At 45.4% G+C, this 71342-nt stretch overlaps 3 protein-coding genes across 5 annotated transcripts; all 3 read right to left on the reverse strand.

The window, feature by feature from the left end:
• Positions 1–4694: 4694 nt before the first annotated feature.
• LOC129392975 (melanoma-associated antigen 9-like) lies at positions 4695–11043 on the reverse strand. Of its 2 annotated transcripts, none has more exons than XM_055106262.2 (4): positions 7437–11043; positions 6589–6675; positions 6362–6430; positions 4695–6286 (listed from the first exon to the last, which is right to left on the reverse strand). In XM_055106262.2, the coding sequence occupies exon 4, from the start codon at positions 6219–6221 to the stop codon at positions 5274–5276; it is 948 nt and encodes a 315-aa protein (XP_054962237.1). In that variant the 5' UTR covers positions 6222–6286; positions 6362–6430; positions 6589–6675; positions 7437–11043; the 3' UTR covers positions 4695–5273. The 2 variants fall into 2 exon arrangements, with proteins under 2 accessions (XP_054962237.1, XP_054962238.1); XM_055106263.2 differs by having other exon boundaries at positions 10402–10493.
• Positions 11044–11177: 134 nt separating this feature from the next.
• LOC129395251 (heat shock transcription factor, X-linked) lies at positions 11178–20145 on the reverse strand. Its single transcript, XM_055106261.2, has 2 exons — positions 17193–20145; positions 11178–16355 (listed from the first exon to the last, which is right to left on the reverse strand). The coding sequence occupies exons 1-2, from the start codon at positions 17754–17756 to the stop codon at positions 15648–15650; spliced, it is 1272 nt and encodes a 423-aa protein (XP_054962236.1). The 5' UTR covers positions 17757–20145; the 3' UTR covers positions 11178–15647.
• Positions 19612–55018, reverse strand: TMEM185A (transmembrane protein 185A). 2 transcript variants are annotated; one of them, XM_003807524.2, is made up of 7 exons: positions 54757–55018; positions 34268–34444; positions 31626–31833; positions 27021–27104; positions 23344–23520; positions 22595–22718; positions 19612–21292 (listed from the first exon to the last, which is right to left on the reverse strand). In XM_003807524.2, exons 1-7 carry the CDS (start codon positions 54792–54794, stop codon positions 21048–21050), a joined length of 1053 nt encoding a protein of 350 aa, XP_003807572.1. In that variant the 5' UTR covers positions 54795–55018; the 3' UTR covers positions 19612–21047. The 2 variants fall into 2 exon arrangements, with proteins under 2 accessions (XP_003807572.1, XP_003807573.1); XM_003807525.6 differs by lacking the exon at positions 34268–34444 and having other exon boundaries at positions 54757–55005.
• Positions 55019–71342: the final 16324 nt, after the last annotated feature.

A 71342-nucleotide genomic window follows, 5' to 3' on the forward strand; every position in this document is an offset into this window, starting at 1 on the left:
GAAGAACAACTTGAAATTTCATACATTGCTAGTGGCAGTTATGAAACGGGACAACTGCAGAAAATGGTTTGGTAATTACTTATGAACACATGCCATGTGACTCAGCGATTTCATCTAAGGGAAAAAGAAAAATTTATGTTCACACAAAAGCCTATGTACGTGAATGTTTATAGCAGCTCCAGTCATATTTGCCAAAACCTGGAAATTATACAAATGTATTTCCATGGGTAAATGGGAAATGAAATTTTGGGGCATCCTTACTTACTATGAAATACTTCTCAGCAATGAAAAAGAATGAACTGCTGATACACACAACAATGTGTTTCAAACTCGAAGGTGTTTTGCTGTGTGAAAGGAGCCAGTCTCAACCAGTTACATATTCTATTATTCTGTTTACCTGGCATTCTTGAAAGAGAAAACTGAAACGATGGAGTACAGATGAGTGGCTGTCAGGCTTCGGCGCGCAGTGGTGGGTACAGCTATAAATGAATTGCACATGGAGGAGGTTTCTTTTGGGGAGAAGACGTAATAATCTTAACTATTAATTCACCTAAAAGCAGAGCTTCAAAATGCAAGAAACTACATCTGATAGAACTGCAAGGATAAATCGTCAAATCTACAATGATATTTGGAGATGGCAACAGTCCTCTCCAAGTAAATGATTGAAGTAGACAGAAATTCTGCAAGGGTGTAGGAGGAGCTGAACAACAAAGAACAAATGTGAGCTGATTAGATTTTAGTGAACACTCCTCAGAACGACGGTAGATTATGTGGTATTTTCAAGTGTGTGTGGAATTTTTACCAAAAGAGACCAGAAAACAACCCATAAAAAATTTAAAATAATTGGAATTGTACAAAGTATCTTTTTAAAATCTATAATGGAATGTGATTCAAAATATAACAAAGGAAATATCTGTAAAGTCCTTAAGTATTTTTAAAATAAACAACACATTTTTACTAATCCATGTTTAAAAAAATTCTTGAGGAAAGTTAGAAAATATTTTCAAATAAATAAAAATGGAAATGTGATGTTTTAAAATATCTGCAATTTAGCTAAAATGTGCCTAGGGGACATTTTATGTACTGAAATGTTTATATTAGAAAGTAATAAAAGACTCAAATATGTATATTTTGATCTCAAATAGCTAGAAAAGAAAAAGGAAATTAAACCTAAGGTGAGCAAAACGATGGGGATAATATAGACAAGAAGAGAAAAATTAATGAAATTGAGATTTCAGAAATTTTAGAAAAACAGTAAATAATACTGATGGAATCAAAAGTTAGATCTTTAAGTAGATCAGACAAGCCGAAAGGCCCGAAGTCAATCTGAGAAATTTAAAACACATGGGTTTGGGCCAGGTGCGGTGGTTCAAGCCTGTAATCCCAGTACTTTTTGAGGCAGAAGCAGGCAGATCTGTTGAGGCCAGGAGTTCAAGACCAGCCTGGCCAAGATGGTGAAACCCTGTCTCTACTAAAAATACAAAAATTAGCCAGGCGTGCGGTGCATGCCTCTAATACCAGCTATTCGGGAGACTGAGGTACGAAAATGGCTTGAGCCTGGGAGGCAGGGATTGCAGTGAGCTGTGATCTTGCCACTGCACTCCAGCTTGGGCAACAGAGTGAGTCTCTGTCTCACAAAACAAAGCCAAACCCCAGAAAACGTGGTTTTGGAGAAGCAACAGCTTTGAACACAGCTAGAAGTAGAGGACACTTTACAGAAACTATTAACTGTTGTGACAACAACAATGTTTCTTAGAGAAGTTTCTGAGAAGACCAGATTTGCCTTGAAATGCTCAACGTGTCTGCTATGTTACAGATGCTTTCAAACGTATTAACCCAGGGGTCCCCAACACCCCCGGCCATGGATAGGAACTGGGCTGCACAGCAGGAAGTGAGTGGTTGGGCAAGCAGGTGAAGCTGAACTCCACCTCCTGTCACGTCAGTGGCGACATTAGATTCTCATAGGAGCGGGAACCCTATTGTGAACTGCACACGTGAGGGGTCTAGGTTTTGCGTTCCTGATGAGAATCTAACGCTTGATGATCTGTTACTGTCTCCCATCACCCCCAGATGGGACCATCTATTTGCAGGAAAACAAGCTCAGGGCTCCCACTGATTCTGCATGATGGTGAGTATGCAATAATAATAGAAATAAAGTGCGCAATAAATGTAATGTGCTTGAATCATCTTGAAACAATGCCCCACCCCCACCCCGTGCTCATGGAAAATTGTCTTCCAGAAACCGGTCCCTGGTGCCAGGAAGGGTGGGGATCACTGCATTAACCCATCTAATTTGAAGAGGATCCTGTAAGGTTAGCATGGAGAGTTCACCTTCTACACTCCATAGCATTTTCTGCACTTCCCTTTGCCACACCATCTATCAGCTCAGGAAGCTGAGGATTTCCTCCTTCCATCTGATGCAGGGGCAGAATCTTACCCATCATCTCTGCTACCCTCCATATGACTGTTCTTACCTGAACACCTGTGTAGGTGCCACTAGTCACGCTGAAAGCCGGCGTGTTCCTGGGGACAGATGCCAGACAGGAAGCAGTGAAAGGCTGGTTAAATATTCTTTTGAAACTCCAGCTGGCATGTTCGCCATGGGACCATTTTTCCCCTCCTGGGAGGAGCCCAGGGTTTGTAAGAATTCAGCTTCATGAAATGGCTGCTCCTCTTCTACCTCTTAGGAGGGGAATTTCTGAGCACCATCCGTCTGTTTGCGTGTTCTGTCCCCAGCTTCAGATAACAAACTCAATAAAATCCTACTACAAATATGCAACTGACTGCGAAAATACTCTCTCAATCCTGGGGGCTGTAACCCAACCAGGAGCTTATGGGTCAAATTGGACTCTTCTCACAGCCCACTGGGAATACACAGAGTAGAATTCTCCCGGGGAGGGAGGACCAAGTGTCTAAAGTCACCGTCCAGAATGGTTGCGGCTGTGGGACTGGACTAAGGGCGAGCCGTGCGAGGACCAGGGGACTACTTCGAGGGCTAGGAATGCTCCATGTTGCAGGAAGGGCAGGGGGGTCTGCCCAGCCTCCATGGGGAGGCAACAGTGAAGAGCAAGCAGTAGGTCAGGTCGCAGATTCAGAAGGGAGGAAACATGATAGTGACCGGGGAAGGGCACTGTGACACGGGAACGTGCTGATGCCAGACAGAAGTGCTGATTATGTATTCGTCCCTTGTGCCCAGGAAAGAGAAGATCAAAGATGTGGATGAGCATTTGTAGGCGCTCCTACAACCTGTTGCATAGTAGGTGCTCAACAGGCAGCACCCAGCAGACAGTTCCCAGGGGACCCCCGGCATGCCATCCCCAAATTGTATTTGATGCTCATTGTCACCTTCTTTAGGCCTGCATTTAGTACCTTGGCCTCAGGGTCCTTCTTTTTGTTGCTTGAGAGACATGATGCATTGCTGAGAAGAGAAATGAAGTGCCAGTGAGGAGGTCTGCCTCCGGCTCAGGGCAGTGGGAACAGCACGGGCTCTAGAGGAATTCAGATCAGGGATCCGGTTCCAGCTCTGTTCCTTACTAGCCACCTGATCCTGGGAAATACCCAAGTTCTGTGAGCCTCTGGTTCTTCATCTGTGAAGCAGGTATGATGAGGCCCTTCCACTAGGACGGTTAGAGTGTGTGCAATGTAAGTGAAGCATCTGGCTCAGGGCCTGGCATTAAGTTAGAAGTTTAAGGAATGGCGGATGGCTGTCATATCTAATACTATTTGACCCTAGACCCTAGCACTCTGGGATTTCGTAAATGTTGTTGTTCTCCAAGACTTACCAGAGAATATACAGCTCAGTAGGACATGGGATAATCAGCCCCAACAGGAAGTTTCGTCAATAAAATTAAGTATTTCCTCTTAGCGAATGTGCTTCAAAATTTGGGTGTGCTGGAGTCTTGCGCAGCTGAATGCAGCTCAAAGCTCCTAGAATTTGAATCGAGGATCAACTCCTTTCCTCTCTCCCACCTGCTTTTGGATCCAAGACTGTGTTTTCACTTATTTTGTTAACACTCGAAATCTAGCCTTTGCTCACAATTGGTCAAATCCCACCTGAGATAACTTGATTAGAATGCCTTTTAAATACGATCAACTCTGGCTCTCCCAGACAGGCAGAAAAGCACCTGGCCAATGACTTCTGGGCTTCCCTTCTGGGAGATTCACCCTCATCTTGCAGGAAACCCTTGCAGATGATAGGTATCCATCACCTAGCCCCTGCACTGTGTTCAAGCGCACCGAGACAAGAGCGCGGGACGATTTCCTTCTATTCCTGCCCCAGGTGGAGACTCTTCTCTGTTCATCCACTATCCAAAAGGAACTGCTGAGCAGTCGTCCATTCCAGGCCTTTCTCTCATCCTCTGAGAATCTGGCTCTGGCACCACCCAGCTTCAATAGAATTACCTCCCCCAGAAGGAACTGCAGTTTCCCAAAGCCCAAAGGGCCCTGGCTCAGGGCATATACACTCGACTGCTGTCATCTAGAGCCCCAAACCCTCACCCATGTTTTATTTTCCTCTAGTTCTTAGAGGACAAGGCACCACCTTAATTTTAGGATTGTAGCCCCTAGACTTCACCACCCTATGGCAAAGGGGTGGGTCTGGCTTACCGAGTATCTCTACTACTAACCCAGGGTGTTCCGAATAACAGATGTTCAGTGCATGTTTGAAGAAAAAATGAGCCAGTGAACAGGAAAAATTATTCTTTCAATTTTTATTTCTCTTACATGCTCAAAGAAGCCAAGCAAATCCAGGTATACATGTATATATTTTAATTTTACAGGAGAGAGAAAGAGGTATAAGGCAAGAATTAACTACATTTTCATTTCACTATTTCTTTATGAGCTCTATTTTGCTGCTAAGTTCAAGTTTCAAAAAAATTATTAATTCCTCTGCTATGTTATCTTGTCCCAATTCACAAAATAACAGGGATTTCCCCATGTGACTCAAAAGCAAGAATCTTACTCCTAAATAACATAAACAGCAATATGTGTGACTACTGTCATTCATTAACTTCGATGGTGAAGTTCATTAAACTGACCATTAAAAGAACATTTGAACAATTCCAAAAGGGAGCAAGGATAAATCTCCAAATCACCCAATAGACAAGGAACCCAGAGATGACATACAGTGTGCTCACCTCCACCCACTGCCACTGAGAACACTGATTGCTCTCTTCAAACACAGAGTGAAGAATGGGCCTCATGTCACATGGGGCAGGGCAGCTGCTGGATGGGGCCCTGACCCCACAAACTTTGGCACCGGCTGCGGCTGGTGCTCAGACTCCCTCTTGCTCCTCTCCCAAAACCTCTTCATAAAGGGATGGGTAGCAAATGGGCTCTCTTGCATTGAGCATGACCAAATAATTTATGACCTTCTCATAGCTGGTTTCAGCGTGGGCCTTGGAACCCCACAGGAACTCGTAGTGCGCAGGATCACTGCCGGGCACCTGCCGGTACTCCAGGTAGTTTTCCTGCACCCAATCTTGGGTGAGCAGCTTCCTGGGCTCCCCATAGAAAATGTGCTCCTTCCCAACATACACCCCCATCACACTCAACGCTTCCCAGATAACCTCTTCAGGGGCGCAGTTGTCTTTGGTTAGGATCACACCCAGGATAATGATCAGGAGGGCGGCCTTGGGCATGCTATGACCATCACCCAGCATGCTATCGCACGAGAGGCCAAGAGCAGTGACAAGGATGTAGGAGTGGCCGGCGGGGTCCACCTCCTTCACATCAGTGCCAAAGATCACCTGCATGAATTCGGAGGCTTTGCCGAAGATCACAGGAAAGTAGCGCTTGTAATTTTTGATGACGCTCTCCAGCATTTCCGCCTTTGTGACCGGCTCCTTGACTCGATATTTGTGGAGCAGGAAATGAACCAACTCAGCCACCTTCAATTTCAGTGCTTCTTGGAACATGAACTCCAGCTGAGCTGGGTCGACCGAGGGGCTTGGCTCTTCCTCTTCTTGACTGCTGGAGCCCTCATCGAATTGGCTCCATAAAGTGTAGTAGACGGAAAAGGAGGAGGAAGCGCCTCCCTGAGGACTCTGGGGAGGACTTGATGACCCAGAAGCAGACACCTCCTCCTCCTCGCTGTCAGAGGAGGAGGTAGTCTCCTGCTCCTCGCCTGTGGGTTCCTGTGCACCCATCAGGCCCAAGTCCTGTCCTTGGGCTTCAAGGTCTTCATCAGGCTTGCGGTGCGGACTCCTCTGCGCGAGAGACATGATGACTCTGGTCAGGGCAGCAGTCAGGAGCGTGGGCAGGAGCTGGGCGATGGAGACCCACAGGCCTGGGGAGAGAGGGAGTGTGTGAGAGACTTCAGCTGAGAACCGAACCTTGGAGGTTCTAACAAAGGCTGACTTACAGGTCTTCGTCAGTGCTGCTCTGGGGCCTCTTGGGGCTCCTGTCCTCCTGGTTAGCCTGTCCCGAGAACCTGAAGGAGGAAGTGAGAGGGCTACTCAGCGTGCAGCTAGCCTGCAGAGATCAAGGCTCTATGAGTGACAGTAGGGCGAATGGGGCCAGGTGCTATGGGGTCCCATGTGTGCTGGGGCAGGTGGGGCCCTTGGTGCACATTCAGGGTGAACACTTCACCTTCACTGCTGACACTGCCTGGGTCTCCTCTGCTCTGCGACCTGAGGACACTGTCTCAGACCAAGGCCTGCCGGCTTCCTGGAGCTCCTGGAAGAGGAATCGAGGGGCCCTTAGGCTGCAGACTGCAGGCAGAGCCCCGGTCCCTCAGTGCTGTCAAGAGGGCGGGCTGGACACTCTTGAGTTCCACACACTTTTGGGGTGGATGGTCCCCTCTGCGCTCACTCAGGGCCCTGACCTTTCTCCTGGCAGGGACTGGACTCTACTCCTCTACTTGCCTGAGAGTCTCTCAGATCAAGAGCTCACATCCCTGATATGGAACAGAAGGACATGCCCCAACCAACATCTGCCCACACCTGCCCAGGGTTTCCTCGGAAGTACAGTAAGAGATGTCTAAATTCAATGGGGTCCATGTGTCCTGGGGTGAGGATACTGCCTGGTCCTCATCTTGATGCCTGCAGGGTCTGGAACCCTCCCTCTGTTGACCTGAGGCCCTATCTCCAGGAGACACCTGAAGAGGAAGTGAGGGGAGTCCATCCACCCAGCGGCTTCCCTCAGCTGACACAAGGGGCAGGGTGGGGCTAGGTCCTCTGTGTTTGGTGAGTGGGGTTCCCTCAGTCTGCACCTGGACTCCTGGCAGGGCCTGGGACCCTCCCTCTGCTGACGTGAGTGCAGCCCCCTCAGACCAAGGCCAGCCCTCCCTGACACCAGTGATCCCAGGATAAAGGAGGGACCTCAGCAGACAGCCCTGCCCGGGCTCTCTAGGGTGACAGTAGGGGCAGGGCAAACTCTCTTGATCTGAGAGTTTCTCTGGCCTGGAGGTACCCTCGATCCTCCCTTAGGTTCCTCACCTGGACTGCTCTCCAATCCTGGGACCACTGTGTCTGTCGAACACAGGGCCTCCCTGTTTTGTCCACACACCCTCTTGAGAACAAAGTCCTCACCTCCCTGAGATCCAGAAACAGAGGTGAGGAGGCCCCACATATGTCACCCCTGCGTGGGGTGTCCGGGGCTGACCCCACCAGCTGAACCCTTCAGGTATGAGGTGGGTGTTCCAAAGTCCTCCTGTGGGTTATTCATCTTTACTCCTGCTGGGGCTTCTACTTCCTCGACCCCCAAACCCTTGAGATGAGCAGACATCTCCCTTTACACCAACGCCTCATCCCCCTGAGGGTTCCTCAACTTCCTGCCGTGGTACAAATGAGCTTGCCACTTAGCACCATCCTTGATCAGGCCCCCCGCCCCCGCCCCCAGATTTAAGAACAGAGTTCACCTAGACTCTGTGGGGTGGCTTCTTTCTGCGTTGGGGGTACCTCCATTCCTCATGAAGGGGGCACACCTTGGGTCCTGCTGATCCTGGGAGTCCTCCTTCTACTGACCAGGTGTGGAGCCCTCTGTTGAATCTCTCAGTGCCCCCGGGATCAAGGTACTCACCTCCCTGAGACCTCTCACCCCCAGTCACGTGGGAGAAATGAGAGCATGCCTCATGCCATTCCTGCCTGGGGCCACCTGGGGCTGAGAACAGGTGACACCAGTGTCTGTGAGGTCCTTTCTTTTTTGAGAGCGTGGAGGTACCTTCTTACCTTCAATCCTCACCAAACTTCCTCCCCGTCACTCCTGGAAGACCCTGGATTCCACCCTGTGCTGACCAGGTGTGGCTCCCTCTGCCGAGCTGAGGAAACCCCTCGGACCCAGGCCCCCACCTCCCTGAGACCCGGGAGGCAGAAGTGAGGGGCCACCTCATGGTCACTCATGCATGAGATACCCAAGGCTGACCAAAGGAGCAGGTTCCAGGGGGCCTCGTCGGTCTGGGTGTCCTCTAGGTATTCATATTTGCTTCTGACAGAATCTGGCCCCTTCCATTTTGCTGAACCAGAGATGAGTCTTGCAGACCAAGGCCAATTTCTCCCTTAGACCCTCTTTGAGAAAGTGTGTGTTGGGGGTGGAGGGGGCACTTCCCTTCCTCACCGTCCTGCCTGGGGCCTCCCAAGACTGACGGCAGGGGCAGGTTTCCTAGGTCTGGGATGAGAGGTCTGGTGAATCCTTCCTCAGGCCTCTGGGACTCCTCCTTCTGCTCACCTGAGGCCCCACTCCTCATACCACAGCCCTGTTCCCATTGACACCCGATCCCACCAGCCACAATGCACCACATGCGGCCACCGTGCCCGGGATCGCCCAGGCCAAGATCCCCACTGAGCTGGACTCCGGGGTCCCCTCTGTCCTCCGTCTTGTTCCTTCCCTGGTCTCCTAGAGGGCTGGGCCCCACCCCTCTGCGGACCTGAGTCTCTATCTGTCGGATTCCCGAGGCTGAATGAGGAGGGGCCTCGGTCTCAGATAGGGGCGGGGTGGGCCCCTTGTCCTGGGGTATTGGGTCCCCTCAGGCCTCCCTTGTCTCCCAGCAGGACCTGGGCCCTCCCTCTGTTCTCCCGCGGCCACGCTAACGATACCAAGCCCCTTCCCTCGGTCAGCCCAGGATGCAGATATCAGGATCCGCTTGCCTGACCGCCATGCCCGGAACTTCCCAGGGTCCACTGCAGGGGCAGTGACTCCCTCTATGGGGCCTCAGCCGTCCCTCAGGGTCCTGGCCCTGATGCCTGGCAGAGCCTGGCCCCTGCCCTCTCTTAACCAGTCCTGCCCTGGTCACACCAAGCTCTGACCCAGAGTCCCCTGGGGCTTAAGCGGTGGGGTGGCGAAGGGTGGCCCACAGCCTGAGAAGTCCGCCCCCGGGGTGGTTCAGGGCTGGCAGCAGGGGTGCTGCTGGATTATTTGGGGCCCTCTATCTGGGGTGGGGGCGTCCTCAGTCCTCCCTCAGCGTCTCATCTTGCCTCCTCACAGAGCCTGGGCCCGCTTCCCTCTGCCGATCTTCAGCCACCACTCAGGACCAAGCCCTTGCTACTCTCTGACCCCCAGTGCCCAAGTCAGAGGCCTTACATCCGGGCACCCGGAGCTTCCCTGGGTTGACAGCAGGAGCCGAACCGGATTCTGCCACGGGAGACTTGGGGGTGGGGTGGAGTGGGGGGGGGGGTGAGGATGGAGGTGGGGAACCTGAGGCTGTAGGTCATGGTGGTGGTGGCTGGGTTAGGGGTGTGGAGGCGTTCAGCCCTCCCTCAGGGTTCTGACCTTGATGCCAGTCAGAGCCTGGGCCCAGCCTGATAAGCCCGACCCCGCGGGGTGGTCCAGGGCTGGCACAGGGGTGCTGCTGTATTATTTGGGGTCCTCTATCTGGGGCGGGGGAGTCTTGAGTCCTCCCTCAGGGTCTCACCTTGCCTCCTCACAGAGCCTGGGCCCGCTTCCCTCCGCCGATATCGACCCGCCCCTCACAGCGAGGCCCCAGCTACTCTCTGAGCCCCAGTGTGGGAGTCACTGGCCGTACATCCGGGCACCTGGGGCTTCCCTGGGTTGACAACAGGGGCGGAACCAGATTCTGCCGCGGGAGAGTTGGGAGGTGGGGTGGAGTTTGGGGTGGGGTGGGGTGGGGTGGGGTGTAGAGTGGAGCTGCGGATGGGGCTGGGGAACCTGGGGCTGTAGGTCATGGTTGGGTTGGGGGGGCCCAGCCCTCCCTCAGGGTCCTGACCGTGATGCCCGGCAGAGCCTGGGCCCTGCCCTCTCCTAACCAGCCCTGCCCTGGTCACACCAAGCTCTCACTCCAGAGTGCCCAGCAGCTTGAGCGGCGGAGGGAGGGGGTCGGCCCAGCCTCACAAGTCAGCCCCAGATCGGCCCCCGGGTGGTCCAGGGCTGGGAGCAGAGACGGCACTTGGTTCTTTCGGGTCCTCTATCTGGGGTGGGGGCATCCTCAGTCTTCCCTCAGCACCTCACCTTGACTCCTCACAGAGCCTCGGCCCGCTTCCCTCCACCGGCGTCAAGCCGCCCCTCAGAAGGAGGCCTCTCCCTTCTCTCTGACCCCAGTGCGCGCGTCAGTGACGTCACATCCGGCCCCCAAGCCTGGGGCTTCCCTGGGTTGCCAGTAGGGGCTGAACCGGGTTCTGGCGGAGTAGGGGTGGGGATGGGGATAGGGGCCCTCAGTCATCCCTCAGGGGGTCCCGACCTTGATGCCTGGGTCTCGATCCCCATCCTCTGCCCATTGGGTCTGCTCCTCTCGGACCAAGTCTCTGACTCCCAGTCACATGAGGTGGCAGTGAGGGGAGGGGTGCGGTCAGGGTGACAACATTGCCAGGGTCTCCCAGGGCTGACAGGAAGGGCTGAGCTGGATTCTGTGGCCCCTCTATGTGGGGAGGGTGGACCTTCAGTCCCCTCTCAGGAGGGTTCTCCTCCTGGCTCCTGGCTCTTTGATGAAGTGATGTGTGGGAGATGATCTGTTTATGTCACCTTTGAGCATTTGCCCAGCTGCACGCGTTGCAGACAATGGCTGCGGGTCCAAGGCTAGATGCTCCCTGGGGGGCTGCAGCACCTGTGATTGTAGGACCTGTGAGAGAAGATGCACACCTTCCCATGGGGGCTCCTCCCCAGCCAGAGCTAGACTTTGCAAACCTTTTGTCCTAAAAGATTTATTTTTACACGGAAGAGGCTGAGCAGCAGCAAGAGATTTGGAGAAGCCATGTGTTTTGAAGGTATCGAACACAGCAGAGTCCAGATTAGCGATTTTCATATTTTAATTCTCATTCACATGGTAATAAATTTTACATTGTATGTGTACGTTATATATGGTATTGTACATTTTGTTTATATCTACGTTTATATACATACCTGTTTTAGACATTATATACATCTATGCTTATATGTATACATACACGCATATATATCTTTATATCTTATATATACTTACATGTATATATCTTTAGCTACATATTCGCTTGTATTTCTAGACTTTATACTATATATATGCACACATATTTTATTAATATCTACCCATAGTATGTGGCCTTCACACATACTTACTATTCTATTCCTAGTTCATTGTTTATATTCCATTAAAATAATAATTTTTTGGAAGGCTGATCTTCTCCTACTAAGTTTGTTTCAGGTGGTTGTTAGCAGAACTCTGGAGCCATAGTGTCTCAATCAACTCAAATTTCCTGGTGTCCTGATATTACTCCAGGGCTACTGGCATCAGATTTTGTGGTGCTGCCTCAGATTGCGCGATGATGTGGGGTGGAATGTTAAACACTTTCTCCCATCCATCCCGTAATCTGCCATCTATGCAGGGTACAGACCTCCTCGATTTCCCTGCTGCTCCCTGGACCCAAAACACAAGTACCAGTTTAGCACAGTCTTCAGTCATCCCCAGGGCTTTCTCTGTTTTGATGGTTTTTTTTTTTTTAAATCTTTTCCCTCCTATATTTTTTCCGGGGTTGATTTGGGGAGCAGAGCACAGCAACCTGAGCTTGGTTGTCACTTTGGCAATGACAGTTAAGGCACTCACTCTGTATTTAATTTAAGTAGCATTTACATCTTTGCCATATTCTGTTCCCCATCAAGGAATATGGTATACAGATCCATTTACTTGAGATTATTTCCTGAGTCTATCAGCAACTTTGCACAGTTGCTTCCATAAAGGTCTTGTCAGGCTCTTCTTATTTACATTTTGGATTTTAATGCTTCTGTGAATGGTGTATTTTCTATTTTCTATTTTATGCACTAAGTTGCTTTTGTGTGGCAAGGCTCTTGATTTTGCTTCAATGACCTTCTGTATGATGTTTTCTGAAGTCTTTTATTCATTTGAATATTCAATGTGTCTATTCCTTTGAATTTTCTATGTAGACAATCATATAGTTAACAAATACTATATTTCTTTGCAGTCTTCATATCTCATTTTCATCTTGACATCCATAGCTCTGGCTCTTTTTCATTTTGATATTCACTGCAGATGTAGGTGGTAGTGGTGACAGCATATGTCAACGACTTGTCACTGCCGTGAATGGCAGAGCTTCTGACATTTCACATTTATGTATGCTTGCTGCCGATTTTAGGAAATGGAAGTTCCTTTTAATGTTAGTTTGCTAAACATTGTTAATTTGTACTTACATAGATTCATTTCAGAGCCTTTTCCTGTACCCATTGTCATGACTGAATGTTTTTTTCTAGTCTATCTGGTATGCAGGGAATTAGAATTGAATTTTTTTCTAACATTTAATCCTATTTTTATTCCATGCATACAGGCAGCTTGTTCGTTTAATCCACTGTTGTGTTGGATATGTGATTATCTGTTTATGACATTTGCTGCGATGTGTGTGAACACTTGCCTCACAAATTCTTTTCATGAGTGCTCGGGTGCCTTCATCTGTTTATGAATCTAGGAGAGCGAGCCTGGGAGAATGAGTTAAACAATTGCCCATTTTGGATGCATTGGAAGAGTTGAGATAAGATGGTGATTCATTTTCCCTTGCCACTTGGCTGAACTGGCTTCCAAAATTTCCTGTCCTGGAATATTTGAGGGTAGATTGAACTTTGAATACACTTTCAGTTTGTGGAAGTACCATTGGTTTTATCCATTCACCTCTTCAAGGACATCTTGGTTGGTGATTATGAATAAACTACTATATACATTCGTGTACACGATTTTCCATGTGAGAACCAGTTTCCAATTCACTTAGGTAAAACCTAGTAGTACGACTGATGGATCTAAGGGTAAGTCTATGTTTTACTACATAAGAAAGGGCCAAAAGGCCTTCTAGAGTGAATGAAACATTTTTCTTGTCTACCAGCTATGAATGAGAATCCCACATCCTCTCCAGAATTTGATATTCTCAGGTATTTGAATTCTATCCATTGTAATAGGTGGGTAGAGGAATCTTAGTGCTGTTGACATTTGCATTATTAGTGAATAATTATGGTGATCATCTTTTCATGTGTGTATCTTCATTGGTGAATGTATGTGTATTTCTGCGTGTCTTCACTGGTGAATGTCTTCAAATCATTTACATCTTTAGCTGGCTTCTTTGTTTTCAAAGGTTGAATGTTAAATGTTTGGTATTTATTCAGCATATGAGTTCTTTATCAGATATCAGATTACTAATATTTTCTCTCCATCTATATAGTTTTTTCCATTCTTCTAACAGTATTTTTTTTTTTTTTTTTTTTTGGAGATGGAGTCTCACTCTGTCACCCAGCCTGGAGTGCAGTGGCGTGATCTCGACTCACTGCAACCTCTGCCCCCTGAGTTCAAGCGATTCTCCTGCCTCAGCCTCCCAAGTAGCTGGGATTACAGGTGCCTGCCAACGTGCCCGGCTATTTTTTGTATTTTTAGTAGAGACAGGATTTCACCATCTTGGCCAGGCTGGTCTTGAACTCCTGACCTCGTGATCCACCTGCCTCAGTCTCCCAAAGTGCTGGGATGACAGGCATCAGCCATCGTGCCCGGCTGAGATTCACAGGAAAACCACGATCGGAGGGGTGTAAGTTTGTAGGAAAGAGGTTTTTAAGTGGCAGCATCTCTGCATGATTCAAACTCTGGAGGCATATGCATAAAGTCCAAGAAACACATGAGAAAATTGTACTTCTTGGAAACTAAGGAGCTCACAAATGATGAAATGTGATTCACACCGATTTGTAAATGAGCACCCATTTGTAAGTGAGCAGGCCGAGACAGGGAGATCCACCTGCAGACCATGGCTGGACTCTGGATTAATCCATTCCCATGTCTGCATTCTCTTATGGCCTCTTCCCACGTCTCCCAGGACTCTGCCAGCTACTGTCAAATTAAAAATCACAGGCAGGGATACCTCTGGGTTCTGGTGTGTGGGTGTTGGGGCTCTCTGCACGCCCTGATTTCAGAGCTCTTTTGATGTCTGTGCCCAGTTGTGTCTACGGTAAGAACTTGAATCTATTTCCTCTGATCAGTCAAAGAAGTTCGTCGATGATAGCATGTGTTCTAAGATGAACACCCCAAGTGACCAGAAAAGGCTGCTTCCTAAGTTAAAACATGACATGACATCTTTTAAATTAATTTTTGACTCCAAAAGAAAGGAGAAGGAAGGGAGGGAGGGAAAGAGAGAGAGAGAGAGAGACGGAAGGAAGGAAGGAAGGAAGGAAGGAAGGAAGGAAGGAAGGAAGGAAGGAAAGAAGGAAGCAGAGAGAGAGAGAGAGATGGAAGGAAGGAAGGAAAGAAGGAAGCAAAGAGAGAGAGAAAGAGAGAAAGAAAAAAGGAGAGGAAAGGAAAGTAGGAAGGAAGGAAAACAAGAAAGAAAAAGTGGGGGCATAGTGGGGGAATCAAGGAAGGAAGTAAAAAACCCCACCGGATCCAGCACAGACATAAAAGCCAAACGTAAATCCTGTGCACCAGACACTAATGAGCACCCTCTAAACTGCAAACCCGTAGGACTCCTTGGTAGTATGTGTCACCTCCACAACTATCAAGGGCACTTTTTAACCCAATGACAAAGCCAGACGTGATCTCATCTGAATGTAAAGTGAAGATCCTGTTATATAAAGGCACCGCCATGACAAGGAATGGCCAGTAACACAGAGTCATTGTGAACCCTAGGCCGGCAATGCTAGCAGCACAATTGGCACTCAGCGAGCAACTCCAGGTAACTTTTTTTTTTTTTTTTTTTTTTAGACGGAGTCCTGCTCTGTCGCCCAGGCTGGAGTGCAGTGGCGCGATCTCGGCTTGCTGCATGCTCCGCCTCCCGGGTTCATGCCATTCTCCTGCCTCAGCCTCCCGAGTAGCTGGGACTACAGGTGCCCGCCGCCACGCCCGGCTAACTTTTTGTATTTTTAGTACAGACGGGGTTTCACCGTGTTAGTCAGGAGAGTCTCGATCTCCCGAGCTCGTGATCCGCCCGCCTCGGCCTCCCAAAGTGCTGGGATTACAGGCGTGAGCCACTGCGCCCGGCCAGCTCCAGGTAATTTTTAATGAGTAGAGGCAGGATGTCTGAGGGGCTTCCTAAAACCCAGCACCTGCTCGAGTATCTCCTGGGCACTTTTCCAGGGAGGCGTGTTAGGCTGAAGTCTCTATCGTGCAAGCCAAAGATGTCGGAGGGGGGTACTGGACTGCAAAGAAAGAAAAAGGATGGAGACCATGAAGACTTTTTTGTGCAGTCAGAAAATTACTCATTTTCTGACACATTTATTGACCAGCACATATTCTGCCCAAATGCTCCCCTCTATGTGCTCTGGTCTGCGTAGTCTGGGTACACCTGGGGCTCATCGCTAGCTGGCATGTACTGTGACGTGCGGTGGCTGTGGGGGCAATGGTGGTGCAGAGCTGGGAGATGGGGGAACATGACCATGGAGGCAGCAGGCTGTGCAGCCCCAGCAGCCACTAGGGTCACCGGTACCCAGAGATGGCAAAAGGGCAGCATGCCAGGTGCAGGAAGTCCTGTGGTGTCCATGGCAAGGGTACTACGGGACGCTGTGGGAAGGGCCACCACAGGCCCGTAAGAATTCATCTGAGTGGGAGATCCAGGGACATAGAGGAAGGGCAGTGCTGCAGGCCCAGGGACAGTGGCCACCGGAGTGACGTGAGCCTGGCTGCCCTCTGACCACTCGCCGGCCGGCTGGGTCACTGGACTGTTGTCACTCGCCACGGCGGAATCGGGCACCATCACAGGAGTTGCTGGTGGAGCAGAGCCACTCCTGATTTGGGTGTTGGGACCGGCCGGTTCCCGGTGTTGCGGTGTGACCTGGTCATTCTCATTCGGAGACGTGTGATCTTGTTGCTCAGTGTCTGCTGGTGCCAGACAGGATCCAGCAGCTTCTGGCTTGTCCTCCTCCTGATGTCTTGGTGCAGACTTGACGCCCACTCTTCTCTTCATCCTCACGAGGAGGTGAGGGGAGTCTCTTTGAAAGTAAGGATGGCAGTAGAACTCTAACTATAAGTCAAAGTTTAAATAAACAAAAGGAAACTGCAAGTCACAAGGATGGACTACAACTACCAACCATCTACGCCCCTGTGCAAGAGAACTCTACTGGCCCAGGAGGCCTTTCTGGAAAAGGTCCCAGTCCCCAAAGGAAGCTGGGGACTCGCGTTCACATCGTCAAGGTTTACCAAGTTGTGGCGGGCCTCTCCGTCTTGGAAAAAGCCTCAAAATGGCAGATTAGGGTGTCCATGGCCGGCGGAAAGGGTCTTTGAAGTTGCAGACCAGGAGGGAAGAAGATTCTGGGCCTCCCCCATGCAGTGTCAGCTGGCAACAGAATGCACCCCGGCTGGGTTGGAGGCCCTGGGTACTGGCTCTTCCACACCAGGGGCCCACCTACCAAGAGCAGCAGGAGCATCTGCACCTCCTGCGCCAGGCGCCCTTCAGTGCTTCCACTTGAGCACCTCTCCAGACACCAGCTAGGGTGACAGTGGTACAAATACCAGACTCCCCTGGCCTGCTCACCTCACAGGGTAATGTGCTATGGAGTCAGGGGGACACAGCAACCGCCAGACGACATGGCTGGCCCCGGGGAGGACGACACGCAGATACGGCTACTTAGCACCTGTGATATTTTACACACTCAAGAGGGGCCCGCACCATCCTCAGCCCTCTCCCCACAGTCACTCTTAGTTCATGTCACCTCCACCCAGAGGGGGACACAGGCCCACAGCGATGGCCCCACACCCTGACTGAGGCCGCCCACTTCCCAGGAGGCAGTCCTGGGACTTCCACCCGACCAGGCCCCAGAGCCCACCGACTTAACCCCTCCAGAGGCTTGTCGTTCATTACCTTATTCAAGATGGAGACCAGCCTTTTTGCGGAGAAAATGCGGGTGAAGGTCCTGAAAGTGCATTGACGCCGTTTTCGGAAGCCATACAAGTTTAGCTGGCGGAAGAAGCTCTTTATCGAAGTTGTGGCAAACACTTTGTGTGCGACGTCCCTTTTGAGAATCTCCTTTTCAAAGAGTTTTTGATTGATCACTATACAAGCCCCACTGTCATCCCACCAGATGGACGAAAACTGGTTGCTGCTGACCAGTCTCCACAGTTTCTGTGGAAAGGGGAGGGAGAGGAGATTATCTTCTCCCTGGGGCGGGAAGTCACCGTCAGGGTGCGGCCTTCTGAACGAAGCTTCCTTGGCCAGAGGTTGGAAAGTGATTTCTTCTGTCAGCAGCCTCAAGTTAGGGCTCCCAGTGGACCCCGGGTCGTCCCAGGCAGGGGAAGGATCTGCTGGGTGAAGGTAGGTCTCTGACTGCAATTGGGGAGGGAAAGGCCCCCTTTCCAAGCCATGATCCTGTCCTCTCGAATTTCTTTCTTCACAGCGAGCCATACTCAATGATGGCTTGTCCTCCATCTGGCAAACTTGCTAGTGCAGTGTGGCCAGCAGCACCCCTTGGCAGTCATGTAACCAGCCCCATGACATCATAAAGGGGCTCTGACTGCCGGGGGGTGGCATCTCCACCCCCAGCAAGTTATGTAATAAAGGGCCAAGGCAGACAAGTAGCTGCCCATCTGCATGTGCACATTCTGGTCCTCACAGTCATTTCAATGGGAAAGATGACACTAGTGCACAAGAGTGCCGAGGGGCCCTGCCACACCGTAGATGCAGACCTGGAGCGGTCCCCTTGTCCTAGAGCTCCTGAGCCAGGCACAACTACAGCAAAGCCCTGGCTCAGGAAGGTCAGAGCTCACCGTCTGAGTCATGGGCCCACAGACCCCAGCACATGACTGACACTCGGAAGCACAGAACAAAGGGTAGGACGGTGCCCATGGGTCAGGCTGTAGCCACGCCACCCTTTCCACCCTGTCCTAGCCAGAGGCAGCAATGTGCTCCATACAGATCCTCCTAACACACCCACACTGTCGGTCCCCAGCACGCAGATGCCCGACAGCCACTTAGGCAAATGGCTTAGCTGACTGCCCCACCACACGCCGTCGCCATGCAGTCCAGTGGGGAGTCGGAGGCAGCCTCCTTCCTGCCTCTCCTCGGCCTGCACGTGTCCCCCCACCAGGCAGAGACCCTTCTACACCCCGGGTCTCTGCGGTCACATCGCGGTGGGGCATGCAGCTGTTGGCCTTCGAGCATGTTTTGTTTTCCTTGGCCAGTGTCTCCAGAGAAACGCACGTGGGTTTGTGTCCAGCGGTCCATCTCTGCAACAGTTGTTCCTTTGGGATTGGATGCTAGGAGGTCACGGGAGAGGTGTCCATCCAAAGCAGTGTCTGTGTCACACACTGTCCCCACACACAGGGCCACCTCTGCACAGACTCCCCCGACTCGATTCTGGGCACAGAGCTCAGTGACCTTCCAGAGACTGCCACGAACCGGTGATGCCTCCACGCTTGAGACATCCTGACCGCAGGGCCCAAGACGCACTGGCTCAGGGGGTGACAGTGAGGGGTCTGCAAACAGACTGCTGATGCTCAACCCGGCCGCTGCCGAGCTGTGTGACTTGGGCACGTCACTTAACCTCTCTCGGCCTCTGTCTCCTCCCGGGGATAAGAGTAGTAGCACCTGCTTCCCGGGGCTGTGAGGATCCAGTGGGACGTATAGGAACTAGCGAGGCACCGGCAGTTGGGTCAGAGCTACTGTTGTCACTTCACAAGGCATTTTCTTGAACAGCAAGTCGGAAATCTCATGAGCCTAAGGCAGAATCCACCTGTGGCCTCTGGTTACAACCCACAGGACTGAAAATCCTTCCAGCCACAGCAACTGGTGAATTTCCTGGTCAATTGCCACAAGTCATGAGCTGAACCCCACTTGAGTTTCAGTTCAGGTAGAACTCTAGAGACGGCTAGGGCAAGCTAGACAGCAACTGCAGAGCCTTTTGTTGCAGCGTGAGCAGTCCTCAGCTGTTGACATCACTGGGGAGCAAACGGGGACCAGGAGCGGTGAAAGGACAGTGTCTGCTGCAGATTGTCGTAGCACCCAAGGAACACTCCAGAAAGCCTCCTAAGCAGTAACAAGTGTGGCAAGGTGTAGCCCAGCCAACAGTGGCATCTGCAAGGCGTCCCCTCCTTCCTCCCACTACCCCGTATACCCTGGGACCTGTGCACTGAAGGACTCATTCTAAAGGCTGTGCCCCTGCAGCCGCCAGCCTCACTCGCTGGCTGCCTGTGCCAGCTAGAGATTTCTTTCCTCTGAGGCTGGCTGAGAGGACCATTCCAGTTTCCTGGGCCATCCAGCAAAGAAGATACACATCATGCACGTGTAAAATGAGGAACCGGTTTATTGAACAGCTTAAGAGAGCAAAAATAGTGGCATTAGCTACATTTTTCACACACTGAGCAGGAAAGGCTAAACCATCCCGTTCCCCTATACCCCAAAGAGAACAGGGCTTGCTGGAGGCCAGTGCCAAGGGCGGAGTCGTGCTCGCAGCAGACTTGAATTAACCCCATGTAGGCCGGCGAGCAGTTGCCCGCGTGAAAACACCACCCTCTTCTCCTGGCTGAGAAGATCAAAGCTCTTTTTTTACCCTCTTTTCAGCAAAGGACCTATTTGTTTTCAGGCAGGAGGATGTTAAACTTGCAGCCTCTGACACACGGTGGAACCTGCAGTGCTTGGAGAAACGGCACGCACACGTGAAAACATCATGCCTACTCCAAAGCCTTCTTGTTGCTGGCAGGAGGGAAGCTTGAGACTTTCCCACGCATAGTCGTGACCCGCGTGGCCGTTTCTGCTCTCAGCAACATTCTCTAGTGTTCCGGCTTCAAGCAGCGCTTGTCAGGTTCGAAGCCAGCCACTATTCTGAGAACGTCAGAAAAGCATGGACCATCTCTTGCTTGGTGTTGCCGTTCTGGCAGTAGCAGCTACTACGTACCTGCATGAGTTCCAGGGCAGAAGTGGCAATGTCCCATGAAGGCGTGGCACCCCACGGGAGGGGGGGAGTGTGCCACGGGCGTCCACTTCTGCAGCAGAAGGCATGTGCCTACAGCACAAGCTTGTAAAAAAATACTTGAACAGAATATGCTGTACAGAACTAGGGTTTAACACCACATATGAAGATGCTAAAACATTTGTATAAATACTCTGTATACAAGCATGGAGTCACTCCCGTAGAAAGGGCTCATCGGTGAGGCTATGAAAAACTGCTGTCAGCATGCCCAAAGAGAAACTACTTCCACAGTAGGAACAGAAAAAAGGACTGTGCTGTGTCTAAACACGTGGTGCATCAGAGACATAGTTACAGTTCCTACTGACTGCCCCAGCCACGACCTGGGAGTGCTGAGCGAGCTGCAGGAGGTCAGCCCTGTGGAGAAATACATTTCTAAACAATACTTTTGATTGGGATTTCAGCACCGTATAGACAGATGTTCCTTCTGGGGGCCTGGCAAGCAGCCATCTCCCAGTGGGTCTGACGGGGAAGAGGGGTACCTGGAGGCCCTCCCAGACAGATGGTAATCCCACCCCTGTTCTGACACTCTTCCTGGCATCCGCATCTGCTGGCACACACCCCCGTCACCTGCCACTTCCGCGTCCCGTCGTGGTGAGTGGCTGATAGGCGCTGGATGCAAACAAGGCATGAGATGGACGTACCTGGAGACCCAGCTCCAGTACTGGTTCTGGTCTGCGGGGTGAACGAGGGGGCAGAGGAAGGCGGAGAGAGTGCGTCCCAGTCCACTTAAGCTCTGTCCCCGGAAGTGGCATCTAATCTGGCATTTCGATATTTAATTTGGGAGGTGGGAGCACATACTTCCCAGGGCTCTGGGTAATGACCACCCTGGCCTTCTTTCGAAACATGGGTGCGATTTTAGGGGGCTCCGGAACTGGGGTCTCTTCGGTTTCTTCATTATCTTCGTGATGGAGATCATAGGAAATGTTTCCATATTCTCGTAGAAATGGGAAGATTTCAAGCAGAAACTGACAGAAATCTTTGCGGATACCAAACCACCCTGAAAAATAAGAATTTTTTATTTCACACACGAGGCTCAACTGACCTTCCTGTTAACTTTCTTTCCATAACAAGAAGTTTCACTCCTACAATGTCATAACATACTTTATCCAGACTCCTGAGTCACAAAGCCTGAACAGGGCTTGAGTACCCAAAATGGGGAAGAAGTGCAAATGCTAGCTCTGTGGTGCTTGGAGTGGGGTTCCCGGACCGGCAGGGACAGCGTCCACGGGGCCTAGTTAGGGATGCCATTCTCGGGCCCCAGCCCAGACCTCCAGAAACTGAGTCGGGCTAGGGTGGGCTCCAGCGGTCCCCTTTTCCTGGCCCTTTTGGGATTCTGCTGGATGCCCAAGTTTGAGAACTACTGCTCCAGTGAGTCTCAAAATATCTGTGGTGCGCAGACTACGGTGTCTTCCGCTAATCTTCTCCAGCCAGGATAAACTCATGGATGACAGTGCCACCCAAGAACAAGATTTCTGTCACCCTCTGGAATCCGTGAGGGCGGTAGTCATGCATGGGTCCTGGCCAGGAGGGGGCCTGAACTCATGGAGCCACCTTAAAGCCACTTTCCCAGTCCCACTATTCCTCTCTGTAGGCTACTGGAGTGTCAGCTCGGTGCAAGCCCTCCCTGCTCCCGGGGCGGGGTGGGGGGGGCGCAGAGGCACAAACAGCAAGCACAGCCCGGGCTGCTGGGCTGCAGTGAGGCCCTGCCCCTAAACCCACTGGCTTTCCGAAGGGCAATGCTCTGGGCTTCCATGCCATGGAGCTCACAGCCTTGCCAGGAAGGCACCCTCTGCAGAGATCGTTTTGGAAGTGTCTGCCTCAGCAAGCAGGTGGAGGGGAATAGAGTGTTAGCAAGGCAAGACAGGCAAGACTCGGATGATGGCAGCAAGGATATGGGGGAGGCAGAGAGGCCAACAGGGACCTAGGATGAATCCCAGGTTTGGGTGGGAGATGTGGATTTTCCATCAAACCCTCCCGGGCCTGGGAAGAATCTGTCTTGATCCCCATTTTGCAGAGGAGGGAACGGGATCTCTGAGAGGTTGCCTGCCGTGTCTGGTTCTACCTCAAATGGCAGCGTGCACTGCGAGAAAAGTCCCGGTGCAGGCCAGCAGAACACCAGAGTTACGGCATGCCCTTCCCTTAGAAGGTCCCAGAATTTCCTCAGCCCTCACTTTCCCACACAAGCTTCTAAATTGGGGCCCTCGGGGACTCATCCCTTCCTAGACTTCTATCCGCCCCCCCCACCCCCTGGTCCCACCCCAGACACACACCAAGGACTTCTGAAATGCTGAGTACATACAGTGGTTTCCTCCCTTCTGTCCAAATGTGGTTGCCATCAGCGTGATCAACGAGAGCCAAAGGGGGACAAAGATCGGGATGCAGGAGAAGGCGTTGTGGCCATCCAGTTTGTGAACCAGCAGAATCTAAAGAAAGAGACATAGTCCCGGTTGATGCCAGCACCGAAAATGGGCAGAGGCGGAAGCCAGACTTCATTAGGCAGTTCCTCCCCACCACCCCACCCCCGCGTGAGCTCCCACAAGAGGGAACATCAGCACTGCCAGAAAAAGGCAGGAAACCACCTATCCCTGGGGAAAGCTCGAAATGAGCTTTTATGTCCCTCTTCAGAGCTCGGCAATAGCCTATCCACTTGAAAAGTTCCCAGTGCCAGCAGTTTTATGGCAAACTCCTCCCGGTGTTTGTTCTAAGGAGTCAGCAGCTCCCATTCTAGAATTCTCCACGTGACTCCAATACACAAATCTGACATCCAAGTCTGCTTTCCCGAGAGTGGAAACTGGAGCCATACAGAGGCACCATGGCTAAAAAGGTGCACTCTTCTCCCTGCCAGCCCCACGTGCTGCCCCCAAGAGAAAGGAAGGATGCTCTCCTTTCCCCGAAGCTCCCTCTCGGAGACGGCTGTGTTCTCTCCCCTCTCCTGGAGTGGGCTCACTGTGAGCTCGAGGGACAGAGGCTGCCTTTCTAGGGGTGCAGAATCCTGTCAGGGGAAGCGCAAGCTTCAGGGGCTGAAGAGGCTTCCCGTGGAACGCTTACCTCAAATGTAAGAAGGGGCACGACGATGGTCATCCAGCTCAGGGCCATGGTTATGTGTGTCCTGCGCTGCTCCGCAATCACATCCATAGAGCGCAAGAACAAGACGGACCACACAATGTAGTAGAGGACCACCAGGCACAGAAAGGACATGAGAATCCACAGCGGGACACACACAACCTGGGGGTGGGTGAGAGAACAGCAAGAGAAGTCTCTTTAGAGCTTCCAACCTGGCCTCTGATGGAAGGCATCTTTAGCACCTTGCTGTGTCTGTCCAGTTAAGGCGGTCCTTCCCGTGAGCCGAATAAGGACCGTTCCATCTCCCAGGACTGCTGGGAGCATCGCTCAGGACAGAAAAGGTATGGTATGTTCACTATGGGGCCTGCTGCCACCAGGGGACACACACGCTGAGTCATCAGTCCCTCTTCCTTTGGGTGACAGACAGCCCTGCACCTGGCTCCGCAGCCTCTACTCTTCCAGAGGCCCACTCTCCCACACTCTCTCAGGCTCCTCTAGGTTCTGCTGCCATCACAGCTTCCCGGGAAATGGGACACAACTGTCACCCTGTGCACACACACAAGATCTCACCCCAACAGACTCTCTTCACAGGCAACATTCCCACAACCTGCTGGGGGTACTTTGGCAACACAAATGGGAATGGGCTCCCCAGAAAGTCTGGCTGCCTGGGCTCCTAAGGATCCCTAACCTCACCCCTACCAAGTTAGTGAACTTGGCGGGTTGATGCTGGATACAGGGTGATGCTGGATACGTAGCGCTGCCGGGTCCCCGCCTCCACGGCAAGGGCGCATTCCCAGTATGTCCCTGTCGTACCAGGTAGACCTTGTCTCATCCACACACAAGCCCAGAGGATGAGTTCCGGGGGCGCCACTTGGCCAGGCTCCCCTGTGACACGTCTTTGCCCTCCTGCCCTGCCTCCTGGGACGACACTCCTCCGTTCTCCCTTTTTATTAATTATCTATCATACAGTAGGAAAAGTGACCGTCTTCCTTTGGTGTGAGTTCCCTGAGTCTTCACACAAGTAGATTCGCACAGCCGTTGGCAGGATGCAGAAGAGGTCTGTCACCCTGCAAAACTCTCCGTGCTGTCCCTTCACTATCACACCGTCCCCACCATTAGCCCCGGCAAACACTGATCTGTTCTCTGTCACTGTACTTTTGTCTCTGCTGGAACTTTATGTAGATGGCATCGCGAGACAAGTAACCTGTTGAGACTGGCTTCCCGCCATCCACATAATGTCTCTAATGAGATTCACCCAAGTTGTTCCCTCCCTGTATCCACAGGTCGTTCCCTCTCAGTTCTGAGTGGTATTCCATTGTATGGATGCCTACAGTTTATCTGACTGTCCGCTGAGGGTGGTTTGTGAAAACCAAACAAGGCCGCTATCCAAAATGCAAACAAGACTGCTACAAACACTGGTGTGTGGGTTTCTACAAGGCTGCGCGCTTTCACTTCTCTGGGGGTAAATCTTATACCCAGGAGTGGGGCAGCCAAGTCCCACGGTAAGTGCGCTTTTAACTGCATCAGAGATGGCCAAACCATTTTCTACAGTGCCCGTACCACCTGCCTTCCCGCCAGTAACACTGGAGTGTCCCAGTTCCTCTGCATCCTCCCAGGCACGTGGCCTTGTCAGTGTTGCTGAGTTTCACCATTCTGAAGCCATGTGTTTCGGGCCCTCATCCTGGTTGTAGTTTGTCTTCCCTAACCTGTAATGGCGTTGAGCATCTTTTCCTGTGCTTTTTCGCCATGTGTATATCCCCTTCGCAAATTGTCAACTCTTTTGCCAAATTTTAGGTGTTTCTTTTTGCAGTTTTGAGTTTTTAAGAGTTCTCTGTATGTTCTGGGTGCAAGTCAGTGTTTTGATGTGTGTTTTGCAAATATTTTCTCCCAGTCTGTGGCCTGTCTTTATTTTATTTTTGAGGAAGTCCAAATTTATGATTTCTCTCTCATATGGACCATATTAACAGTGCCATTTCTAAGTACTCTTTGCCTAATTGCAAACCCCAAAGATTCTGTCCTATGTTATTTCCTAACAGATCTATAGTTTTACATTTTCTTTTAGATCTATGATTTGAGTTGGCATACGAATTTTACTTCTCCTGACCAGTTCTTGATTGTAGGTTTCTCTGCAGAGTCTATGCACCGCCTTTCTTCCCCCTTCCCCATTCTGTGATGAGATTCTCCTTTTTACTGAAGTTCCCTTCATGGGTGGAATGTTAGATCTCAATAGCCTTCCTTGTTTTCTCTTGCTCACTATGGGAAACATGTACTCAGACTGCTTCATCAACTGGGATCTACAGACGATGAAGGGCAGAAAAAATCTTTCTTCTCATTTGTGGAAAGCTCTCAAAATTACTAATCTTTTTTTTTCCCTGACAGTATCTTATACGAAAAAATTTGGTCTTGTTTAGATATGTTTCCTTCACGTCACAACAGAAACAGTTTTGAACCCAATGACCATTCTCCAGATACAGCACTGTGAAGTTGTAGGATGAGTGACTGAATATTTTTTATTATGAATGTTTTATCAAAGACTTTGGGCAGAAGTGATTATTCCCATCTTTAAATATGGAGTATACTTAGGTTCCCTTCATTTCTTCTCTGCTCCCAATTCTTTACTATACTTTTCACTTTTTAAGGGTAACTATATTTAATACATAAAATATATTGTATGCAAAATTATACATCAAACAACAGAGAAAATAAAACCGAACAAAAACACTAGCATGACCTTACCTCCCAGTGGCAATGGAACTCTTCTGCCTTTAGTCTCCATCTTTTTTCCATGCATTTAATAGTGGAAACTATACTGTGTTCTCTAATTTCTACCTTGCCACTTATCTTTCTATCTCTGCATCCATCTACCCATTTATTCACAGTTAATTTCAACCAAATGCCCAGTAACTGAAGTCACAGTTTAGAAGCATGACATAGATGCCACCACCAGCAAGAGTGTAAATGGGTATGGCTTTTTTTTTTTTCTTTTGAGACAGGGTCTTGCTACATTGCACAGGTTGGTCTCGAACTCCTGAGCTCAAGTGATCAGCTCACCTCGGCCTCCCAAAGTGCTGGGACTGTAAGTGTAAGCCACTGCGCCTGGCCAGGTATGGCTTTTGGAAAAGCAAGTTGGCAGTGCAGTATACGTATATAGGAATCTCAAATAGTTCCCAACCTCTAGCTCAGTAACACTATTTCTGGACTATTTCCTAAGAAAACAACCAAAAAACAAAAGGCAAAAATTTTAATGCATAAACATATATACTGCAGTATGATTTAAAATCATTCAACACTGGCAACAATGGAAATACCATATTTTAGAAATAAGAGGATGGTCTGATACATGCACTTGAAGAATATTTTGTATCAATTAAACTTTAGAAGTCATGTTTATAAAGACCTTTTATTAACATGATAAAATGTTTATGATACAACATTAAAACAAAAAAATCAGGATACAAAATGGTGCACACAGTTATATCCAAACTGTTTGTATAAAACACAGACATAAAAACACTAACCATGTTATCTCCCCATGGTGGGATTATGGGTGACTATTAGGCTATTACTTCTGCTTGTCCGTCTTTTCCAAGCTTTGTACAGTGAATATGAATTACTTTTATAATAAAAAAGAAGTTTATTTAAGGATTTTAAAAGTTACATACAAGCCAGGGCCAGTGGATGATCTTGTCCAGTCTTAAGGCAATGAATATAAACTGGAGAATGTTGACAGAACACAGGATTTCTAACTAAAAATGAAGAGAAGAATCAGTTAAACAAAGTATAATTTGCATTTAATACTGCAGTAATTTGGTTAACACACTAAAAGACAATACACATTATAATACAGTGTAACTTGTATAATATTATATTGCACTGGAAACTCCTGATTTTCAGTACCAGAGGGGCACAGCAGTATTACGGCAAGGGGAAATAGGGCTCAGCCTGCTGCCTTGCCCCTCTGCTGCCTTGCCCCTCTGTTGCCTTGCCCCTCTGCTGTCTTGCCCCTCTGCTGCCTTGCCCTTTCTGGCCTGAGGCCTGAGCACAGATGAGAACCTTGTTTCCAGGTTCACTGGGAACACAGGCTAGCTGCAATAGACCACTAAGCTTCCTTCATGTCCCTACCAACAATACTGTCTACTCGAAACCATCCTTGTGCATCCTTCTTCTCATACCTCGGTTTTGCCCTTGGACCCCACCCCTTCCTTTCAGGCTCCTTGAGGACCTTGTCACATCAAGTCATCAACTATAGATTCCTTACTGTATCTTTAACCCCACCTATTCCATTGATCCCTCCTAGCAGCACAGAAATGACTCCTTCTCATTAAAAACAAAAGCCCCGAAACCAGATAAACCCACCCCATCCTTTGATCCAAGACCCCTCTTAGCCTCAGGTTTCTCTCTGTGAGACAGTAATGAATATGCAAGCCCCTACTATCTCATCTACCATTCCCAGCTTCCTTGTGATCTGGCCTCCACCCCCATGACCACCAGAAGACAGCTTTCATCAAAGTCACCGATAACCAGGAGGCAGCAAAAACACTTCAACTGGCATCCTACTGATACCGTGGATGACTCTTTCCTTTTTGCTCCCCTCCTCCTGGCCTTCTAGGATCCCACCATACAGTCTTGGAGCCCTCTGGAGTGTTCTGGTAATTCCTTCTGTCTCCTTTTCCCCCTCCTTAAATGGTGATGCTCCGCAGAGCCACAAACTCAGTCTTCTCTCCCGACTAGGAAGACAGACACACAAACACACATATTTTCACTCACCCGCTGCACCCTGAACTGGGGGAGAAGAAATTTCAACCAGACCCTTGGTCTGCATTATTACCTCCTTCATGGTTAGTTCTCACATCTGTCTCCAACTTAGCCTTCCTGCTGCATAGCAGACCCAGCTGTGCATAGGCCACTCGGCTCTCCTAAAGGCACCTCAAATGAAGCCAGTCCCAAATAGAGATCATTATCGCCTGCACTTAGAACCTTGTATCTCCTCTTTCTATAGCCTCCCATGTCACTTTCTATGGCCTCCCATGTCACTTTCTATGGCCTCCCATGTCACTTTCTATAGCCTCCCTTGTCACTTTCTATGGCCTCCCATGTCACTTTCTATGGCCTCCCATGTCACTTTCTATAGCCTCCCATGTCACTTTCTATAGCCTCCCATGTCACTTTCTATAGCCTCCCATGTCACTTTCTATAGCCTCCCATGTCACCTTCTATAGCCTCCCATGTCACTTGGAGGCACAACAGTGGTCTCATTTCTCAAGCCATGAGCCCGGGAATCACCCTGCATTCTTTTTCCCACACTGTCGCATTCAGTCACCACATCCTGTCCACTGTAAAGTCCAGATTTCTCCTGAATCCCGTGCCCACTTCCTATCCTGATGATGACTGCCTAGTGAGGCCTTCTTCGGCACCATCCGCCTACCACTTCAGCAACCCCTTACTAACCTCCCGCCTCCAGCCCAAACGCCCTGCAGGCTGCTCCTCACTCTGGTAAAGTACATTCTTGCTCACAAAATTGAAATCTGGGACCAGGCCCAGAGCTTCCCAAAAGTTCTCAGTACATAGGTACATGGGGAATTTAGTAATTCCTCCATAGACCTCTAGGCCAAAAGAAATCCCTAATGTGGCTGGGAATGCCAACAGTTGCACTGATTTAAGTAATTACATCTAACTTAGTAAGTATTTCTAAGTAGCCACTAGAAAAAATAATTCATATAAATCTAAAGAAAAATGTTAATATTATTCTTAAATAACCAAAACTAATTCCCAGTGGGATGCGTGTGCCTGTCAGGTAGCTCACCATTTCCCACGCCTTGGAATCAGACAAGGTGCTCCCACTCGTTACCTGTTCTTCACCCGGATTTTCAAACAGCATTAGCCTTTTTTGTTTTCACAGCAACTGCTGAAAACCCAGCTTCTTAAAGATACGACGTCACTGAAAGGAATGCAGTGTGGCCTAAAAATAAACCTGTAAACTATTTCAAGCTAGTAGTTTGTATGGTGTCCCAACAAATGTCAGGTATTACTGTTTTCCTCAAAATGTCCACTATCCCCTGGTGCCCTGTGAGTGCACTGGGGTGCCTGGGGCACTTCAGCACATGCTCTGCGGGCTGAGGATGTGGCCCCTATTTGCCCCAATCCCTCTGTAGAGGCTCCCTCTCTTCTCAACTCCCACAGTTCCTTCCTTTCCACCTTGTGCTCCCGTCGGATCTGAATCGCCACAGTCCACTCAGCTGATGGAGTGTTTCCTGCCTCTAGGCTTCAATGTGTCCCAAAAATGCCATCCCTTCCCTCCCAACACAGGGCTTCCTGGCAGACCCTCAACTCCTCCTTCCCATCTCTGTATGAGCCTACTCCAGACCACCCCCTCACCAACATAGGTACTGTTCTTGCATCACAGGAGGAGGGAGCTCAGCTCCTGGTATGTTGTTTCTTCCAAGGGCAGGAATGCCTAGAGTGTGAATATATGAAAGACTTACTTTCTGTAATTCAGGCCCAATGCAGTCCTAGCCCTTGTATAGTTGTCCCTTGGTATCTGTGGGGGACTGGTTCCAGGACCCCCTGCAGATACCAAAATCCATGGATGCTCAAGTCCCTGATATAAACTGGGAATTGTAGGGAGGGTGAAAGTGGACCATCAGATACTCTCCCTCCACGGCTCACTCCTACCTACCACTATACCCATGCTGTGGCCTTTCCACCAGCATGAAAATCAGGGAATAGCTCCCCTTGTTCAAGGCCAAACCCTTCCTGGTGCTCCGGGTCCCATTCTCCCTGAGTCCCACAGGGCCTTGCTCCATCACCGTCCCTCTGTCTACATACCTTCCCCTCACGCCCATACCTGGGGTCCAGGCTTATATGCCTGACCCACCCTACAGCTGCTATGTTTACTTCCTAAGCCAACTGCAGTCTTCTCCCTTCACTCTTTATCCACACGGCTCAAAACCAGGCATCTACAGCCTCTAGTTCTCCCCTCAACCCATCAGTATTCAGCTTTGGGCCCTCAGCTTCTATGCAGTTATGTAGTTATGTGCCCGGGCTTTAGAGTCGGGCTGACTCAAATGGAATCCTGGTCCTGCCCCTTCACATGTGGCCATGAACAAATGACTTATCTTCTCTGGACCTACCTCACAGAGTTAGTAAGAAAACTACCACATGTAATGTGCCTCGCACAATGCCTGGCACACAGTAAGTGCTCAATAAACATTATCTGCAATTATTTTCATTACTATTATTACTAGTCCTGGTATTTTATTCATCTGCATATCCTCTATGCTTAGGGAAAAAGGGCTTGGCATCTAGTAAATACTTGATAAATGTTTATTGAATGAATAAACAAACACAGGGGCACATCAGGATAAGCTAACCAGACAGCAGGGGAGGTGCTAAATCATGGGGTCTGAGGTGGGGAGATGGTCAGTTTTGAGTGTCAACTTGGCTGGGCTATAGTACCCAGTTATTTAATCAAACACTAAGCTTGCTGTTGCAGTGAAGGTACTGACTTTGAATAAAGGAGACTACCCTCCATAGCATGGGTGGGCCTCATGCAATCAGGTGAAGGCCTTAAAAGCAAAAACTGTGGTTTCCTGGAGAGGAAGAAATTCTGTGCCAGGACTGCAGTGTCAACTCCTCCTAGGTCTCCAGCCTGTTCACCTGCCCTGGAGATTTCAGACTTGCCAGCCCCACAGTAATGTGAGCCAGTTCCTTAACTCTCTTTATACATATATCTGTATCTAACCTATCAGTTCTGTTTCTGTCTGATTGATACAGGATGTGAAGCTGGGAGAAGGCTGATGTCCTGGGTGAAAAGCTAGTGTTCTAAGTGAAGAAAGAAAAATTGTTATTTCCATCATCTTTTGTTGCCTTGTTGTCTCATGATGTAGAGTTGGTAATGATCAAGCTCTTCCTAACAAAGGGTAAGAAATTGACATCTGAATAACTGAGCAAAATATTTTACTTTTGAAAACATTCTTTTTTTTTTTTTTTAAGACGGAGTTTCATTCTGTCACCCAGGCTGGAGTGCAATGGTTCAATCTTGGCTCACTGCAACCTCCGCCTCCTGGGTTCAAGAGATTCTCCCGCCTCAGCCTCCGGAGAAGCTGGGATTACTGGCGCATGCCACCACGCCTGGCTAATTTTTGTATTATTAGTAGAGACGGGGTTTCACCATGTTGGCCAGGCTGGTCTCAAACTCCTGACCTCAAGTGATCCACCTGCCTTGACCTCGCAAAGTGGAAAACATTCTTAAATATATGAAATCTCACCTCTAGTGACCTGTCATGTCGAAAGCCCCAAACGCAAGCTGCAACAGACACCGGGGAAACAAAGAACAGCGGCATGAAGACCAGGAGCCAGAAATGGCTTCCTCTCTCGATTCTGTCACAGACCAGAACTTCAAACATCAACAAGAGCAAGTGGATGCCCACTGCAATCAACATGGCTTTAAACTCCACACACGTTTCTCCTTCTGCTCTAAAAAAGGGAGAGAAGAAGAAAACACTCTCAGTTCAGAATCTCCACTATAAGCAAGCAGTTCAGGGCAAATACCAACTTATATTGATACTTTGAATTTTACTTGAAAATTTGACAAAAGCAAAGGGAAATCAGGTAGAAAGCTAACTTAAACCTAAGCTTTGGTAGGCAATCTCTGAAACATCGAAGAACTACTACATAATACAAAATGAACATTACAACCAAACCAGAATTTAATGTTTTAACCGTATAAGGATATTCTCAAAAGTAATAGCCAGTTCTTATTTCCCTGACAATGTACATAAACACTTCTGTTCACATCTTTAAATTCAACAACAAGAGTTACTTCCAAGATTATTCAAGCTGATTTGCTTCTGCTGCTAAAACCAGGCAAATACCCCTTAAGTCTCATGATCCTCATTTTTCAAGAAACCATGTAAACCACCCTTCACACAATATTATAAAAATAACTCTAGTTCTATGAACAAGTGCCAGTTATATTTCAAGATAGTAGTAACTATTGTTAGGTGCTATTTTTAAATGCAAATAAAACGTATAAATGATTTTCATTTTCCTTTCTATTCCATTAAGATAAATTAACACCTGCAGATGAAAGAGAAAGAAGAACAAGAGTTAAAACTGTTCTCAAACAAAATCAGTTTAATTAGCTAAGTATCATGCACAATAACCTTAACAGATCTACAATTGAGCAATGGTAAGGCCGCTAATCAGGAAAAGGCTCTATAATGCATCTGAAAGGCCTACAATGTTTATTCAAAATACAGATGAACATTTATGATATACATGTATTGTGGGTGACAAATACACCGGAAGTTAGATCATAGAGAAAATGCTATCAGAGGTTATTCCTGTAGGACCCAACCATGTTCCACTGGTTAATGTTAACATGAGAATGACCACGCCTGTACATTCCTTACATTCAACCCCACATACACAATTCCTTTCCTTGCTCAAAACATCTTAAATAAGACCAACAAAGAGAAGTTTGAATATATTCTAAATATCAATTAGTAGAACCTAAATGTTTATTTAACTTTGCATTCTTTGAGAAGCAATTAATATTAGATATCTGAAAATATCTCATAAAAAAATAAAACACATACAGCCACACAGGTCATCAATCTTTCAAAAAAAATCTAAGAACTCTGAAACAGCTATACATGAATGTCCCTCACCTGCCAAGGCTCTCTGTGTAACTGTTTTACAGTTCTTAGACATGTATGTGATATGTAATTTACACAATCTGAATCATTTTCATATTTAGTAAACAAAAATTTAAAAAGTTGATGTAGTGGCCGGACGTGGTGGCTCACACCTGTAATCCCAGCACTTCGGGAGGCCAAGGCGGGTGGATCACCTGATGTCAGGAGTTCAAAACTAGCCTGGCATGGTGAAACCCTATCTCTACTAAAAATACAAAAAATTAGCTGGGCATGGTGGCAGGTGCCTGTAATCCCAGCTACTCAGGAGGCTGAGGCAGGAGAATCACTTGAACCCGGGATGTGGAGGCTGCAGTGGGCCGAGATCACACCATTGCACTCCAGCCTGGGCAACAAGAGCGAAACTCTGTCTCAAAAAAAAAAAAGGTGCGGTAGTTTCAACTTTACACTTTTCCCACATGAGCAGCTGCCTTCTGGGAATTCCTGTACTCCTCATCTTCCCAGTGGAGGTTCATAATAGCCTCCCAGTCTTAAGTCCCCCTTTTTCCCTTTATGTAGTTACAGTCTCTGTGGCAGAGAAGGGAAAGCCTCTCGCAGGTCCCAGCAACAAGCAGGTTGCATGCTGGCGTGAGCCAACTCCCAGGAATTTGGGCCAGCGGAGGCATCCAACAGCAGGGAGGGCAAGAGTTGGAAACGGTAAAAGGTACCCCTCTCCCCTGCCCCCAAAGGCTCTGCTTTCCTTCTCGGCATCCAATCTTTGACTTTCCTCATTCCCCAGCTGCTGTCTCAGGGACTCATGGTCTCCTGGTCAAGCCACCTCCCCTACACTGCTAATAGTCCTAAAGCTCTGGGACTAGGAGGGTGGGACAAGGGGAGCCCCAGTTCCAAAACTGTATTGGAGAAAGATCTTTCATGACGAAACATAATATGAGTGTCTTTTCCTAAAAACAGGGTGGTTTCATGCTGCTTAGTCTAGTATGGCATACCAGTTCTGTATTTTGGGTGCATTTTGGATTATATAGGCATCTGTGAGCTGGCTGGCAACTTACCCCCAAATGGTACTGCTTTTGTAAGAAAATACATACCAAAGACTAAATTTTCAAAAACACAGAAGAGATCTGTTAGCTTATACTATAGTTCTAAGACCCCAGATAGGTAGAAAATAAAATGGTCCTTACTTCATCAAAAGTGAGAAAAGTCAAGATATTGCTCCCTCATGCTAGAGACCAATGGGTTGTATAAAGCAGTATTACCGATATTGAGGATTTCGTGCCCAGACTCCAGTTCCAACTGAGGCTCCAACAATGACCATTAACTTCCACAGCCATATTGGAGCAAAGACAGCCCAGTAACTCCACTGTATGATGCCATCCAAACGAAGGGCCAGCAGCACAGAGAACAGCAGCAGACAGGCATAGATGAGGAATTTACTAGGAGAAAAGTAAAACGATTAAGAAGGATTCACTTTTACAAATATGTGATACTGAAATGGGGAGTAATAAGAGCCACATTTGTCAGCATGTAAAAGGAGTCACTAACTCAACAATCATTTACTGAAAAGGTCTATGGGGCAGACATAATGTGTTGGGAATAAAAGAAACATAAAGAAGACTAAAATAAGTCTCCTGCTTTCCAAGGCTTCCTCATAGAAGGAAGACCACACAGAAACATATAATACAGCACAATGTTTGTGATGAGAGCTTGGAAGAGGAAATACAGACTGTGTCTGAGGAGGCACTCAGAAGCAGAGATGTGGTGACCCTAGAGCTGGTTCCAGAGGGCAAGTAGGAAGCTGCCAGGCAGGAAAGCAAGTGAGATGAGGAAGTATTCCAGGCAGAAGGAACTAGCTATACCAAGACACAGAGACTGGAAAAGGCTGACATGCTCTGAAAATGGTCAAGTTCTACCACTAACTGATTCTATTTCTAAAAAGGCAGCCATCTGTCATATTCATATGGCATGAACATTTTAGTGTATGTATTATACTTTCCATGAATGAATAAATTACACATACACACATGCTCACGTCTCATATAAAAGGGAATTGCTACAGAGGATGTCCTTGAAATAATTAGAAATTATACTCTTGAGGACCTCTATTTCCAGCCTTGACTTAATAATAGGAATATAATTTACCTTCCCGCCTAAATAAGAAACTTGATACAGTCTACAAAAGAACAGTTTTCAGACATTGACAACAGGCAGTGGAGAACAGGTGAGAGGGAGGAAATAAAGGAGGTAAACCCTACTATTGCCCCAGTTTGCAGATCAGAGGCAGTTTCCAGGCTGCAGCAAGAAAACAGTTAAAACTCAACCCTGTCAATAACTATATTAAATATAAATGGCCAACTGAAAGACAAAGATGATCAGATTGGATAAGTAAGCAAGACAACTATATGCTGTCTGTAAGAATCCCACTTTATCTATCTATAAAGACACAGATAGATTAAAAGCAAAAGGAAAGAAAAAGTTATATCAAATAAACACTAACCAAAAGAAAGCTGGAATGACTATATTAATATCTGTTTAGTCTTCCATTGCTGCTGTAACAAATTACCACAAACTTAGCAGCTTAAAACAACGTAAATTTATTATCTCACAGTTCTATATGACAGAAGGCCAGACGGGCTTGGTTGGTTTCTCTACTCAGAATCTCACAAGGCTGAAATAAAGATGTCTGTTGCTGGAATGCTTATCAGGGGACTCTGGCAGAATCTACTTCTAAGCTCATTCAGGTTGTTGGCAGAATCCAGTTTCCTGTGGTTGTAGGACTGAGGTATGTGTCTCTTTGCTTGCTGTCACGCAGCAGCTGATCTTAGATAGCAGGGGCCTCTCCTGGGTCCTTGTAAATAGGCCCCTACATCTCAAAGCCAGTAACAAGCTATAGCATATTCAATCTTTCTCATGCTTGGGATGTTTTCTCACTACTTCTGCCATATCGCTTCTGCTTCCAGTGAGAGAAAGTTCTCTGCTTTTAAGAGTTCATGTGATGAAACTGAGTCCACCTGGTTAAGCCAGGCTACTCTCCCTATTTTAAGGTCCATAACTGTGGTTGGTAGGCAGAATTCTAAAGAAGTTTCCCAGGATTCCTGTCCCCTGATTATTCAATCAAACACTAATCTGAGTAATACTGTGAAGGGACTTTGCAGATGGAATTAAGGTTACTAATCAGCTAACTTTACAATAGGAAGATTATACTGGATTATCCAGGTGTGCCCAGTGTAATCACATGAGCCCTTAAGAAAGCAGAAGAGTAAGTCAGAGAAATGTGGTGGAAGAGAGATGAGGCAGAAGTCAGAGAGATTCCAGACTTGAGAAGGACTCAGCCTGTTACTTCTGGCTTTGAACATGGAGGTAAGGAACCATGAGCCAAGGAATGCAGGCAGGCTTCAGAAACTAAGAATAACTCGCAGCTGACAGCCAGCAAGGTAAACGGGACCTCAGCCCTACAACCCCAAGGAACTAAATTCTGACAATAGCCCAAATGTGCTTGAAAGCAGATTAATCCCTGGAGGCTCCAGAAAGGAATAGAGCCCTCCTGACACTTTGATTTTGACCTTGTGAAACTAGGCAGAAGACCCATCTGAGTTGTGCTGTACCCAGACTTCTGACCTAAAGAACTGAGAGTAATTTGTCATGGTAACAGCAGAAACGAATGCTAATAAATATAGCTTCAAAGTCCCCTTTGCCATGTAAAATAATAACATATTCACAGGTTTCAGGGCTTAGGGCCTGGGTATCTGTGTATTTGTGGGGGTGGGGCATTCTGCCTACCACAACATAAGACACAGTATATTTTTGAACAAGGACTATTTCCAGGGACAAATAGAGGTAGTTCATAATGATAAAGGGGTCAATTTGTCATATGCCTAATAACAAAGTTTCACAATACATGTAGAAAGTACTGATCAATCTAAAAGGAGAAATAAAAAAATCAAACTGTTATAAATGGAAATTAACATTCCTTTCTTAGTAACTAATAGAACACATAAACAGAAAATTACTAAGGATATATATGATTGTAGCAACACTATCAACCAACTTGACCTAATTAATATTAATGAGTTCCTCCCAACAAAAGCAAAGTACAGATTCCTTTCAAACACACACGGAACATTCACCAAGATAGATTGAATTCTGGGCCATAAAACAAAGCTCAACAAATTTAAAAGGACTGAAATCATACAAAGTAAACAAGCACAATGGAGTCAAACTAGAAATCAACAATAGAAAAATATCTGGAAAATTCTCAAAATACTTGAAAATTAAATGCCACACTGCGAAATAATCCATAGGTCAAAGACTATGAAGAAAATTGAAAAATATTTTGGACTAAAGGCAAAAACACAATATACCAAAATTTGTGAGATACACTAAAGCAGTACTTAAGGGAAATTTTAGCATCAAATACTTACATTAGAAAAGATATCAAGTCAATAATCTAAGATTCTATCTTATGAAACTAGAAAGAACATGGAGGTAAGGAACCTCCATGTAAGAAACGGAAGGAAATTTTTAAAAAGTAAATGGAAAGAAGAAAATGATAAATGTAAGCACATTAATCAATAAAATACAGTAAAAAGGGATTAGAGAAAAAAAATCAACGAAACTAAAAGCAGTTTCTTTGAGAAAGTAAGAAAATTGGTAAATCTACAGCCAGAATAATCAGTAAAAAAGAGTAGGCTCAAATTACTAATATCAAGAATGAAAACAGGGATATCACTACAAATCCTAATAATACTAAAGGGATAAGTAGGGGATATTATAAACAACTTTATGCCAGGAAATTTCTTGAAACAAAGACATGGAAACTGCAATTCTAGTTAAAACCTTTTTCAGAAAGAAAATGTCAGGCCATGGCAAAATCTACCAAACATTTAATGAGGAAATACCACCAATTCTTCACAAACTCTTGCAAAAAAGATGAGGGGGGAACATTTCCCAATTTATTTTATGAAGCCAGCATTACCCTGATAACAAAACTGACAAAGAAAGAAAACTACAGACCAATATCTCTCATGAACAGAGATGCAAAAATCCTCAAAAGATTTTAGCCAACTGAATTCAGCAATATATAAGGATACTACATTACGACTAGGTGTGGTTTAGCTAGGATTGCAAGATTGCAATCTTGGATTAACATTTGAAAATCAGTTAGCAACCTTCGTGGTATTAGCAGGCTGAAAAAGAAAAATCATATGATCATCTCAATAGTTGTGTAAAAAGCATTTGACATAATTTGCTACCCATTCAAGTTAAAAGTGTTAAACAAATTAGGAATAGAAGAGCATCTATGAAAAACCTGCAGTTATAATGCTTAATGGTGAGAGACTCAATACTTTCCCCTTAAGACAGGAAACACAGCAAGTATGTCCACTTCAACACATCTATTCAACATTGTACTAAAGGTCCTAGCCACAACAATAAGATGATAAAAAGAAATTAAAAGAATATAGTTTTAAAAGAAAGAAGTAAACCTGTCATTATCTATAGGCAACATGATATTCTGTGTAGGAAATCCTAAGTAATCTACAAAAAAGCTAGTAGATCTAGTAAGTGAATTTAACAAAATTGAAGGATACAAGGTAAATGTACAAAAATTATTGCATTTCTATATAGTAGCTATCACAAATTGGAAACAGAAATTTAAAAATATGTATCATTTACTGCAACTTTCCTATAAATTTATAACTATTCAAAAATTTAAAGTTTATGAAAAAATCCACCATTTACAATAGCATCACAAATATAAAACACTTAGGGATAAATGTAACAACATATATGCAAAACCTATATACTGAAACCTACAAAACACTGGTAGGACTGTGGGGAAGCTAATAAACAACAGAAATTTATTCCTCACAGTTCCAGAGGCTGGAAGTTGGAGATCAGGATGCCAGCATGGCTGGGTTCTGGCGAGGGCTGCCTTCTGGGTGGCAGATGGCAGACTTCTCAATACCCTTCATATGGTGAAAAGAGAGTGAGTTAGCTCTCTGGTCTCTTTTTATAAGGGCACTAGTTCCAACCATGAGCGTTCCACCCTCATAACCTAATCACCTCCCAAATGCCCCGCCTCCAAATACCATCACATTGGGGACTAGAGTCAACTTGTGATTTTTAAAGGGACACATTCAGTTCATAACTGCCAAGAAAAATTAAAGATCTAAATAAATGGAGACATATACTGTGTTCATACAACACTCAATACCGTTAAGATTTACATCCTCTGTGTATTAGTTTCCTATGGGTGCTGTAACAAACTACCACAAAATTGGTGACTTAAAATGGCACACGTTTATTATCCTGAGGCCAGAGGTCCAAAAAGGGTTTCACTGGGCTAAAATCAAGATGTCAGCAGGACCTACTCCTTCTGGAGACTCTATGGGAGAATCTATTACTTGTTTTTTTCCAGTTTCCAGAGCTGTATTCCCTTGGCTCATGGCCCCTTTCTCTATCATCAAAACCAGCTGCATAAAATCTTCAAATCTCTGTCTCTGTTTCCACCACACTGCCTTCTCCTCTTAATATTATCTCCCTCTTTTAAGGGAACCTGTGATTGATTGCATTTATTGCCCCACTTGGATAACCCCATCATCTCAAGATCTTTTTTTTTTAAATTATACTTTAAGTTTTAGGGTACATGTGCACATTGTGCAGGTTAGTTACATATGTATACATGTGCCATGCTGGTGCGCTGCACCCACTAACTCGTCATCTAGCATTCGGTATATCTCCCAATGCTATCCCTCCCCCTCCCCCCACCCCACCACAGTCCCCAGAGTGTGATATTCCCCTTCCTGTGTCCATGTGATCTCAAGATCTTTAACAGGTTCCATGGAAGTGGGTATCTTTGTGGGCCATGATTTAGCCTACCACACACACCAAATTAACCAAATTATTTTAAAGAATCAATGCAATCCCAGCGAAAATTGGGAGCCAGCAGGTTCTTCTGTAGAAATTGACATACTGACTTTAAAAGTCATATGACAGTGCAAAGGACATAAAACGGGCAAAACAATTCTGAAAAAGAACAAAGTTGGACAATTTATACTACGTGCTTTCAAAGCTTACTATAAAGCTACAGTAATAAACACAATGTAGTACTGGCATAAGAATAGATATATAGAACGTACTAGAGAGTTGGAAAACAGACCCATACATATAGAGTCAGTTAATTTTCCACAAAGGTGCCAAAACAACTCAATGGAGAAATAATTATGTTTCAATAAATGGTGGTACAACTGGATAAATGAGGAAAGTACACCTTGACTCTTAACCTTATAACATATACAAAAATTTATGTGACATGGATCATAGACCTAAATGTCATACACAAAACTACAAAATGTCCAAAACACATATGAAAAAAAAATACTTGCAACCTAGGGTTAGGCAAACATTTCTTAGATGGGATATGAAATTGGACTTCTCCAAAATGAAAAACTCTTACTCTCCAAAAGATACCTATCATTAAGAAAATGACAGCCAAGCCACAAACTGGGAGACCATACTCTGAAAACACGTATCTGACAAAGTAACCTGTATCCAGTATATAAAAAGGACTTTTACAACTAAAAAAATAAGTGAACAACCCGATTTAAAATGGCCAAAAAATTCAGAGACATCCCATCAAAGAAGGCATACAAAAAGCAAATAAGCACACAAAAAATACTCAGTATTTTCAGATGTTAGGACAATGCAAACTAAAACCACAATGAGATAAGATTACACACACACTAGATCTCTTATATATGCTGGTGGGAATGCAAAATAGTACAGCCACTTTAGAAAACATTTTGGAAGTTTCTTATACAGTTAAGTGTATACTTATTCTATGGCCCAGCAATCCCACACCTAGGTATTTTACTCAAGAAAAAGGAAAACGTATGTCCACACAAAGGCCTGTATTCAAATATTCAAAGAAGCTTTATTCATAATTGCCACTGGTAACAACTCACACATCCATAAACTGGCGAATGGTTAACCGAATTTTGATATATCCGTTCAATGGAATACTAATCAGCAGTAACAAGTAACAAACTATGGATGACAACAACAACATTGATGAATCTAAAATGCACTATAAGTAAAATAATTCAGATGGAAAACACAAGATAGTGTACAATGCTACTTATTTGACATTCTGGAAAGGGCAAAACTCTAGACACAGAAAAACAGATCAGTGCGGTTACAGATAAGGAACAGAAAGCTCAGATGTTAAATAACTTGTCTGAGAGCTCAGAGTTGGGAGTCAAACCATTTGACTCCAAAATCCTTCTAATTGAGTATTATACTATACTGGCTTTACACTGATAAATGAACATGTTTAGAAAAGCATCTGAATAAATATCCGCTGAGCAGCTAACAGGTCTCCACTCGGGAAGATTAAGGATAGTCTTTATACTCTTTTGCTTATGATATCTGAGTTTTCTGTAAGGTACGTGTACTGTTTTTGTACTATGAAAAATAACATAAGAAACTTCGATTGGAAAAAAGGGAGGAGGGTTGTAAGAAGACTGGACCTACAAAATTAAACTTGGAAGCAACCCTCCCAGAGAGAAAACTACGCTGGGAAGATCATGAGATTCAGAGGGGTTGCTAAAAAAATATACATAGCATCATTGTGTCATGGTATTCTTACCCATAAAGTTAGGGCAATAATATGTACCTCATAAGGTGGCTACGAATATAAGATAATGAGTATAACAAGTGCTTTGTATAAAGCACTAAATCAGTGGCTCTCAAAGTTTTTAGTATCAAAAATTTTGACGTTTAACTCTTAAAAAGAACTCCTTTTCAGTTTTAACACTTACTGAGGATCCCAAAGAGCTCTGGTTGATATGGGTTATCCCTATTGGTATTTAATATTTACGATACAGTTGTTATTGAAAAAATATCTACTCTTCGAAGGTAATAATAAACACATTACATACTAACATAAATAACATTATTTAAAAACATTTCCAAAACCAACACAAATTTAGTGAGAGTAGTGACACTGTTTCTACGGTTTAGCAAAATTTTTAATGTATGATATCATAGAAGACACCTAGATTCTAATATCTATATTTACATTCATTCTGTTGCAATACATTGTTTTGGTTCAAGTATACAAAGAAAATCTGGCCTCACAGAGATCTGTAGTTAGAAAAGAACTATTTTAATAGCTCTTTCAGATAATGGTAGATGTTCTTCAACAGGACACTAAAACTCAACAAGTGGTAGTTTCTTAAAGGTTAACTATGATGTGGAATCTGAAATCGTATCAATGACCTTTTTGTACTCTGCTACACTGAAATCCACTGGTCTCTCTTATACTTTCAATGAATCTTTTATCCCAGCATTATTGTATAATGCAATGTAGGTCGACTGGAAAATATTGGTTTACTGAGTTATAAAGATCTTTCAAATGTTGACACATTTCATATACAATAGCAAAAAAAATCACATTACTTACTATCTTCACCAACTTCATCAGAAATATTTTAATTACTGGGAGGTTGTCAAGCTCATGGTAGCAGATACAACTTTTCAAAAATTCTGGTTTTCCCATGAAAGATCAAATTTTACCATTTACAAAAAATACCATGAGTTGTTTTCCTTGAAGTTTTGCTTCCTGCATTTTCTTTTTTGTGTGTGTGTCATAGAAGCATCTTTTATTATAGTATTTTTGTCTTTTTCTTTTTTATTATTATTATACTTTAAGTTTTAGGGTACATGTGCACAATGTGCAGGTTAGTTACATATGTATACATGTGCCATGCTGGTGTGCTGCACCCATTAACTCGTCATTTAGCATTAGGTATATCTCCTAATGCTATCCCTCCCCCCAACCCCCACCCCACAACAGTCCCCAGAGTGTGATGTTCCCCTTCCTGTGTCCATGTGTTCTCATTGTTCAATTCCCATCTATGAGTGAGAACATGTGGTGTTTGGTTTTTTGTCCTTGCAACAGTTTACTGAGAATGATGATTTCCAATTTCACCCATGTCCCTACAAAGGACATGAACTCATCATTTTTTATGGCTGTATAGTATTCCATGGTGTATATGTGCCACATTTTCTTGATCCAGTCTATCATTGTTGGACATTTGGGTTGGTTCCAAATCTTTGCTATTGTGAATAGTGCCAGTTAGAATGTCAATCATTAAAAAGTCAGGAAACAACAGGTGCTGGAGAGGATGTGGAGAAATAGGAACACTTTTACACTGTTGGTGGGACTGTAAACTAGTTCAACCGTTGTGGAAGTCAGTGTGGTGATTCCTCAGGGATCTAGAACTAGAAATACCATTTGACCCAGCCATCCCATTACTGGGTATATACCCAAAGGACTATAAATCATGCTGCTATAAAGACACATGCACACGTATGTTTATTGTGGCTTCCTGCATTTTCAAGAAAATGTCTGCCAAACACCATAACACAAATAACCACAGTCTTGTCTGTCAGTTGTCCTTCCAAATAAAAATGATACTCCATGAAAACAGCAGCTTGTAACTCAGGCACACACGTTTTTCCTTGAGTCAACCATTGCACTTCAGCATACAACAGGCCTTTATGCATTCTTCCCATTTCATCACATGGAATATTAAACTAGATGTGCATTCAGGGGTCAAGATTAAATGAGATTAATATTTTTCTGCTTTATCAAGGACATTCGTAAGTGAAGCTGGCATTTTTATTTTAACTGCAAGTCCAGCACGTGGTGGTGAAGAATCCAGTGACAGAAGACTAGTGCAGCTGGTGCCACTGTCCTGATTTGTGCTCCAGCACCAGCTGTTTGATGCACTACTTTTGTACCACCAATGCCAATGTCGACCAAGGCAAAGAATGTCTTAGTATTATAATTTTGACTTTGCAGATACCTGGAAAGGGTCTCAAGGCCCACTCCCAAGGTCTGTGGGAAACAGTCTGATAACCAGCGTACTCAATACACATTAGCTAATATTATTAATACTCGAAAACAAAAACAGGCTTTTATAAGCTGCTACAAAGAAAGACAGAACATTTAAAGAAACCAAGATAAAAATGACTTCATCCCTTAGACTTTGGACAAGAAGAGAGCCTGTGTCAAGGTGGGGTGGAGCGGGATTCACAAGTTAATAGAAATGGAGTTATCACCACAATTACAGTACACAATTAGTAGAGGCAGAAGTTTTCTCTCTTAAAGCAGAGGGAAATATTCCAAAATCTAAAAAAATCAGAACCAATTTGTCAACTAAAGCCTGTGGCTACAAATATAATTACCAGAAACAATGGACTTGAAAACAGACTATTTAAAAAAGAAATTAGTGGATTCAAACATTAACAAATGCTAAGATAATGACGACACAGGATTCATATATATATTAGATAACATGTACAGGTAATTTTTATCCTAAAGGATTTTCAGACTATAAATAAAAAGTAAATTGGTGGGGGGGGGTGGTAAATGCTGTAAGCTAACTTCATTATCCTCTGTAAAACAGTTTCCTTATTTAATAAAAAAAGAGAGTAGTGGAACTAAAGAAAAGAGAAGTACCAAAATGTTTTAAATGTTGGAAAAGGGATTATTTTATGTGGTTTTTGACATAATTTAAAGGAAACTTAAAATTTTATGTCTATTACATGAAAAATAGAAAACAAGATAAACTTACAAAAGGACCCACAAAATATAATTCATGATTCAAATACTAGGGTTAGAAAAGTATACATGAGCTGAATGTTCTCTTATTAATTTCCTATTGCTGCCATTCAAAACTGCCACAAACCTAGTGGTTTAAAAAGCATAAACCTAGTGGTTTAAAAAGCATAACCCTTACAATTCTGGAGGTCAGAGTCCAATATGGGTCTCGCTGGGCTAAACTTGAGGTGTCAGCAGGACTATGCTACTGAAGGCTCTAGGAGAGAATGTTTCTTTGCCTTTTCTAGCTCTAGAGGCTGCCACATTCCTTAGCTCATGGCCCCTTCCTCCATCTTCAAAGTCAACAATGGAGAATGCAGTTCTTCTCATACTGAATCACTCTGACCTCCTTTTCTGTCTCCCTCTTCTCTATTTAAGGGCCCTGTAATTACAGTGGGCTCAGCCAGAGAATCCAGAATAATCTATTTTAAGGTCAGCTGATGAGCAAACTTAATTCCATCTGCTACCTTAATTCCCCTTTGCCATGTAACAGAACATATTCCCTGGTTCCACGGATTAGGATGTGGACATACTTGGGGGGTCATTATTCTGCCTACCACAGCTCTGTAAAAAGAAAGGTTGCTTCCTAGATTAAGAAAGTAAATCTGTTACATTCAAGAGTTACGCTTGGAACCAAAGTCAAAAGTCGAACCAACTATCAGAAATCAGATGACAGAGGTTTAGCACGCCTGGATGAAGACAAGAGCAACAATTTACTATCTTTAAAATTAGATAAATTAGATTTCAAAGCCGAAAGTATTAAAATGCTAAAAGGACTAATAAGGAAAACCTAAATAACAAAAACCTAACATGACCATGGAATATGGAAATAATTTTACAATTTTTCTTTTTTAAGGATACACAGAAATATTTTAATTGTGGGCTTCCTCATGCTACTCTTAAATCATGACAGATAAAACAGACGAAGTTCCTAAGGAAAATACGGAAATGAACACAAGAGTAGATTTAAAAAACAGCAAGGTTATATGAAGAGAATTAAGTAGCAGAACGAGAAGATTTAAAAAACAGCAAGCTTATATGAAGATAATTACGTAGCAGAACAAGAAAACATACTTGCTTTACATATATATAGTTTTTCCAGGGAGAAAAAAAGGATCATGGGGCAGCAATACACAATAAACACACATCTGATTTACAATTGTTAAAAATATTTGAGTGCCTGAAATGTGTGAGATACATAAAAAGGAGCAACAATGCGTTCGCTCAAGATGCTCAGACTAATAGGAACAGAGGGAGATGATGTATCAACAAGTAACTACATATGGTAAACTAGGGGACTTGGAAGATTAATTTCCCTGAGAGAGATGGGAAGAGAAGTGGAATCTGGGCAACAAGTTGGGAATAAGGAATTCCAGACAAAGGGAATAAGATGTTTTCCAATTTTTTAAAATTATTTTTATTTATTATGGATACAAAACAGTTGTGCCTATTTATGGGGTACATGTGATACTGTGATGCAAGCATACAATGTGTAATGATCAAATCAGAGTAACTGGGATATCCATCACCTCAAGCACTGATCACTTACTTGTGTTAGGCACATTTCAATTCCACTCTTTTAGTTATTTGCAAATATACATTATTAACTATATTTGCCCTCTTGTGCTACCAAACACTAGATTTATTATTTCTATCTAACTGGATTATTGTACCCATTGCTCATCCCCTCTTTATCCTCCCCTCTCCAATTCCAGCAGACTGGAACACACAGAATACTTTCTATAAATTGTGGTGGGTAGGGTGCTGCAGAGACAGGAGAAAGGGTACTGGCGGGAATAAGCCAGAAGTTGGCTGTGGTAACATGGTAGGGGAATGTGAATATCAAGGTAAAGTCCTTGGAATTTATTAATAGGTAATATGGGGCCACTGCAGATTTTCTCAACAAGAGTGACAGAAGATGCATATGCGTGTGTAAGGTAGATTGTAATCAGTAGAGACCAGAGGTAGACATTTTATACAATTCATAAAAAAACTGACAAAAAATGGATCATTTTCAATACTGATTTGTTAAGCAGTTTAGTAGAGTTACTAAAATACAATTGAAACATAAAAATACCTGGGCAGCTGCCAAAACAAAACTCAAGAGAAAATGTGTTCATTTAAAATGTTTAAGTAAAAGTAGAAAACAAAGAAAAAAAAAAAGAGGCAAAAGAAAACTAGTAAACTGAGTTTCTAAGAAATTTGGGGAAAAAGCCAAAACATGAAAATAATAAAACTAAAAGTAGAAATATAGATATAAAAATGAAACTGATCAGTAATCCCAACAGCTAGCTTTTTAAAAAAATTAAACTACAAAGTTGATCAAGTAAAACAAAGTAATACAATCAGAAAGTTCAAAAGATGTAATTCATACACACTCCTAGTTGGGGAAAGAAAGAATAGTATCCTAACTATATCAATATATTTGCAAGCAAAGTCTAAAAGGTGACTGCATAGCCAAAAGGAAATATCAAGCCTGATTTGCAAAAGAATACACAATAATATGCAATAATACAGTGATAAGAAAATGTATTTACAAAAATAACTTATGGTCATAGCCTAAACTACTTTGAGTTACTTTTCAAGAAACATTCAGACCAGATTCCAAGTATAAAAATAGACTGCTTAATTATCCACAAACCTGGGAGAAATGGGAGGTTCTGGTTTAAAATTAATCACTACTTCTTAAAATTCACTTTTCCAGTTACACCTTTAGAATGGATTTATTCCACTCTCATTTGAATCTGTAGTGTTAGTATACGATGAATCACTAAGTAGTGCTACCTGGGCCAAAGCTAGTATCCTCTCTGAAATTTATATGGAGCTTTCTGCTCAGGCTCAAATTCCCTCTCTCCACTTTGCAGGGCTGGGAGAATAGGGAGGGAGAAAAGGAAGAAGGGAGGGAGAGAGAGAATATACTTAGCAAAGGAATGATGACTCTGAATGTAAAAGTTCTAGTATCTGTTTTCTGCATATCATAAGAATGCAGCTGGACTCTTTTTAGACCTATCAGTTTTTTTTCCAGTGGAAGCTGCTGGCTTCACTGGAGCACATACACGCGCATTAACACATGCCTGCATGCACGTACACACGCACAGGCACATACACACACACAAACTTTGGATGGCACATCCCAGTCTAAAGCTTGACAGAATGGCTCCAAATGACAACCTGACATACTCACAAACTATCAAGGGAATTGCCCCTCTTACACCTTATTAACCAAATTTAAAGTCTTTTAGTGGAGACTTTAGCTGGTTTTATTAAGATAAAAAATGTTTAAGAGCATTTAACCAGTAGATACAAAAAAGCACAAAAGCCAAATAAAAGCAGAGCCCAGGCCAGTAGGAAGATCTGCATTTAAGTTCCTCAACTGCCATTCATCAGCGGTGTGGTCTTGGGTGAGTTATTTTCCCCCAGGTCTGTCTCCTCATCTGATTCCTCATATACTGATTCATTAAGACAAGGGTATGTGAAAGCACTGTGTAAATGATACATTTTACCCATTCTAGCTTTAGCAGTATTACGAAAGACAAAAGTTCTGCCACATTGTAGGTAATAATCTCATTTAGCAATCATTGTTGTCACTATTAGGTTGGAGCTGACAAAGTATGAGTCTCCACTTATAAAGCATCTATCTCCAGAGTTCGAGGCTTTTGTCTTAAATTCCAGTCATCTTGTACAGGCATGACATATCAGGCAAAATGATTAGAAAACTCAAGCTCCATATTAAAAAGCTTAACTTCTGGAGTCCTAGGAAACTATCTAAAACTCCTTCAATCCACGGTCTCTCCTGTACAACAAAGACTTCCCAGTGGTAGATGTCTATTTGTACCCAACATCCACTCATTCAGCACGTAATTCAGCACCTCCAAATCCTGGCCCTCAAAGAACACAGCTAAGAACAATGTGTGTGTAATTATCAAGTAATAGGAATGATATTTTTAAAACTGGAAATTATACATTCAAATGAGATTTCTCTCCTTTAACCAGTCCCCTTGGGAGGCAATGCAGTAATTCCAATGGTACTTCATTACTCAAATCATCTTTGAAGCTTTCTTCTTGGAAGCACCTTGAGAACCTGCAGTCTGATCTTCTGACTATCCCAAATGGTGCTAAATTTTCACTGAGGGTGGATTCAAATTTTGGAAATGGCAAACAGTCAGTCAGAGCCAAGGTTAGTGAATAAGATGTGTGATCAAACTAGGTGGAACTGTTTTGGTTGAAAATGATAGATGATCATAAAGCAATGAGATGGATCTTCTTATGTGATATGTAAACTGACTTTAAAGGGAATTCCAGATGAGTAACAAGGAGTATGAACAATGGAATAGGTTTATACATTCTCTTTCCCCAAGTAACCTCTTTGAATAACAACACTCATTTGGATGTATAAGCGCCACTAACAGGTTTGTTTTGTTTAATCACTTACAATTTGTAAATAGAGGGTTCCTTAGCATACTGGATCTACAATGTCATGGAGGAAAGGAGTTGTCACTTAACTAGAACTATGGCATGGCACGCAGGAAAGAGCACAGGCTTCATGAGACTGACGTGGATTCGAATGTTGACTTAGATTCTTCCTGCCTATGCAACTTCAGGGAAGTCACAAGCTGTCAAGACTTTAAAATAAGGCTGATACCTAATTTTGCAGGGTTGTTGTAAAGATCATGGATAATGGATGCAAAGCCCCTACATTGGGCCTGGCATGTGGTGGGTACTCAAGAAGTCACAGCTATTATTAACAGCAACATCAGTAAAATCAAGACCATTTTCTGACTGTAGGTGGCTTGAGAGGACAGAACAACAGATAAGCAGTCACTTGAGTGGTAAGTAGTTCATTGACAGTACTGACAGTACACTCGTGCATTAGATACTGCTTTCTTAAAAACAATAACCTGTAAAAACTATTTGCAGTAACTATGTATTTTTAATTCATACGACACATGTCATCTGCAGTGCTCATACCACATGGACCTCTTCACTACCTGAACATACCAGGCACTATCATGACCCCATGCCTTTGTGTACTTTGTCCCTTCTGAGATACTGAAAGGGGCCAGCCCCTCCACACCTGTGGGTATTTCTCGTCAGGTGGGACGAGACTGAGAAAAGAAATAAGACACAGAGACAAAGTATAGAGAAAGAACAGTGGGCCCAGGGGACTGGCACTCAGCATACGGAGGACCCGCACCAGCGCTAGCCTCTGAGTTACCTCAGTATTTACTGATCATTATTTTTCCTATCTTAGCGAGGGGAGCGTAGCAGGGCAACAGGTGGGGAGAAGGTCAGCAGGGAAACGTAAGCAAAGGAATCTGTATCATGAATAAGTTCAAGGAAAGGTACTGTGCCTGGATGTGCACGCAGGCTAGATTTATGTTTCTCTTTACCCAAACAACTCAGTGTAGCAAAGAGTAACAGAGCAGTATTGCTGCCAGCATACTTCGCCTCCAGCCACAGGGTGGTTTTCTCCTATCTCAGAATAGGACGAATGGGAATGGTCAGCTTTACACAGAGACATTCCATTCCCAGGGATGAGCAGGAGACAGAAGCCCTCCTCTTATCTCAACTGCAAAGAGGCCCCCCTCTTTCACTACTCCTCCTCAGCACAGACGCTTTACGGGTGTTGGGCTGGGGGGTGGTAAGGTCTTTCCTTTCCCACGAGGCCATATCTCAGGCTGTCTCAAGTGGGGGAAACCTTGGACAATACCCAGGCTTTCTTGGGCAGAGGTCCCTGCGGCCTTCCACAGTGCACTGTGTCCCTGGTTAATCGAGAATGGAGAATGGCGATGACTTTTACCAAGCATACTGCCTGCAAACATATTGTTAACAAGGTACATCCTGCACAGCCCTAAATCCATTAAACCTTGATTCATTACAGCACAGGTTTCTGTGAGCACAGGGTTGGGGCTAAAGTTACAGGTTAACAGCATCTCAAAGCAGAAACAATTTTTCTTAGTACAGATCAAAATGGAGTTTCTTACGTCTTCCTTTTCTACATAGACACAGTAACAATCTGATCTCTCTCTCTCTCTTCCTCACAAGGTACCCTTCCTACTCTCTGGTCTGATGACAACCCTACAATTCTAGCTCAAAAGTCTGGCTCAAAAGACTAGCTCAATTCAAAATCTAGCTCAAAAGTCATTTCCACTATAGACTCTTCCCTGCCTGCTCGAGACAGAATTAGTGGCTCTGCCATTTGTACTTCCAAGACATTTGGTTTCTTTCACTGTAATGCCTCATACTCTATTGAATTCTTATTTCCCTTTCATTTCTGCTTCTTCCACTAGGCTTACGCATTGAGAGGAGGACTATATTCCTTTATTTTTGTACTTAGAGCACCTAGTACATCACTTGGCACGAGATAGGAATCTAGGAGATGTTTGAGGAATCAATGTTATAATATACTTTGCAAATAACTGTTAGAGGCCAGGTAGCTGACTTTAGTGAACTATATTACCAGCAATCGCATTCCTTTTTCCTGACTTCAAACAAGAGACAAGATAACTTATATGGACTCCAGAATGTCTTTTGAAGATGGAGCATACAGAAGTCTCCAAACACTACTGATCTCATCAGTACCCCATGCCCACAAGTTGGAACCCCCAGAGCAACACTTCTCAGCCTTTGTTCCAGTCTAGCACACCTGAGGGATACACCACACTCCCATCAGGAGCTCACAACAGATGACTAAGAAGGCCCAGCAGAGTTTTCACAGCCTTCCAGTGCCACATGGCTACCAGGGTGGAAGGGCCTTCTCTGAACCAGCAACTCCCCCAAAGTAGCAGAAAATTTCAAGGCTCCATGGTGAGTGCCGGGAGCCCACCTAATGCTACCTACTACCAGATCCCTACCACCTACAATGCCTCAGAATCAGTTTGCCTATTCTAAGAACAGGGCTCTTTCACTGTTAGGAAGCCTCAGGCATTCAAGGAAGGACTTGTTTGTGGGTCCAGTACATCTGTTTCGGCATGTCTTAACCTGCATAACTAAAAAGCAATTATGAAAAGAAGTTCATGATCAACCAGTTCAGTGCCAGATGGAAATAGGTAGAGTGGGTCAGCTGGCAGCCCTGTACATCTGAGTGTTGACACTTGTGAATCATTCTCTGTCACTACAGTTTCCAGAGCCTTGCCAACGCAGCAGTGGGTTCAGACTTACCAAGATCCAAAAGGCTGGAAAGGGGATCTGGAGCCATGACCCATGCCTTGGGACCTACCACACCATGACAGTGACTATTTCTATGACAAAGACATGCTCTTCAAAGTAAATATAGCCATATTCTGCCTTAGTGCCATGTTCTCTCCCATCTCTCCAAAGCAATGGCTGCACTCTGAAGGTGGGAAGAGTGTGAGAAGAAAGAGAACCAGGCCACAGACCACCGGGAAAGCAGTGATTGAAAGCAGCAGCTCTAGATTTATCTTATAGGCTCTGGAGAGTTATTCACTTATTTACTCCACAAATATTTATTGAGCCAGGTACTATTCCAAGTATGCAGGCTACGATACTGACACAGTCACGGCCTTGACCCCATGGAGCTTAAAGTTTAGTGGGGGAGGCAGGTATTAATCAAATAAGCATCCAGACAGACACAAGGGTACAAATATGCACTATGATGGAGGAGTAGTAAATACTACAGGAACTGTAGAAACAGGGAGCAGTAAATCTGGTCAGGGAAGTCAGGAATGCTTCCCTTAGCAAGTGCCAAGTGAGGATAAATAGGAGTTCACTAGGTCTGGAGGAGAGGAAAAGAGAGGGAAACATTCCTGGTAAAGAGAACAGTGTGTGACAAGGTCCTGGGGTAGGAGGGAGATGTTGAATTGGTTCAAAAATAGAGGCAGGGAGCAAAGCAGTAGCATCAAGGTTTGAGTCCCCAGCATAAGGTAACTTCCTGTGTACACCCCTCAGTTTTCTTTCTCCTATAGAGAAGGCCTTCCTCAGCATGGAAGGAAACTAAAGCACACTGTCAAAAACTAGGAGTGCTCAGGAGACGTGAAACACTACCAGCTAAAAAAACAAATCTGATTTACCAATAATACCTGGCCAATGTCCTCTTGAAATATCTGTAAAATTAAGGAACTCACTACCTCTGGCAACAATGAATCAGGAAAATGGCACAGTATAAAAGACCTTTAAACTTTTCAGGTAGAAATACATTTTAATCCAGGTAGAATTAAGAGATTGATAAATATGTTGATAAGTACTATAAATCTGCTTAGATACCAGGTATTTCCTTGTAATTTCATATACTAATTTTTTGGGGGGGAAAAGGGCTAAAGGAAAAAATGGTTAAAGGTAATATCAGTGCAGCACTATTTTGCTTTGGCAACTCTGTTAGCCTGTTTGATCACTTGAGGCAGTTTCTTGAGGCTTCTGAATTCTCTGTCACCTTGCAAACAAATCACTGTAGCTTTCTATTTGTAAGGCACTTCGTAATCAATCTTTAATTGGCCTCCCTACCCCACTGAGAGATTATACTCATTCTACAGATAAAACAATAGATAAGTGAGTTGCCCAAGGGCACAAAACAATTCAGTTTTTACTTAACTTTCTTATCACCATCTCCAAATAGAAGACATACATGGCTTGTCCAGCCACAGCACCAACCCTACTACCCTGCAGACCAATCTTAACCCCCTGATGCAGCAGAGGAAGGGACTGCAGTTAGTTCTGTTACCTCCTCAATGCCTTCGAAGCCAACAATGATAATGTCTGCACTGTGTTAGAGACACTGGCACTCCTGACCAGAACATGAACTCAAAGCGGAATAAGAGCACATACAAAGTCACAATGACTCACAAGTTAAAATTTCACCATCCCTAGGGAGACTGCACCCTCAACATACAAATACTCCCCTAAAACTTCCTTTCATCCTCAACAAGCAGCCAAGGCATAGGTCCCCAGAGTTGGCCCCCGCAGTACAGCACTGCACAGTACTGTAAGGCATCTTAAGTGTACAAGCCCTTCTTCACCCCATGCTGAGACCGCCAGCATCTAAAGCACCTAGCATAGGTTACAGCACACAAATATTTACTGAGCACGTCTTCCCAACTGGCAAATAAGGGAAACGGATACTCCTTTCAGAGAGTAGTGCATTTAAGAGATCAGTTAGGCCAACTCCTCATTTTACAGAAGGGCCAAAGAAGGGCAGAGAATCACCCAGTTACATATGGCCTCGTCTCCAATCCAAGTCTTTGGGCTCAGTTTAGTTCCACAAACATTTTATATGTGCCTACTATGTGCCAGATACGGTGGGTGGGAGGCGCTGGGGACACTGAGATGAGCAGGAGATGGTCTCAGCTTCAGGGAGCTCACAGCCTGGGGTAAAGAACAGTTACAAAACAGTCGGGCAAGTGCAAGGACAGGCGCTTGAGTGCTTAGCCAGTGTTTTCTCCACACTGTCCACTGGGTGTTCCCCATCTGGAAAAGAAGGACAGCAATATCTACTTCCTGCAAATAAACTTGTAGTGAAGACTGATGAGAAAATGAGTATGGAAAATGATCAGGCTCACCCAGAAATGCATTATATAAGGTATTGCCATACCCCGACACTGACTCCAAGGATTCAACAGTGTTTCAGGTATCCGTTCAACAAAGAAGCAAACAAGAGAGGGATGGGCATAAACCCAAGGAAAACCCCAAGGACTGCGAGGAACTGGAGGAAACAGCTGGGGTGGGGGTAGGGGTGTTGGGTCGAGTGAGACGGCCCTGACGCGGAGAATGGAGGGCCCGCAGCGGCGCAGAAGAGGATGGAACCGAGACGAAGAAGTTGGGACACCAATGAGGGACAGCAAGCAGAAAAGAATGGGGTTCCCTTGGGGCAGGACGGGGCTCGCGGCCGGGCCCTTCCGGCCGTGGCCGGGCAGGGGCTGAAAGCACCGGGCACGGGATGGGGAAGCGAGCGGGCGCCGAGGCCGACTGTTTTGCCTGGGGACCGCTTGCACCCGCAGGGAGGCTCGGGCAGGCGCCCGGGTCCTCGGGCTGCAGCATCTCGCCCGCCGAGCCTCCCCGGAGCCGAACACCAGCCCGCGCCCGAGCCCGCAGCGCGGACTCCCGGGGGCGCCAACGACGCCGCCTTACCTCGGGTTGAAGTCCTGGAAGAGGCCCCTCAGGTTCATGGCGGAGAACTTCACCGCGGCGTCCTCCTCCTCCTCCCCCGCACCCCGTGCTGCACAGCCTGCGCCTTACAGCGGGTTCATGGCGCCAGCGCCAGCCGCGTCCACGCTGCTGCTCCCGCTACTGCTGCCGTCCCCGCTGCCGTCGCCGTCGCCGCCGCCGCCGCCCGGAGAAACCTGAGCCACCGCCCCCTGCCCCTCCTTCCGGGCTTCCGTACGAGGGCCGCGCATGCGTCCGGAGCCCCGCCCAGAGCGCTCCTCGCTGAGAGGTCCCCATCCTTCTGTCCGCACGCGACCGGCGGAGGAGATGGCAGGGGGATGGAGGCTGGGAGTGAGCAGGGCCCCGAGGAAGGGGATGCTGACGGGCTGAAGGCCTGCAGGGAGGGAGCGCGCCGCCCGGGAGTCTGGCGGGCAGATCTTGGCAGACACCTGTCACCTTGGCCCGCGCTACCTTCTGTAGATTTTCCCCAGTGACGACTGAGCCCTGGGAGTAGTGACAATGAGTGAGACGTTGCATTTTTGGCGATGTCATCCCAGGCTTCACCTGTCATATCTGTCAACGACTCCAAAGTTTGGGTCCCAACTTCCCTTCCAATTCCCAAGCCAGCGTGTCCAGATATGCTGGCTATTCCCAACTCAAGTTACCTAGCACCAAAGTCACTTCCCGTCCCAACCGCCTTCCCCTCCTGGGTTCCCTTTTTCCCTTAGCAGCAGGCCTATTCGTACGCAGGGGGGTATTCAAGCAGGAGACGTGGAAATCATCCTCATTTTTCTAACCCAGTTCAGAGCCTCCTTGGATCCTGTCTAAACTTTGTGGTCACTTCACACCTGACCTCTGCCTCCACTCCAGGCTGCCCTACTTACAAGTACCAGGTTCATCTTCCTTGGGCAAGTCAACATCTTTGAGTCTCAGTTTTTCTCCTCCGCAGAATGGAAATGATAAAAACCTCTTTTCTAAGCGTGTTAGGAAGATTCAGTGAGATCGTGTGCATAACACACTGCCTGGTACATGCTAGGTGTACAAAGAATGCTGTTGCTATCTGGTACTCTTTCAGGTGTCAACCTCCTCAAGGATTTTGTTTGCTTTTGGAATCCAAGAGCAGGACAAGCTCATAGCAGGTGACCTAGTTTACCATCTTCACTTTGGGCAGATTTAAGTTTTCATGAGCACAACAATGCCTTAAACATTAGTCTAGTATCATTATGGATAATAGTCATCCTTTGTTGCAATAGCAGAGTTTCACAAATGACAATTTTATACTGTTTAGCCCCAAGGGCAGCTTGAGAGAATCACAATTGCGATAGTCATACTTAGTCTTGATGTATCACCTTTCTTCTGAGAACGTAAAAACATATCATAAGTGGTAATTAAGCTTCCCAACACCCACTGGGAAATGGATATTATTATATGAGCTGATTTTAAGGTTGAGTAACCCAAATCAAGTTTTCATCTGCTGAAGCACCAGGACCCTGTCCCAGACTTTTTCACCCATCTTCCTTTCCCATCCTCTGGGTAAAGTCCAATGTGTAGCCCAGAGGAGGTTCTCAATGAACACTCAAATACAGACGAGGAATTAAGGCACAGAGAAGCTTGTATAACAGGCCCTGAGCGAGCCAGCAAGTAAGGGTGAAGGAGCACAGATGAAACTCAGGGTCTAGCTGAACCTGCAGCCCATACTGTTAGAAAGTGGTGCTTGCCAGTGGTCAGATTGGACAGCACCATCTTCATTACCAGTGACCGTGCCCCAAGCAGGCATGAGAAGATGGTCTGCCAGTTCAGACGCTTGAATAACAGGCATCATTGCCCTTTCAAGAGCTTCATAGATAGAGACCAGGCAGGCTCCTCAGAGTCCAGAATCTTGAGGGCAGACGCTACTTTAATGAGATCCCAGGGAGTCTGGGAGCTGAACCACTGCTCTGCAGGCCCACAAGTTCAATTTTAGCAGTTCTTCCAGAGTTGACCAGGCCCTGGAAGCTATCTAGCAAAGGCAACAGGGCACTGATGCACAAATTACTTGTCAGTGTGTTCTTTTGCTCTGACAAGGTAAATTGCCAAGAGGAACATATGAACCTGTCTGTGAGGAAATACAGGAAGAACTGGACTTTCCCAAGGCTTCACATCCCCAGTCTTCAAGAGGTGGATTACCTGGACTGATTCTGGAAGCCCAACCCTGTATGCTACTGGTGCTCTCATGGGGAAAAAAAAGCCAGAAACCAGATGTCCATCTGGTCCTCTCTCCAGCAAGTGCAAAAGACCCTACTGACAACCTGCTGCTCACTTCAGAGCCCTCACTCAGTGTCCCACCCTAGATGGAGGTCCAAAGCCTCAATGACCTGTGTAGACAGACCCACAAGTGATCCTGACATTAAAGAAAGACCCTGGGTCATATGCAGGCACCAGGAGTGTTGGGAAGCTTAATTACCACTTATTAAATGTTTCTACATTCTCAGAAGAAAGGTGATACATCAAGGCTAAGTATGACTAGTGGAGAAGATGACACCCACATCTTCTCCACTAGCAGAGTTTGACTTTATCTTTTCCTTGACTTGCCAAAAAATTCCAGGGCTATCTTACTAGGGGCTCCCAACATTCTTCACTCAAAGGCAAGAAATGGCTCTGGATTGAAAAAGCATGACCCCCAAATAAGCCAGACAGCATATTCTTGTGACTTTGGGGTGGGCTTAGGTTACAGTGTTCCAGAAGAATCAGTGTATATCTGACCATGGTTTTAAGGACTAACTTGGATTTGTACCACCCTTCTGATAAGCTGGTGGCTTGTCCAATTCAATATTCACATTGGCTTCAATGTGGTGATATAGGATGCCTCTCCTCTGAAGAGCAAGGCACTGGTGAAGAGAATCCTGGTGAATTTAGACACTTGGACTGGGGAGACCTGGCATAGGGGAAGAAAATGGCCATGGAACCGCCCTCCACACACCACCAAGGCTCCTTCCCTGGCTGCAGCAGTAGAATGGAGAGAGTGTGGAATTAGTAGATTTGAACTCAACACCAGTTTCACCCTTGCTCCAGTGGAGGGAGGGCCAGCTGGGATCCAGTCCCGTGCAAGGCCTATGGGACTATAAAGAGCTTCTGGGAGGTCAGATTGACAAGTTCTTTAGCCAGGAAACATGGAGGTGCCAGCCTGCAAGGCTTTCTTAGCCTGGAATTCCTCACCCTAGGTTCCCTAAAGTCCACACTTTGAATGCCACCAATTAGAGAATTGCTGAAGATGCTGGGAATTAGTCCACCTGCAGAATGCAATCTCCCGCTTCCTGACAACCCTTTGTTTCAGGCAACTTTAGCCTAACTTGGATACGCATCTGAGATCTCCCTGGGAGGTGGGTGGGTCTGGAGTCTAGACAGGGATTTGATTAAATACAGGGCTAGATTTAGGGGCTTGGAGAACTGGAGGAGGAGATTGCAGGGAGGCAACTGAAGGGACCACAGAGGTAGTAGCTGTAGTTCTGCTTGGACTTGCAGCAACCCCTATGGCCGTCCAGAGCCCAGAAGGAGCCACCTCCTCAGAGAGTCTTCCCTCAGGTAGGCAAATTACAGTTACTGAGAGAGAAGAGGGAGGGAGGACAGTCCCAAGGCCCCAGTGGACCTCCTGTCACCCAGGGTAGCCCTGGGAGTGGGTGGTTTATCATCCCTCATGTAGCAAGCTTTCTGCTAAAGGAAGCAGGGGCCATTTCCTGTTGGAAGGCAGAATGGGGAGCCTTTGCCTGGGCCTGCAAACCACCACGGTATCCCTGTGCTTCTCCTCTGGACCTCTCCTGATGCCAGGGTTTCCAGGAAGCCTTCCCGGCTGTGCCACACTCCTCCAGTGTGCTGTGTATGCAAAGCCCAGGTCAAGTGTGTGTGGCCAAGCACACGGGGCAGACAAAAAGGCCCATGCTTGCCAAAGGTCACCAACCAGCTGCCCACATGATTCCTTTTTCTCCTTGTTCCCAACCTGCTCTCATTCCTGAATCTCCACTCAATGCTTGTCTTTCTCCCTTTCTGTTTCCACACTGTATTTCTGACACATTCCTCTGGGGCCCTCTGCCCTAACTAATCAAATGTGCTCTTCCTCATCTTGCCTTCCCCTAATGGATCCTTTCATCTTGGGTAGCCTGTAACCTTCACTCCTTTAGTTGCATTCATCTGACATATGTCTTCCAGAGTGTCTGCTTTGTGTCGGGCACTGTGGAAGGCACTGGGAACACACAGATATGAATAATGAAAACACAGCATTGTGCACGATAAGCATTGGGGATGAGGGAACCGCTGAGCTGAAAAAATAACATTGCAAGGTAGGAAGAGAGGAAATGAGGTTCCAGGCAGAGTAAACAACAGTTGTAAAAACACAGAAGTCAGTGAATGGAGGCAGGTGCACCATTCTGGAGAACAATATTGTCTGCAGCCATCCTCCCTTCCCTTCCCACCACCCCACTCTGCCTACAGGCAGCTGTGCGTGTGCTCTCTCAGCTCTCTGTGCTTGGAGGAGTCAGTTTTGGAGTCCCATGATGCTTCCCACTATGCCCCTGTATTCTTGGATCCTGGCATGCAGTAGGTGCTCAGGCAATGGTCATGAAATGAATGCTGATGTTGGACAGTCACAGGGCACAAACAAAAAAGCAGTTCTTCCTCATCCCTTGCCTCAAACCAGGCAACTAGTGTCTGCAGGAAAAATGACCCTTTCTTTCCAAGTTTCTAGTAGCTGCAGACATTTTGTGGGTACCCACACTCCCACTTTCCTACAAATCATTGACATGTTGAGATTTTTTGTGTCTTATTATAAAACAACTTATACCATGCTTGTACAGTTCTAAGATGTGAGATGAACCATCTATTTAATAACAGATTTTCAAGGGAAAAACCCTGCATGAATCAATGTACTTATGCATCTTAAGATCTGTACTCTTTCAGAAATATTACCATGTACAGGAGAAGGTGCATCTTAGATGTTCAGCAGTAATTGCACCTTTTTATTCATCATAAGAAGGCCTACTTTGGGCCATCTTATAATCGTCGTTATGAGTTGAATTGTACCCTCCAAAATATACCCTTCAATATGCTGAAGTCCTAATCCCCAATACCTGTGAAGGTGACCTCACTGGTAATAGGGACTTTGCAGCTGTAATAAAGTTAAAATGAGGTCATTGGAGTGAGCCCTTAATCCAATATGACTAATGTCCTTGTAAGAAAAGAGAAAATGAAACACAGACCCAGAGAGAAGACAGCCATGTGAAACTGAAGGCAGAGACTGGAGTGATGCTGCCACAAGCCAAGGAACACCTGGGGCTACCAGAAGCTGGAATAGGCAAGGAAAGATCTTCGCCTAGAGCCTTCAGAGGGAGCACAACCCTGCCAACACCTTGATATTAGGCACTGAACCTCCAGAACTGAGAGAGAATTAATTGGTACTGTTTTATACCACACACTTTGTGGTACAATACTTCGGTATGGCAGTCCCAGGAAACTAGCGCAATCTTACACCAATGTTCCCAAGTTGTGCTATGTTTTGGTTTGGCTGTGTCCCCACCCAAATCTCATCTTGAATTGTATTTCCCCATATCCCCACCTGTCATGGGAGGGACCTAGTGAGAGTTAATTGAATCATGGGGGCAGTTACCATCATGCTGTTCTTGGGATATTGAGTAAATTCTCACAAGATCTGATGGTTTTATAAGAGGCCTTTTCCCTTTTTGCTCAGCTTTTCTTTTTGCTGCTGCCATGTGAAGAAGGACATGTTTGCTTCCCCTTCTGCCATGATTATAAGTTTCCTGAGGCCTCCCCAGCCCTGCAGAACTGTGAGTCAATTAAACCTCTTTTCTTTATAAATTACCCAGTCTCCGGTATTTCTTCATATCAGCATGAGAATGGACTAATACACCCCGTTTTTCAGATGAGGAAACTGGCAGATCACTAGGGGTCAAGCATAGAAAAGGTGCAGCCAGAAGAACTAATCTTTTATAGTCTGTATGAGTCAGGGTTCTCTAGAGGGACAGAACTAATAGGATAGATATATGTATATATATTTAAAGATGAGTTTATTAAGTATTAACTCACACAATCACAGGGTCCCACAATAGGCTGTCTGCAAGCTGAGGAGCAAGGAGACCCCATTGAAGCTCCAAAACTGAAGCACTTGGAGACCGATGTTCAAGGGCAGGAAGCATCCAGCACAAGAGAAAGATGTAGACTGGGAGGCTATGCCAGTCTAGTCTTTTCACGTTTTTCTGCCTGGTTTATATTCTAGCCATGCTGGTAGCTGATTAGATGTTTCTCACCCAGATTAAGGGTGGGTCTGCCTTTCCTAGCCCACTGACTCAAATGTTAATCTCCTTTGGCAACACCCTCACAGACACACCCAGGATCAATACTTTGCATCCTTCAATTCAATCAAGTTGACACTCAGTATTAACCATCACAGAGTCTTACCCAAACCACTCGGAGGTGGCTTCCAGTTCATTATGGGGGCATAAGTGTGTCCTCAGAGACATAATTCCTCTTCTGGCTGCTTTCTGGGAGGAAATGTAGAAAAGGAAATTGGAAATATTATTGGCACAAGAGAGGTTTGCAGTTGACAAGTAGGTAACCCCAGGCTGATTCAAACCTTGAAAATGATTGTGTGAGCAACAATAGTTTTTTAAAAAATATCAATAGTTTTAGGGGTATAGTTGGTTTTTGATTACATGGATAAATTCTTTAGAGGTGATTTCTGAGATTTTGGTGCATCACCTGAGCAGGGTACGTTGTACCCAATATGTAGTCTTTCATCCCTCACCCCTGCCCACCCTTCCCCCGAGTCCCCAAAGTCCATTACATCATTCTTATGCCTTTGCATCCTCTTAGCTTAGATCTCACTTATAAGTGAGAACATACGATGTTTGGTTTTCCATTCATATGTTACTTCATTTAGAATAACGGCCTCGAGCTCCATCCAAGTTGCTGCAAGGGCCATTATTTCATTCTGCTTTATGGCTGAGTAGTATTTCATGGTGTATATCTACCACATTTTCTTTATTCACTTGTTGGTTGGCGGACATTTAGGTTGGATCCATATTTTTGCAACTGTGTATTGTGCTGTTATAAACATGCGTGTGCATGTGTCTTTTTCGTATAATGACTTCTTTTCCTCTGGGTAGATACCCAGTAGTGGGTTTGTTGGATCAAATGGTAGTTATACTTTTAGTTCTTTAAGGAATCTCCATACTGTTTTCTGTAGTTGTACTAGTTTACATTCCCACCAGCAGTGTAAAAGTGTTCCCTTTTTACCACATTCATGCCAACATCTATTTTTTTTATTTTTAAATTATGGCCATTCTTGCAGGAGTAAGGTGGTGTCTCATTGTGGCTTAAATTTGCATTTCCTAGACAATTAGTAAGAATGTTTTTTAAATAATCATGTGGAGGGCCAACCTGCAAGTACAAGCTGTGACAGAGGTAATTTGGAATGTGGCTCCAGCATTCCTCAAAACCATGAACTTGGGAGGCCAGGAGAATGCAGTGTGGAACCTTTTCTTTGGCATTCAGGGTGTCCAGCCAGAGGACTCTGCCTCACAAAGCTTTGGGGTGTTGGGTTGAATGCAAGGAGGGTGGGCCTGGAAGATGTCTTGGAAGCCTTCCTCAGGGTCAACACCCACAGATCCATATATTGATCCTGGCCCCAGTTCAGTGACCCTGACTTTTGCCCCAGCCAGGGCTAGAACAAGTTATACCATATCTGCACAGTTCCGAGATGTGAGATGAACTACCCACAACAACAGATTTTCAGGAGAGGAAGAAATGTACCAATCAATGCCCATGTAGACTCTAAGACAAATATTGGTACAGAAACATTAAAAACAATAAATGGAGGCATTTAAAACAAATATACATGGATAGGAAGATTCAGTATTGTCAAGATGTCAGTTTTTCCTAACTTGATCTATATATTTAACAAAATCCCAATTAAAATCCAGCAATTTATTGTGTTGATGTCAACAAAGGGAAGGGCTGGCAAGAGCCAGGCAGGAGGTCAGCTCCTTGCCAAGGGGGCTGGAGTTCAGAGTAGGGGGTTAGCCACGGCTGGTGGAACAGGGAGGTTTCCCAGGGAAGTGAGACCATGTCTGTGAGGCCTCCCACCCGCCCCTCAGGGGGCAGGCTCAGGACATCTGGAAACCCTCAAGACCTATCCACGGATGGGCACAGGGAGGCTCCTATCTGCTCTGCCCTGACATGGTCAAGATTGGCTCTGTCCTGTGTGATGTGTGCCCACACTAGAGGCTGCTGTGGAGGATGCTGGACCCTGTAAATGCCTCCAGGGGAGGCTGTGGGGGTGTGTGAAACATCCTAGCTGCTCCAGCCCTGCAGTCCTTAGGAAACACAGGGTGAGCACTCTCCACACACCTTGGCTCTAAGAAGGGACATGCGGTATCCCTGTTTCCAGCAGTGTCCTTCCTTCCATTCTGAAGTGCCACACAGGCATCTGCGTCTGGCCATTCCCAGGAGTACCTGGCTCATAACATGGTCCAGCCTCATTCTGCTCCCATGTCCCTCTCCCCACAGCCAGCCCAGGGCAGTACAGCTGGATTTGGCAGGTGCTCCTCCTCACTCATCTCCTGGGGTGGCTGTTCCTCAGCATGGACCCCAAAGCCCTCTCACAGCAAGCTCCTTTCGAAATCCTAATGTGGGTCTAAGTGTATTCTGGGAACTGAGGAGTGTTGCGATGTTCACCGCCCCCACCATCTGCTACAGCCTTTAGTCTTCTTTAACTGCCTCTCTGGGCATACTGAGGCCCTAGCTGCCTCTGCTAGGACACCCCAGCCCCACCTCTCTGGCTCAACCTCAGAAAGCAAAACCTCATTGTCGCCCATTTAAGGTAATCAGTTAATCAAAAGCCAGGCATTACATGGGGGATTATTTGAATAGTACCTCCTAATCATAGTAATTTGTCACTCATCACACTGCAATGATTATTATTTACCAACCACTAGGAGACTCGCCAAAAACTTCATCATCTCCTGCCAGTTCTACCACAATATCTTGGAAGGGGATTCCTTACTGGGGAATTTCAAATGATGATATTTGCGTGTTAACATAATCATCAGATCCTGTCTTGGGCCCAGTGGTTGTTAGTAGAGATAAGAACGGTAAAGCTGTAAACAGGGCCAACTGAGGCCAAGTATTGGGGACTATGGGCAAATTTGGGCACAGCAACAGGAGAAGGAAACCCCTGGTCTCAACTGAGGTTTTGGCTATTTTGGCCACTGCCTTCCACCCATACTGAGGAGGACAACACCACTTTCGGAAGCCTGAAGGTTGCAGGTCACATGAAAAACTTCCTGTAGTCAGCATCCTATGGGGTGATTCCTACCCAGGGCCTTAAATGCACAGAATCTGGTTTCTCACATCTAAAGGAGCAAATGTGTATGACAACTCCTAGGTGTAGAGTGATCTGTGTTCTGTGTTGTTATGGTTTGAGAATTAATGTATTGCTTCTGCAGCACCTTCAATAGAAATGACTGTGACAAAATAATGTGTCTGCTTCTATTTCAGTGGCAAAGAGTCATAACATGACCCTTCCTAACTTCAAAAGGACTGTGATGTTCCCCTGTGTTCAGGAAGGAAAGGAGGACAAGACATAGATGAGCACTTGTAGTATCTCCCATAAACTGTTTTGCAGATGTCCAACATAAAGCAACTACAATTAATCCTTGAACAACATGGGAGTTAGGGGCACTGACCCTCCATGCAGTCAAAAATCCACCTATAACTTTTGCCTCCCCCAAAACTTAACTAATAAGCTATTGTCGACTGGAAGCCTTATTGATGATGTAAACAGTTGATTAACAGATATTTTTGTGTATTATGTGTATAATATGCTGTATTCTAACAATAAACTATAAAAAAATTAAGAAAATCATAAGGAGGAGAAAATATATTTACTATTCATTATGTGGAAGTAAATCATCATGAAGATATGCGTCATTATCATCTTCACATTGAGTAGGCTGAGGAGAAGGAAGAGGAGGGGTTAGTCTTGCTGTCTCAGGGCTGGCAGAGGAGGAAGAGGTAGGAGGGGAAGCAGGAGAGGCAGGCATACTCAGTGTAATTGAATGAAAATACGTTGTAATTTTCTTTTTCTTATATCTAAAAGTTTCTATATGGTACCAATCCTTCTTCCACTGTTTGTTTTAGTTTCAGTGCCCACATCATAGAAGGGTCCATGTCGTAAAAGGAGTCAAAAGCAGTCTTAAAAAATTGGAACCCTTCTGCCAGATTGTCTAGTGTTAGTTTTTTTTCCTGGCACCGTTTCTTATACATCTTTTTCCTCATGATCTGTCACTGGTTTGGAAACACTCATCTCCATCAAGTCACCTTCTGTTATTTCCTCTGGCATGGTGTCTATTAGCTCTTGAATTTTTTCAAGATTCATATCTTGAAATCTTTTACATTCCATCTTTTGGACCATATCCACAACCTCTTTCATTGTTTCCTTATTTGTCTGTGTCGTAAATCCTGTGAAGTCATGCACAACATCTGGACATAATTTTCTCCAGCAGAAATTTATTGTTTAAAGTTTGATGGCTTTCACAGATTTTCTATAACAATAATGGCACCTTCAATGGTAAAATCCTTCCAGACTTTCATAATTTTCTCTCTATGGGGTTTCTCTTCCATAGCATTGACAATCCTTTCCATAGAGTACCATGTGTAGTGAGCCTTAGAAGTCCTTATCCTGATTTAGAGGCTGAATTAGAGACCTTGTGTTTGGGGATAACTTCGATCATTTCAGCACCCTCAGTGTTGAACTCATTGGGTTCTGGGTGGCCAGGGACATTGTCTAATAGCAAAAGAACTTTAAAAGGCAGTCACTTACTGCCAAGGTACCTCCTGTCTCCAGGGACAAAGCATCGATAGAACCAATCCAGAATAAGTGTTCTAATTGTCCAGGCTTTCTTGTTGTACAACCCAAAGACTAGAAGCTGATATTTTGTCTTTCCCTTTCAAGGTTTGAGGGTTAGCAGCTTTATAGATAAGGACAGTCCTGATCACAAACTTGACTGCATTTGCATAAAACAATAGAGTTAGCCTATTGCTTTGTGCCTTAAATCCTGGTGCTCCCTTCTCTTCCTCACTAATTAGTGTCCTTCGTGGCATTTTTCCCCCAGAGTAGGGTATTTTCATCTGCATTAAAAACCTGTACAGGCAGATATGTTTTCTTCTCAATAATTTTCTTAATGACGTCTGGGAACTTGTCTGCTACCTCTTGGTTAGTAGAAGCTGCTTTTCCTGTTATCTTGACATTTTTCAAGCCAAATCTCTTTCTAAGATTATCAAACCACTGCCTCTATCCCAGTGGGTATATATATATATATATATATATATATATATATATATATGCCTGTGCTTTGCCCAAACTTGCCCATACTCCCCAATATCTGGCCTCAGTTGGCCCAGTTTATATATAATGTGTATACATATATATATTTCATTTTATTATGTATATATTTAAATATATATGTATATACATAATAAAATTATTGAACCGTCCTTTGCTGGCATTATATTCTCCAGCTTTATATTCTTCACGGATCTTTTGCGTTAAGTTATCATATAATAACTTGGATTTTTCTGGATTCATATTAGAATCTATAGGTATGCCTTTCTTGTGGCAATTCTGCACCACATAAACGCTGCATTTGCCATATGGGATAAAAAGGTGTTTCACAAAATGTGCAAGGTTTTCACACCTGCTGATGTAGTTGCAGAAACAGCTTCACGAATTTCTTTTTCTTTTTCTTTTTTCTTTTGTTTTTACAATGGTTCTTATGCAGATTTCATTAATCTTGAAACAGTGGGCAACTACAGCTGCAAATCCAATCTACGGTACATGTTAAGCAATTCAACTTTTCTTATAATGTTATTTCTTTTCTCTGCTTCTTGGCAGGAATTCCAGCATCACTAGTGGCACATTGTATAGATCCAATGGTGTTATTCAAGTTTTAAAGTATTGGACTAAACATGATGAAAAATACGTGAGAACCATGAGAGATCACTTTTTACTGCTATACGCAATTTACTGGAGAGACAAACTCCTCACATGGAGATAATTAGCGTCCCATGGCTTTTCAAGCAGATACAAGAACACTTGAGCTTACTGCAATAGCAACAGGAGGTGGCTATGAAATTATTACAGTAGCACAGCTTATGCTACAGTTAATTTTATGCAGTTATGATTTAATACTACATCTCAACATTTGTTTACATTTATCTTGACTGTGAATAATACCATGTACGGTCTGTAACTTTTTGTGTACATAAATTTTGATAAAACCTTTTACAATAGACTTCATATATTTTATAGTACTAAATAACAAAATATCCTAGTATCCACATATATTTTATTCATTCATGACATAACTCTTTTCTTTTTTTATATCTCTAGGCTATGCAGTTTGTGAGTTTTTTCAAATTGTTGCAAACTCCAAAAAATTTTCCAATATATTTATTGAAAAAGCCTGTGTATAAGTGAACCCACACAGTTCAAACCCATGTTGTTCAAAGGTCAACTGTATTATAATTTATTACTACAGCAATCCTCTTCATTTCTGGGAGGAATTTCTGAAAAGGTCAGATTTGCTTCAAAATTCCCCAGCTTTTTCAAGTACCTACTTATTATATGACAGATGCTTCAAATACAGGATCACATCTACTTTTCAAATAATTCTAGAAATCTCATCAGGGAAGGTTCACCTTCTTCACTCAATGGCACATTTCTGCACTTCCCTTTGCAATAACCTCTAATCTCAGTAGGTTGAGGTTTTTACCCTTTTTGATTCATGGTCAAAATTTTAACTTGTGAGTCTTTGTTACTGTCCACATAACTGAACTTACCTGAAGACTTGTGCAAGTGCCATTAGGCACTTTGCAAACAAGGATTTTCCTGTGGAGAGGTACACAGACAAGAGATAGCAGAAATATAGTTTTTTTTTTCTTTTTAAATCAGAGCTACCATGTCCAAAAAGGAAGCATTTTTCACCTCCTTGGAGGGCTCCAGGGTTTTTAGAAATTCTGCTTCAGTAGATTTTTTCTTCCTACAGTGGTTTACATGGTCTTTCTGCATCTACAAGCTTTGATGTTTGACCACCTAGGTAAGCTTATTAACCTGTGTGTATTCAGTGGAAAGTCTAATAAGACATTTTATTAAAATCCTACTCCTATATCTAGATGCTTTCAAAAACCCTTTATCTAACTTTACATTTCGGTAACAAGAAGGAATACGTTGTGTGCCAAATCAGAGCCTGCACCCATTTGGAAAAGTTTCAGAGTGTATTTTGACTCTCAGGCATATAACCAGGCATCTGAACATCACTGTCCAAGTGAACTTTTATGTCAAAGAGGCTGTTGCCATTAGAGGAGTTCCAGGGTGAGCAATGTGACAGCCAAAGGACGTTTTCAGGAAGCAGGCATGCTCTATGTCAGGGGGAAGGCAGGTGATTCTGGGCCATTCCACTGGGAGCAAGGCACAGTTTTCAGATGATCATTTTCACATGCTTACTTTAGGTCAGGTTTTAGTGCCTTGACCTCAGCATTCTTCTTTTTGTCACCTTAGAGACATTCTGCAATACTTACTACAAAAATGAATTACAAGTCAGAAGATAGACCTCAAGCTGGGGAGAATGGGAATAGCGTGATCTCTAGATGAATCAGGCCAGGGATCTGGTGCCAATCTGTCACTTACTAACTATGTGATCCTGGGAAATTACTAAGCCCAGTGAGCCTCAGTTTCTTTATCTGTAACATGTGTTTGGTACTTTTTATAATAGACTATTAGAATATAAGACATTTATTAAAACACTTGGCACAGTGCCTGACATACATTGCATCTTTAATAACTATCATTTCTTTCTTTTTTTTTTTTTTTTTTGAGACGGAGTTTCACTCTTGTTGCCCAGGCTGGAGTGCAATGGCGTGATCTCGGCTCACCGCAACCTCCGCCTCCCAGGTTCAAGCAATTCTCCTGCCTCAGCCTCCCGAGTAGCTGGGATTACAGGCATGCACCACCACGCCTGGCTAATTTTGTATTTTTAGTAGAGACAGGGTTTCTCCATGTTGAGGCTGGTCTCGAACTCCTGACCTCAGGTGATCCACCTGCCTCAGCCTCCCAAAGTGCTGGGATTACAGGTGTGAGCCACCGTGCCCAGCCCAACTATCATTTATTTCTAATATTATTTTGACCCTAGATTTTGGAAAATATTTTTGTTTTCCAGGACATCTCAGAGAATTTGCAGTGAATGGGAAACAGAATTATCACTAAAAAATGCTGCTTAGTAAATGTCCCTTGAAGAGGATTCATTATTTAATTAGGTGTTGGGGAGTCTTCCATAGCTGAGTGCAACTCACTAACTTTAAGATCCTAGAATTTGGGTCACAAACTCCTTTCTTCCCTCCCAGCTTCTGTTTCAACCAAACCACTATTTTTCATTCACCTCATTCATATCATCCCCACCAAAAGTATAGCCATTTCAGTGGAGTCAGCTGTACACCAAACCAGGCAGAAGAGTACCTGGCCAGTGGCTTCTGGCCTCCCTTCCTGAGAGATTCATGCTTATCTCAGGAAATTCTTGCAGATGGCAGATGTTGGGTATCAGTCAGCCACCTCTTACACTGTGTTCGACTACACTGGGACAAAAGTGCAGGACACCTTCCATTCCTGCCCCTGGTGGAGACTCCTCTCTGCTACATCCACCACCCAAAAGGAACTTCTCAGAGCAGTTTTTCATTCCAGGCTTTTCTCTCACCCTCTAAGACTCATGGTCTGAGATTGTGGCGCTTGTCAGCTTCATTATAATCAACTCCTCAAGAAGGAACTGCGGTTTCCCAAAGATCAAAACGCCCAGCTCAGGGCATTTAACTTCACCACTCTCACCTGGAGCCCCACACCCTCACCCCTCTCTTACTTTTCCTCTGCATCTTAGAGGACATCTCGCCACCTTAATTACATGAATGCAACTCCTAGACTCTACTACTCTAAGGGTAGGGGTTTCTCTGGCTTATTCTAGTAACTCCACTACTAACCCAGAGCCTTCCAAAGAGGAGATGCTCATAAAAGTTGTGGAAAGAAAGACTCAGTGAGCAGGTCTTTTGTTTAAGTTGTAATTTCTCCTACAACCTTGAAAAAGCGAAGCAAATCCAGTTATATGTATATGTTTCAATTTTATAGAACAACAGATGAAAATGGATGAAAAGGCTAGAATTAGCAGACTTTTCCTTTTATTTCTCTATTTTATGGCCCCATCAATCTTATTGATAATTTCTTACATTTGCCAAGAAAATATCTATTCCAATGCCATGGTATATTGTTATAAGTCACAAAGCAATATGGAAGGTTTCCCAGTATGTCTCACTGAAGGCAGCAGTGGCCAGTCTGGAGTGGATGCTACCATCATATGAACTACAACAGGGAGGTGCAGCCAGGGCTGCACACTCCTTGGAACCAGCATGAGGCAGGGACAAGTGGGAGCCCTGCCCCTTCCGAGTTGGTGGGGTGGGAGCTCCCTGGGTGCAGCCACAGCCACCCAAGTCGCAGCTTTGGATACAGGCCTCCCGCTTCATGGAGCAGACAGGAGCCTCACTACCCTGGGTGCAGCTGCAGCTACCCAAGTCGCAGCTTTGGATATAGGCCTCCCGCTTCATGGAGCAGACAGGAGCCTCACTCCCCTGGGTGCAGCTGCAGCCACCCAAACCATCGCTGCAGACCCAGGCATCCTGCTCCATGGAGCAGGCAGGAGCCCCGCCCCCCTCCCCTGGGCACAGCTGCAACCGCCCAAACCATCACTGCAGATTCTGGCATACCTGCCCTCTTGGGGGCCCAGGAAGGCCCCCACCACTCTGGCAGGGTCAGAAATGCCTGCTCCTACTCCTGGCTTCTCCCTGCTATCAGCAACCACTCCAGACTCAGAGCAAAGTTGGGCCAAGCCCAGGTGCTGCCACAGCCTGGCTGGGTGTGCACACACTCAGGGCAGTGCTGACATGTCAGTCCCCTGCTGGCTTGGACCCCTACGGAATTTGGGTGCCAATGAGCATAGTAGGGAAGCTGATGGGGTGGTGAGGGCAGCTCATAACTGGCCTGTAGGCATCCCTTGGCACCTATGGCCTGGGCTCTGTGAATGACAGCAGGAGGCAGACAGGTTCCTGGGCAGAAGGCGGCGAGTCCCTGGTGAGGCCCCACCTTCAGGCTGGGGAGGGCCTGAAGTCTGGGGGCTGGGCTGCCAGTCCTGTGGACCAGAGTGGGAACTTGTGGTGCCTTTTCTGGGCCCACCCATGGCCACCGATGGACCAATTGGCATGCACTTTCTCCCTTCTGAGGCCCAAAAATCCCCAGGCTCAGCCAGAAGTGAGCAGATGTCGGGACAACCAGCTTCAGAGAGGAGCTATCCACTCCAGGGCCTCCCCTCTGCTGGAAGCTGCAGAGATGGGAGGACCTGCCTGCAGAGAGAAGCTTCCCACTCCAGGGTCTCCTCTCTGCTAGGAGCTGAACACTTGTTGGGACACCCTGCCTGCAGGAAGGAGCTGACCCC

This window comes from Pan paniscus, chromosome X (assembly GCF_029289425.2).
Source record: "Pan paniscus chromosome X, NHGRI_mPanPan1-v2.0_pri, whole genome shotgun sequence".
In the NCBI taxonomy this organism is placed as follows: domain Eukaryota; kingdom Metazoa; phylum Chordata; class Mammalia; order Primates; family Hominidae; genus Pan; species Pan paniscus.

What these genes read in the sequence shown, in the direction of transcription:
- LOC129392975 (XM_055106262.2), bottom strand. Translation starts at nt 6,221, where the DNA reads ATGTCTCTCGCGCAGAGGAGTCCGCACCGCAAGCCTGATGAAGACCTT.
- LOC129395251 (XM_055106261.2), bottom strand. Translation starts at nt 17,756, where the DNA reads ATGGAGGACAAGCCATCATTGAGTATGGCTCGCTGTGAAGAAAGAAAT. An exon ending in TGGTCTCCATCTTGAATAAG is followed by an intron (nt 16,356 to 17,192) that starts GTAATGAACGAC and finishes TTTGACTTATAG; the next exon opens with TTAGAGTTCTACTGCCATCC.
- TMEM185A (XM_003807524.2), bottom strand. Translation starts at nt 54,794, where the DNA reads ATGAACCTGAGGGGCCTCTTCCAGGACTTCAACCCGAG. An exon ending in TCATCCACTGGCCCTGGCTT is followed by an intron (nt 23,521 to 27,020) that starts GTATGTAACTTT and finishes ACCCACCCCCAG; the next exon opens with GTTGTGTGTGTCCCGCTGTG. An exon ending in ACAGAAGGGAGGAAACCACT is followed by an intron (nt 21,293 to 22,594) that starts GTATGTACTCAG and finishes CTTATTTTTCAG; the next exon opens with GGTGGTTTGGTATCCGCAAA.